At 36.1% G+C, this 72,089-nt stretch overlaps 1 protein-coding gene and 1 long non-coding RNA gene across 5 annotated transcripts; one reads left to right on the plus strand and one right to left on the minus strand.

The window, feature by feature from the left end:
- Positions 1-352: 352 nt before the first annotated feature.
- LOC141708021 (epidermis-specific secreted glycoprotein EP1-like) lies at positions 353-1,914 on the plus strand. The gene has a single exon (XM_074511487.1). It carries the CDS (start codon positions 364-366, stop codon positions 1,780-1,782), a length of 1,419 nt encoding a protein of 472 aa, XP_074367588.1. The 5' UTR covers positions 353-363; the 3' UTR covers positions 1,783-1,914.
- Positions 1,915-37,868: 35,954 nt separating this feature from the next.
- Positions 37,869-41,035, minus strand: LOC141708022 (uncharacterized). Of its 4 annotated transcripts, none has more exons than XR_012569308.1 (4): positions 40,708-41,035; positions 40,470-40,534; positions 38,303-40,398; positions 37,869-38,088 (listed from the first exon to the last, which is right to left on the minus strand). It is a non-coding gene; the product is annotated as an uncharacterized LOC141708022 (long non-coding RNA). The 4 variants fall into 4 exon arrangements; XR_012569306.1 differs by having other exon boundaries at positions 38,303-38,451; positions 38,830-40,534; XR_012569307.1 differs by having other exon boundaries at positions 37,870-38,088; positions 38,303-40,379.
- Between the last annotated feature and the right edge of the window lie 31,054 nt (positions 41,036-72,089).

A 72,089-nucleotide genomic window follows, 5' to 3' on the forward strand; every position in this document is an offset into this window, starting at 1 on the left:
GTGTATATGTAGCGGTTTGTGATTGCGGTTCTTGCGATTATTTAAAAATTAAATTCGTATTTAATTCAGAAATCTACAATTTTTATACTTTTAATTCGTATTTGATCTGCATTTTGTGATTATCCATAAAAAAATGATATAATTACGAGCAGTACGAGCGATTGATACGATTGAGCGGAGCAATTATTAGAGGTACACACTCACAGTGCGTCGTCTATACTCGCATCGCATCGTTGAATAGTCTTCAAAAACATTATATAGAATATGCTTCACAGCTAGGCTCATATCCAAAATAATCAATGGGTACAGCTATTAGTTTGGTTCACAATATTATAAGTATAAATAGATAGAGACCATTAGTATATGCTTTTACATCATCAACACACCCACCCCCTTATCCAAAACATGGCTAATAAATCCTTTTCTCCTCTCACCCTATCAATCTTATTGTTTTTGTTCATCCAAATACTAATTTGCATTGATTTATGTGATGCAGTTGTTCCAGCAAATGAGACCTTTAAGTTTGTAAATGAAGGAGAATTAGGTCAGTACATTAGTGAGTATTTCGGCGATTATCGAGCTCTGTCCACCTTCACCTCACCCTTTCAGCTTTGTTTTTACAACCAAACCCCCACTGCTTTCACCCTAGCCTTGCGCATGGGCTTGAGGCGTACCGAGTCACTAATGCGGTGGGTTTGGGAAGCCAACCGGGGTAATCCCGTCGACGAAAACGCAACTCTGACCTTCGGGACAGACGGAAACCTAGTACTCGCCCGTTCCGACGGACAAGTTGCATGGCAAACTTCTACAGCCAACAAAGGTGTAGTAGGTCTCAAGGTACTTCCAAATGGTAACATGGTGCTCCATGATTCCAAAGGTCGTTTTTTATGGCAAAGTTTCCATAGTCCTACCGACACTCTCTTAGTGGGCCAGTCACTAAAGGTTGGGGCTGTAACAAAACTCGTGAGTCGGGCTTCTGCAGATGAGAATGTAAATGGGCCTTACAGTCTGGTGATGGAGCCTAAAGGTGTGCATCTGTACTATAAGCCCCCCAACTCTCCCAACCCTATTCGCTATAATTCCATTGCTCTCTTTACCAACCTCAACAAGGGACAGACTCTACAAAACGTAACATTCGAATTTGAAAATGAGTACGATGCAGGTTTTTCCTTCTTACTCAACTTAAAATATGGTGTTTCTAATTTACCAGGGGCCAATACCATACTCAACAGAATCAAATACAATACTACACTGTCTTTTCTTAGGTTAGAAATAGACGGAAATCTTAGAATTTATACGTACAATAATAAGGTGGACTATGGTGCTTGGGAGGTGACTTTCACTTTGTTTTTAAAAGCTCCTCCACCATTGTTCCAAGTAACCAAAGCTGAATTAGCGTCCCAGTCATCTGAGTGTCAGTTACCCAAAAAATGTGGCAACTTTGGGCTTTGTGAAGATAGCCAATGTGTGGGCTGCCCGTCGAATGGTAAACCGGTTCTTGCTTGGAGTACAAATTGTGCGCCACCAAAGTTAAAATCTTGTGCACAAAAAGATTTCCACTATAATAAACTTGCAGGGGTTGATCACTACATGATCAAGTACACAAGTGGAGATGGGCCAGTGAAAGATAATGCTTGTGGGGTGAAATGTACTGGAGATTGCAAGTGCTTGGCCTATTTCTATAACCAGGACACATCAAGATGCTGGTTAGCTTATGATCTCAGTACTCTCACTAGAGTGGTCAATGCCACGCACTTGGCCTACATCAAGGTCCCTAATTAGTAATCCCTTACTTTGTACTGAGCTATGTATATAGCTTGTATTAATGTATGTGACAAAATTGTTGCAGCAAGTTATATTGCAACAAGCCTAGTCGCTAAAATAAATTAATGGATGGGTTCACCATTTCATGTTCGTCTCCTTTAGCCCTTTATCTTTTATTGCGTCTCCTTGCAAATGAGAGGACTTTGAAAAGTTTGCAAGATGAGAATTTGAAGGATAATATATATTATCTTTTGCTTAAACTTCAACCCATCTACATTGTTTGCAAGTTAAATATTTTTCTTTTGCTACATGAACCTTCAATGTTTCTAGGCATACAAGAATGCAAAAAATACAACGCGGAACCAACCAAAGCTGCCCAATGTCATTGGTTCAATTTTTTAATAAATAAACACAACGCTCGGTCGTTGGATCAGTCATTGATGGTGTTCACAACTTCACAAATGCTTTAAAATTATTTATCTCCGGACAGTTCAGACCATAGGGCGATTGGGAGATATTTCTAATTAACATTAAAACAAAAAGGAAAAAACATCTAATATGTGTTATTGGTTAATATTTAAGTAGAGTCAGATTTTAACACTATTTTATAATACAGAGGGTATGATTTTTGAATTGCAAACTATTTCAGTTTGCACGGATTTGTTAGAAAATAAAATGTATAGTCTTTCGTAATTTATTTGAATTGTGCGAAAAATATCTGTTGAATCGGTTTATACTTAATAGTTGTTTAGACACCGTTGAGTAATGAAATACTATGCAGTGTCAAATTTTTTTTGCTTTTCAGGCTTTGATAATTCCTTTGGGTACACGTGATCTTTGAGTTAAATACATGTTGATACTATTTGTAATAATATTTATAGGTGTAAAATAATTGAAACTTGTTGTATTTGAAATCGACAATGTCTTCTTCAAACTTCAATAATCTCGTATTAAATTGTTGGTACAAAGTTATTATATTCATGACAACGACGTATAGTTAACAATATAGGTATTTTAGAATATATTATTGTGTTTACCGTGTTGTTATATGTCAAACATAGATTATTTTCTAGTATAGGGATCAATATATCGTTGTTATATTGTTGTTTTAATCGTTGTCGACTTTTAATTTATTCATGAATTATTTCAACCTTATTCCATACATTAATTCAATAACAATATTTATTTATTTTTAACCCCATGCCTTTTCTCTGATCCGATAAATTAGAGACTACATTGAAATCAACCGGGTTCATAGTTTCTACCAGCAAGCATACATCTTGGAAGTTTGGGGGATCAACAGATTTCGTGACCACTCATGTCAAATTTCATGTATGTCACAAATCTTTGCTCAAGTTAGTAAATTTGATACATATTAGTTATTAAATTGATCTTATTAAAAATATCAAACACATTTCATTTATATAAACATTCAGTCTTATTAATCAGATGTCCTCGTCAGACTCGTAATTTAAATTGACTTAATTTATGTAGTAGAATCGGTTCAAATAGCCAAATAACGATTTTTTCATGTATTCAGGGAGTTTTTCATGTATTTTATTTAAAAAAAATGGCTCAAATTATGATTTTGAATTCAACTGAAATACACATGGTTCATTTGGATCATTTGGATCAGGGGTTAGGAGGGGATGGGTTAGGTCGGGGAAGACTAGTGTTGAGAGAACCACGTTTGCATAAAAATTAATTGAGGGTTGGGTTCAAGAGGTTTCAATCAGGAGTTGGAACTTCTATATCAAAATCATAACATTTATATCACCCCAAATTGGGGTGTTCTGACTTCATCTTCTTCACTTTTCCCCGATTTCTTTTTTCACTCCAGCTGCTTCCGTGTTTCACGTAGGCTTTTCAAATATTTGTTAATCTGTAATCATTTTTTTAATCATTTTGTATTTGTTATTATCAAATATTTTATTTAATAATAAAAAGTTCGATTTAGTTATTCGTAGTACTTTTCAAATTTTAAAACTTTACTTCTTAAAAATATTATGCAAAACTCTAAATTTTTTAATAGTTTTAAATTAATTTTTTTTAACTTTTTGAAATTATATTTTCCAAGATTTAAATTATTGTTTTTTAAATTAAAATTTAAAAAAAATTTAATTTTACTTAACCAATTTTGAACTCCACCATAACACAACCCTCCCAAAGACTTGTATAACGGCTCGTACATTTGTATTATTAAAAGTATAATTATTAAATAAATATATAAATAAATAAAATGTGTTATGATTCAGTCAGTTATGTGTTGTATTTAATATTAATTGTGTGTGACTCTTTGGGGTGCGAGAATTATTTGTATTATTAATCGTTGAGTCGTATCGTTTTGTTTTTACTTTTAAAAGTGATTTTATGGAAGATTTATTTTCATAAATATTGGAATTATATTTAAAAATATTTTTATGACTTTATAATTTCAATAATTATTTATAGGGATTTATAAAATTTAGAAAATAGTATTTTGTAATTATTTTTCCTAAATGAATTTCTGCTTGTATTTAAGTGTAAATTTAAAATTAAATTCATGAATGTTTCAAAAATTATGAAATTCATATTTTACTAGTATTTGAATATTTCAAGAATTTTAAAATTATTTCAGAAATTTTTCGGGTTACATTTACCTGCACATTTGTTCATTAAATCGTAAAATGCGGGTATGATGCACAATCCAAAAATGCTTTAAAAATTATGAAAGTTTTATTTTATTAGTTTTTAATTATTCTGAGAATTTTAAAATTATTTTGGTAAAATTTTCGGATTGTTTTCACTCGCAAGTTTGTCGTTAAAATGCAAATAGCGAAATAGAATCAGGTCGCGCGGCGTGTCAAGTCGTTTAACACGCGGCTAATTCTCAGAAATCCGTAAATACGTGGCAGTGTAAGGAAAAAAGAAAAAAATAATAATAAAACCCACGCATCACTCCTCTACTACTCTCTCGATCTCATCTCTCTCACTCTTTGAATTCTCTCATTTCTCTCCTCTCCCGCTCAACCCCTCTCCTCGACCTCTCCTTTCTCTCCCTCTTTTCTTTGCTTCCTTTTTGTTTCCCCTTCGGTTTACCCCTGTTCTTCCCGTGCTCTCGCCGCCGTGCGATTCTGGTGAGCCACCGCCTTATTTTCCGGACTACCTTGTTTCAGTTGCGTGTTTATGTTATGTGTTGTGTATATATGTGTATGTCCTGTGTGTGCGTATTCTGTGTGTGCGCGTATGCACGTGTACTCTCTGTGCCTTTTTTGATTGGGTGTACTGATTAAAAATTCTTATTTATTTTCTGCAGAGATTAATTGAATAATATTCGTGAAATAAAAATTATTGTGTGCAGGGAATTCAATTTAATCGGTAGAATTCATTTGGAAACCCGAATTAATCGGGCACCAACAATTTTTGCCGCCGTCAGCGATGAGTCTCGGCGAGCTGACGGTGGACGGTGATGATTTATTCTGAGTCCTACAATTATAAAAATAATATTTAGTTCGTAAAATTATTTCTCGAAATGAAAAATAGTTATTTTGTATTAAAAGTCGTATAAGTGATTGGGTTGTGAAATTGTATTTGTTGTGGTTGAGTGCATCGATTTGAATCGACTGGTAGTCCGATAAATAGAGAAAACGATGTTGGATTTCGATAAATTAATTTCAGGAATACGGGAACGCATTCTGTAATTATTGGGAATACCAATCGAACGTGTGTACTTATATAATTATAAATATTTTACGAAACCTACTTATGTATCGTGGTGAAATATTTTGCAAAATATTTGACAATCCTATTTTCTGAAACGATAGTTGTACGTATTTTCCGAAAATAAATACCGTACTAAGTTTCAAGTATGTGGACCCTAGTTGTTCTTTGTATTATAATGGCGTATAAATACGAGTCCGGATTTGATATCGTACGGGTAGAGTTGATAGCGAGGATATGTCAAGCATAACTGGTCATCTAACATAGGATATTTTGGTTTTGTAGGTTCCAGTCGAAAGCCCCGAGCGTTGAAGTCGGTCTAAATTCAACCCAGTGTTTAGTCGATAAAGTGTAGCAAAGCAACTACATCTGACCATATCTTTTATGGTTCAGTAATATATGAATAACTGTTGATTTAAATTTCATATTAGAACAGAACTTTTTAAGTTACGTATCCCCTTTTATTAAAAATGCTTTTGTTTAAATTATGTCTTGGGGAGAAGTAACTTCTGAAAATGCCTATCTCTAAACTGTGAATAATATTGGAAAGGTTTTGAAGTGTGCTGTGATAAAATTGTTTTAAAAAATGATATGTATAAGTGATTTTGAAAACTGGATAAAACAGATCAAATATTGGATGACATTGCGTAAGTGGCCCGTAACGGCCCAGCGTGGTGGCGTAAGTGGCTAAGTCGGTTGCGCGCCCTATTTGAACTGCTTAGTCCAGCGTGACAGAGACCTAACTAGTCTTTGAGTTCTGTAACAGGTGTTGTGGTGTGACAGTCTGATCAGCTGTCACTAGGAATCGTCTGGTATATATATATATATATATATATATATATATCTTATTTTGGTTTTATGGTTCCCGTAACTAAACAGATGGTTTTATGGTTCCTCTAATGGAACAGATGATTTGGAAATGAAAACAGCGTGCTAAAATTGGACTCCGGTATCTATACAACACACGATTGATATTATGTTTTGCAGAATATGCTAGTTGTTGATATCCAGTTTATACTTGTTTTACTTATTTTCATAAATGATTTATGATTTATGTTCCTATAACTGTTTATCATAAATGTTTTACCTTGTTATTCATATACTGAACTGCTGAGCAATTGATTGCTCACCCTTGCAAAATATTATATATATATATATATATATATATATATCGCAGATGCCTATGAGACCTATCTGTCATAGCCGGGGTGGAGTTCCAGTTCCTCCTGTATCGGGTTCCTGTGAGGTAGTTTTTTCAGACCTGTTGTAGGTCTGTTGAGTTGTTGTATTAAGATAGTTGTGTCAGACTGGTTTAAATAAATTTGGTGTTGTAATAGATGAGTATCCTAAATCATACTTAAACCTGGAAAAGGTCTTGGTAAGGGGGTCGTGTTTATGTAATAATAATGAGTTTGGTTATATTATATTTGTGGTTTATTATTGATCGTGACGTCAACTCCTGACACCGGGGTTGAGGCCTTCACAACTTGAACCCTTTCCCTATTCAACCTTGCATCGAAATATAGTAGGGTTGAACCTAACCTAACCCATCCAATCTCAACCTAATCTAACCCAACCCAACTCAACCTAAACATTCACGTCTCAACCTCCTATCCAAATAGGCCCTTTATGTCTATATATATACACGATTCTATAGTAATTTTTTTAAAAAAATATAGGGATTTATATAAAAAAATTTAATTCATATTTTTAAACATATAAATTATTAATAAGTAAGGTAATGATTTGTTAATGTATTATGTTTGAACATATATTTAAATTCAATTTATTAAAATTAAGTACACAAAAAATCTAGCATTTATGTTTAAAGTTAAATAAAAATGTCTCAGTGTCTCAATATTAATTGACACTCACATATTATATGTATGGTGAATAACATAAGTGATAATTTGGTGTAGTGGTTTAAAGATATAGTCGTTAGTGAGTATACTCATGTTCGATTCCAATTAACAACATATTTTAAAAAATAATAAATACATGAGCAAATTTGTCATTTCACGAGAATAAAATGTCTCATTAATATTCTTACCACGTTGGGCTTCTTAATATTGTTCTACTTGCCGGTTTGGTGTAAACTTGGGATAGATATTCACCACAAGAATCATACATATTTGTAGCTGCTCATTCAAAGCACACCGTTGCATTTACTATGAGGGTGTAGTATGTGGTTATGACAAGCACGAATTTATCTAGACCTGTCCAAGCTTTTTGCAAGTATATTGTTGGAAAAAAAGGGAAGTGCATCTCTTTAGTCCAAAATATATCAGCTTTCAGAAAGTCCCATTCTATTCAGAAAAATGTTGTGGACTCTTTTGATTAGTTGATAATGATATTATAATAAAAAAATCTTATTTGTAATAAGGCATAATGTATTGCGGAGTGTACATCCCAAATGCTCTTTATCAATAGAAAGATGTTCTTTTAACTACAAGTACTAGTTGTACTACCCACCCCGGATAACTCGGCTGGTTGAACCTAATTTCGATTCCAAGTGGAAGCTCGGAGTTGAGCAAGTGGTCGTGTTGGTGATATGTTGTGCTAGCCCTCTTCAGGATTGGTCGAGATGCATGTAAGTTAGCCAGGACACCTGGTTATAAAAAAGAAAAAGAACAGGTTGTCATGTTCAATGATTATTAATATGCACAAATACTACCATACATACATGACTCCGGTGATCCATGAGAAGCATGTGTTATTGTCCCTAAACCATACATATACACACGTAATGAACAACTGAGGTTTTATTATATTTACGCAAAGCACATCATTATATGAAATCTAGTTTTGGTTCATGAAATTAAAATTGAATTTTTAGTGCAAACAATTATATCAGCTACTACTGCAATAGCTGTTGCATAAAATAGAAAAACGAAGTTCTTTCGCAAATAACTATCCCATTGTTTATAGAGACAAAACTTGAATTGTCCTAATGGTGACTAACAAAAATAGGGAAGCTCTTTCACATGAGGAGGTGTGCGCTCTGTTATTAAAGACTTGTGAAACAAAAATGAATTAGATTGAAAACATTACCATATACTCCGCCCAAATGCCTCAATTTTGTACTTGCTGATATAGTGCTGTGATTTTTAATGCTCAACAAATTTATCTTAGGTTGGTGTTCAGCAGCAACAAAGCTCACTTTTAACATCCATGCTGCTGATTTAAATTTGTCTCTCATTCTTAGGACACCAGGAATTACTTGTAAATGACTTTACATTTTCAGTCAATTTCCTAAATCATGCAAATAGAACGCTTAAACATATTGAACAAGTATGTTCCTTGTACGTATGAAACAACTGTACCTTTGTAGGTATACCAAAACTAAGAAAATTTGAGATTTTTACAAAACTCTTAAATTTGAATATTAGGTTACTCCACACATCAATCTTCTAAGATTTCTTCTCTGCTCTTTCAAGTGATAACACATTTTTATTGTACAATATCAGTGTATTCTATTAATTACTTAGTACGTTATTTTCCTTTTCTACCTTTTGGTTTTCTGGTATTTTTAATTGTGCAGGTTTAAATGAAGATTTTTTGGAATTTGCCATTAAATGCAAAAAATCGGGCCACAAGTAAGAATATTGCGATTTGTTATCATGAGTCAGCAGGATCGTGGTGAATTGAGCATAAATATTTTTAAAAAGGAAAGCGGTGCAAGCACGTGATCATGTAGATTGTTCTAAATTAATTAGGAGATTTTTTTAATTAATGCAAATGTGTAACTTTGTCCTCTCCTCTCTTATATTTCTCTTCGTCTTTTCTCCCTTGTATCCAAGATTTTATTATTAATAAAAGTATCAAGTTCGTCTTGATTTTTGGTATAATTTTTTATTTTCTTATATCTCGATGATGTTCAACTAAGCCCTCTCTAAGGGGCGAATGTAGTTAGATAAAGAGACCCAATATTATGGGGTATGCACTTTAATTGTTACATTTTTATTTTATTGATTATCTTCAATATCATGTCTACGTGAGTATTTTCATGTGAGCCATACATGTACAACCGGGAGTTCGTGTAGTCAGAATTCATTTGAGTTTGAGAGTTGATTTAATTGGTAAAATGAATGTGAAGTATTTTTATGGTTTTGAATGTAACTTGATTTGGAGTCATTGGATATCTTCACTCTGAATACTTGTGAACTTATTTGCTATTAAAAATATATATTATGCCATGATATTTGTGCTTAGATGGTGGAATCTGTTTCTTAGATATTTTAAATGTGATATTTTTAAGTGATAGTTAATTGCTTTTGATATTTTATTAAATTGAAAACTTAATTCGCGTTCTCTAGGGTTTGATCGTACTTACATATGTTCGTGCACTTACAGTTTTACCTATCCAAATCATTAACCTGATAAAAAAAATCACATCATACTTAGTAACAACCACACAACCCGTAAAAAGACATATTCAAAAAACCTCATACAATAGCATACCTTAGCCCTATAGTTGGAATTCGCCTTTAAAATCTCAATAACACGACCGTTTAGATCAATGACCTCAGTCTCAATCTTGAGCTTCTCCTCTTAAACATCAGCAAGTTCTTCCTCAACAGGTAATACAAAACTACGCCCTTCTTCAGTTCTAAACTCCTCAACTATATACATCATATAAGACATATACTGATTACAAAGAATAACCACAAAGATCAAAATGTTGGAGAATAATAAAGAATATCACAAGAGTAATAATAATAGAACAATACATAATAGCAAAAAGAACCATAATTGTCTGGCGCGACTCAAATAGCGATCCACGAGCTCATCACGAGATCTTTTAGCATAGCCGTTGGCATCCCGGGGGAGATTAAAAATCCCAAAAGCATGCAAAGGAATAGTAGACCCTCATTTTCAACACTCCTAAGGACAAATCTCAACCCTAATAACTTCTTTGCTAGCATTTGGGTCGATAACAATACTCATGATTCCCCGATTATCGATGATTATTAAAGTCTTATTTACACCACTTCATTTGTTGACGGAGGAATTTGGTATCAACAAAGTTTGAGGTTCGTCGCCAGAATCAAGATCTACGATGTTGGTTCCTCCCCTGAAAAGTGAGCGGAGTGTGGTGGTTGTGATGAATTGGGGGCTGAGATTGCTTAGCTTGGTGGTGGCTCCTTAAGGCTCTCGTTTCCGACCCCTTGCAATTTGCTTACATATCCCTATTTATAGGGAATCAAGCTAACGAGGTTCTTGGGGAATAAGAATTCCAACGGGCTTAGACTTCTTATTCATAGGCCCGATATAAATCCTTCTAAAATCCATCTTCTGCTAGCTTTAGGAATGTCGAACTATGAGGCCCAACCGCGAAGGCCCAAGGCTCGTTCGCAATCGTAGAACTTCACGAATAGTGCATCTCCCTGTGCAAGGATAACACTCCGCTATAACTATCTTCCTTTATTTACAAACACATGTATAGCCACGGTTCACCCCCAAATGTCGGGCGCGTCCCTGTCCCCCGAATGAGGATAACCCACAAGATAGCAGGACAGGTGATCCCAAGCTCTTGGGTGCAAAGTACAGGATGACTCCAAAGTTCTCCAACGAGGACCCCCATTGAATAGAAGAACAGAGCACCCAAAGCACACACCAATATTAATTGTGCATCCCCAGCTAGAAAACCCGTTGAATACAGGAGGAGGCCTTCAATCATCAGGCATACCCCGGAGGCCTTCAAGCTTTTCACGGACATCCCCCTCTTTGACCGACTCAAGGAGGGAATTCTTCAAAGAGTACCTACAGCAAATACGTTAGTAAAAATAATCCTCTATTGCTCCTTCCATGCTTGCCTTGTCTTGAACTTGTCCTTATTTTCCTTGTCCTAGGTGAGGACAAGCCCAACTATTCGAATGAATCCAAAAGTATGCATCTCTCTAGGCTAGGGCGCGTCCTTCCCTCGTGCGTTGCAGCCTAAAACCTAATTCTTCATCTTTTTGCCCCAATTCAATTTCAATTGAACCGTATTTAACCCAAGATGATCTAATACCAAATTTTGGCTATAATAACTACCCCCAACTTCCATATGAAATTAATTGGAATTCTAATATCTAAGTCCAATCAAAAATTTGTGTCATCCTCCAATCGCATGAGTGTGCGTCTTCCACATCTTCCTCAATGGGCCACGTCCTCAATCAAGGCCGCGTCTTCGAAATCTTATCATCCTTGTTGACCATGATGGTGCGCCCTAACTCTTTGTCGCGTTCACAATTGTCATTCACATTTCTTCCCGCCTTCACTTATAAATACCTCCTCTCTTCTTAACAACGTTAACCTTAATTTTTTTTTAAAAAGGCTTACCACTTATGCACCACATCTCTAAGCTTACATGAGCTAACTCGGCGTAAGAAACAAGAGATATTATACAAAAGTATGCGACTCTCACAAAGCATTTGGTACTTCAAAGTGTAATCTTATAACAATATTGTGAGGATCATCCTCAAGTATTCCATTCTATATTCGCCTTCATTTGCACACACCCAAAATCATTGACGCTTCTTCAATCAATAATTCCATAAATGAACAATAATAAGAATACTAGCATTCACCTTGTCGGTCATAGTGATCCTTCTACCAACGACACAAATTCCATCAACTACTACTCCATATCTGACTTCTTACTTACTGCCAAATCATGACTCCAAATCGCTGATCTCGTCTTTTACATAATAATGTGATTCATTTATTCAAATCAAAGTCAAAACTTTTACAATCTTCTATTTATAGAGGGCCCGCCCTTTATAGTGGCGGCGTCTACCTCAAATAATTAACATCATTAGAGGGCGCGTTCTCTTTATGAGGAGCGTCTTCCTCGACAAAGCACTACGCCATAGATGGCTCTAACCAACACCAATAATGTGTTGCTATAGATCCCTAAAAATGTTGCTATAGGCGAAAATGGGTCTATTGCAACACTTTTTCGGTGTTGGGTCTAAGGCCGTCACTATAGGTATCTAACCTTACACCAGTGTCAATCTATAGAAACATAGCAAAATATGTTGCTATAGATATCAATTGCAACATAATTTTCAGAGTATAGCAACACAGACATGGTATTGCAATAGGCAGACTAATTGACAAAAATTGGTCCCCGCGTGTGGGCCCCGCATGGGCATGACACGTAACATGACACATGGTAGGACATGAGCATGACATGTGGCTGGACATGTGGCCGGGCACGTGGCAGGACATGTGGCCGGGCACGTGGTTGGGTCCCACTTGTGGGACCCACATATGGGGCCCACACCATCAATGGCAACACACCTATTGCAACATCTTTAATGTTGCTAAAAATAAAATTATGTGCATAATTTAGCACCCTATTGCAACATACTAATAGGCTATTGCAACACCTGAACTGTAAAAAATTGAAATATACCTTTCAAATACATGATTTCCCATAAATTCAACAACATTCACAACCAATTCAATTCATCCAACCAGTCTTAAGTACACATCCAACCATTACATTCTGTCCAACCAATAATTACAATCCATCACACCAAAACATAACTTAAGAAATACAAGTACTCTTGCTAAGAACTACACTGGGAAGATAACGCAAAAGCATACAAGTCTTTGAAAATAACGTAAAAGAGAGATAACAAATGGTCTAAATGCTACGACCACCGGTTAAAGGAGTACCATCAGCTCCTGTGTCTTAACCTTGGCAACTTCATCAGAGAGCTTCCTGTTAAACTTTTCTTCGACTTCTTCAACAACATCCTATGAAACATATAAAAATATATAAAACCCAATTCTCTCTGCAAGCCTGATGGCTTTTCATATTAAAGTATAAGAATCTAATTTCCTAAATTAATTGTCAATCAAAAAAGCAAACATACCATAGATAGACATAATGCAGAAAGCAACTGACATTTTCAAGACTCACACGTTTGTCAAATTATCGGACTCGTCGAGGTTGATCTTTGTTAGTCCCTTAATAATATGACAAGAATTACAGAAGGGGGGTTGAATGGAATTCTTGAAACTTTTTCTTGAAATAAAAATGTTCTAACTCGAATATATCTATAAGTGTGAATTAATTAGCACAATGCAGAATAGTCACTTAAATGAATCAAAACACAAGTAATTAAAAATAAGAGTCTTTAAAAACTTTCTGGTGGATTTGAATGATTCCACCAGAGATATATATTATATATCGAGAGAACCCTGTGTGCAAAATGCTCACAGCTGCTTACAAATATTGAACAACTAAGAGTACAGAGAAATGCTAAGAATTCTGCTTACCAATGTTTCTCTACTTGTATCTCTTGTTCGATTGTTCCTTAGTTGCTACTTCTTGGTTTATATATCACCAAGATTACAAAGTAATGAGACATGATAAGAAAACAAAAAGTATCTAGTCTACTACAATGCTACTTCATTACTCTATTCCAGCATCTTTGAATATCTTCATAATAGCATGGAAATGGCAATGCTTCTTTGTTCTCGAAAACCCAGTTGAATAGGCTACCACATTCCATTTGCATCCACTCGATGTATGTAACTGTGTTGTCACTGTCAACAGATATTTGAATTCTTTATTCGTCGGGTTCATGATCATCCGTCGAGACATTGATCATCCGTCGGGTTGTTGATCATCCGTCGAATTCATTGTTTGTTCATCTGTCGGGTAGCAATCAGGCACTTGACTTCATTTCATTTATACATAATTACAAGATATCATATATGTACAATTAATCAACCTATTCTGCATATCTAACTGAGGTCAACATGACTCAAATACTACTACATATTTTAAACAATGTGTATGCAGAAATGTGCTACAGACTTATTGTTACATAAGCTACTCCCTCGATGGATAATAAGTCATCATCCGTCGGGACTATATTGAGTCATCCGTCGGGACTATAAACCTTATCCATCGAGTGCTACATAATTTTACTAAGTAAAATCTACCAAGGTGTTTTGTTCATGTAATCATCAAGTACACAACATATACACAACAATCTCCCCCAATTTATGTCTACTGGAATTGTAGCCATAAATTAAGAGACACTTGATGATAACAAAACACCTTAATAACACAAATTTTAAAAGATAGTAGATAATACTGAAAAGCGCTTCAATTAACAAAATGTACAAAGTTTTGCTCACAATCATTTTCAAGATGCTCCTCTAGCCTGAACAGATTTATCTAGTTCCTTGAAGGTCTGGATCTCTTTCCAAGCTTTCTGTTGTTTTCCTCAATCTGATTTTGGAGCTGCCTGTGGAATTCCAGTTTATCAGATTCTGAGAGATTTAGCTTTCCTTGCATTTCCAAAAGAGTCTCATTTCTAGAGATGCTCAATTGGTCTTCTAATCTGAAAAATCTTTTCACTCATTTGTCATTTATGAACTTCATCAGCCAGTAGGGTCTTAGATGCACTCTTCTCCCTGTGTAAGGGATAATTAGAGTCTTTGGGAGTGCATCTTTAGCTCTAACACTCCTTAGTTCTTCAATCTTCTTACAGTAATATTGAACCCAAAGTTCTTCTTGAAGGATGAATAAACTTTAATCAGTACAACTTGGCTTTCTTGAAGGATCCTGTGAAGTGGCCACTGAACCTTCTTTCCTCCTTTGTACTTGAACACTAACCTTTCAGGTAGGTTACTGTATGCATCAATTCCTCTCACTTCATCTAGTTCATCTAGATAGAGGTTTAGATCATAAAATTCTTTGATGTCACACAAGTACATGTAATCTCCCTTATTGGCTTTAGATTGAGCTTTGACTAGAGATTTGGATTTGAGAGGTGACGACTTCACTTTCTTGACTACTCTTGACTTTGTTCTCTTTGGCTTGTTAAGGATTGGAAAATAGAAGTCAGGAATTGCTATGTTCTCCCATTCTACTGGTTCATCCTTAGGCACTATAGGTTCACCATGGATGTTCCTGTAAGGATCCACCACTTTGATATCTTCAAATACCACAGAGGGTTTTGATGCTTGAGTTGTAGTTGGAGTGGATTCCTTAGGAAACTGATTCTCCAATTCTTTATCAACCATGTCCAGTTTCCTTTTAGTTCTTTTAGCCAATTCCTTGATTCTTGGAGATTTCTTCTGTTGTTCAACTTGCTTCTTTGATTCAATAACTTCAGATGGCTGAGAAGGAATTTGTTGTAATGAATTTACAGCATGTAGCTTGGCCAAGATAGCAATTTGCTCTTTCTTTTGTTTAGTCTTTTTAGCATCCAGAGCAGCTTGCTTCTTTTCCTGCTTCAATCTAGCCTTTTCTTCTCTCTTTGCTTGAGCAAATTGAGGATGTCCAGCCACCACACAAATTTCTTTCCCATTCCTGAAAATTTTAGCAATTCTTCTTTTTGAAGCTGAATCAACTGGATCTTTATAAAAAGCAATTGATCTTGACAGAAGCTTCTTTTCATCAGGCTTAGGTGTCTCATACATAGTATCCAAAGGGTTCTTCAATGATGATTTTGAGTAGTTTACCCTTGGTTTCAGAATTGTTTCAGCCTTTGGAGATTTGATGCAAGATGGCTGTCCTCTTTCCAGATAGTTCATGCTCATCTCATTCATACTAATTTGCTTGACTTGAGAGTGATGGATGGCTGACTTAATTGGCTCCTTAACAAGTTCAAACTTCTTCTGTATTTCCTCATCAATCTTCTCCCAGTTGACTAAACTCAACTTCTCCTTATCAGCTGCTCTTATGTTGGCTGCTGCTGCATTGATCAGATCAATACTGTCTGTAACTGGTGGCTTTGAGATAGTAATTGAAGGCACAATTACTTTACCGATTTGAATCTGAAGCCTCTCCCCCTCACTTGGTCCTTTCTCCCCCATTTTGTTATCATCAAGTTGGGTAGAGGAGGAGGTTTGAGTAGCCACCAATTTTTGAAGTAGATCTGTTTGTTGGGCTTGATGAAGATGAATGGCTGTTAAAGATGCTACCATGGCTGACATTCTTGTGTCCAAGGCATCTATCTTGGTTGCAAGATCAGAATTTTTCCTTAATTGCCTCTTGATGTCAAGCATTGTAGCTTCTGGAAGTTTAGAATCTATCTTGTCTGAAATGGCCTTCTTCATCTCCTCAATATCACCCTTCATGGTGTTTACATCCCTAGCATGCTGGAAGCCCTGGATTTATTGAAGTTGCAAAGAGGTTAGATGTGCTTGAAGGAGCTTCTTTGTGCTGGCATTATTGGTGGGTTGAAGAGCAGTATTTGTCTGATTGATTAGTTGGATTAGGGTTATCTTGAAGTAGTGCTCATCACAGTGCTTTGAGAATGCCCATGATGGCATACCTGATCTTAAACTTGAACCTACTTCTCCCCCTATGTCCATGGCCTCATCTTCACTATCCCCACTCCCATCAACAAAGAAATCAGCTGAACCACCAGTCTCATAGTCCACATCACCAGCTGTAGAAGGCAAAGTTGTGATGGCATCCTTGGCTCTTAGCATAGACTGAGTGGTATGCACCAGATTGAGCATCCTTTCTGCATTGTTATTGCCCTGTTCAACTAGAAGTTGATAAGCTGGAACAGGGTGAGTAAATGCCTAAGCATCAAGGGAGGTGGAATCTATAACAGCTTTAGGATGCTGAGATAGTCCCTCCCTGTCTGCATCCTGGACATTCATTGACTCACTAGCAATGACATCCATCCTTATAGCTCAAGTACCTGTATTTCTCTCGTTTTCTCTCTTGTTTTGCATCAGGGTCTCACCCTGGCTCCCCACCCTCACACCCTCACCTTCACCTACTAAGTTGGGACTCCTCTCACTCTCTTTTGCCAATCCTGAAGAAATGGATTGCATAGTTTCACTCATTTTCTCTCTTTTTTCCTGGGAGCAACCCAGACTCTCACTCAAAACACTCTTCTCTCTCAATCCTAAGAGTGACTGTACAACCACTAAATCTTCTGCACTTGAAATAAATGAAGTTTGAAGCTGTGCAGAGATACTCGACGGATGAGTGATATCCATCGAGTTAGTGGTTTTGCTATCCGACAGATAACTGCTGTTAAGCTTATCCGTCGGTCCGTCGGGATACAATCACTACTCGACGGATGAGCAATATCCGTCGAGAGAGTAGAAGTGAATGAACTAGGAATATAAACTATTGTTGACTCTGTGTTGATTGAAGATATTTTGGGCACAGATGATACAACAGTTTCTGAAACGAATTGGCAAGTGAGCCAACAAATCATCTAAAAGATGATGCTCACTTGCACTAGATTTTGGCTTCCCCAACAGAGTTAAAGAAGGGGAATCAGGAATTGATGTATTTATCATATCCACATCCAGAAAATTTGTTGGTGAGTTTGGTGTTTGAGGTGCTTCTATAACTAGAGATTTTGGCTGTGACTCCACATTTATTGGAGTCACATCAAACTGAATTTGTGAAGGTGTGGTGATTGTGTCTTTTGCACCAGTTTGCACAGTGTGTGTACCCTATGCATCCCCAAGGGTTTTAGACTTCTTCTTTCTGGCATAAGTTTGGGGTGATCTTGTGTCTCAACCCTCTTGGCATGTGCTCTTGGTTGAAAGCTTTGTTCAATAACTACATCCTTTTGGGAGGATGCAGCTAGAAATGAGCTTTTATCCTTTTTAAGCACTGCAGTTTTTTGGGAAAATGAAGTGTGGCTAGGCTGGGATCCACTCAACTCTCCATCCTTATCCTTAGGGTTTCTTTTATGTTCACCCCTTCCCTCACCTATCTTTCCCTCCTTCACACTCCCCTATTTGGTTTTAGTGGATTTTGCAACTGGCATCTTTTGAGAGATACCAGAGGGGGCTTTCTTAGATTTGGATTTTGAAATAATTGCAGGTATGGTGGCTTGGTTAGGCAACTGTTTGGTCATTGACACAGTTTCCATAGCCATACTAGAACTCAAAGAAATTAGTGAGGTTGGAATAGTGGTAGGGATAGATGAACTTACCTCACTTACCTGAGGTGTTTGCATTATAGGAAAATAGAACAATGGCACATCATTGTGTTGATTGACCCTGTTCAAGTCTGCAATGAGCCTTCTCTCTTGAACCCAACAAACTAGTTTGTTGTTAGGGTTCTCAAGCACAATCTCTTCACAGAGGTGGTTAGCTAACATCATAAAGAATCTAGCATAATACACATTTTTACCTATTTTATTTAACTCTCCTAATGTAAAGCCTAACTCAAACAAGATAAGATCACTGAAATTGTAGAATTTATCTGTAACTAGCATGTAGAGCATGTTAAGCATAGATATATTGATTGAACCAAAATTACTAATTTTTCCTGAAAAGACCTTTGTCACAACATCACACATAAAAGTCCATTATTTCCTAAGACCCATTCTCCTAATGTCACTTAACTTAGAAGTAGAAAGAGCATAGTTCATGGAATTAAGCATATTGATTATATCAGTGTCAGTGTGTGGTAAGGTCACGGTGTTATCAGGAATCTTGAAACATGCTTTTATAACATCACTATTGATACAGAATTCTTTACCTTTAATGCTGAGTGTGATGGTCTTATCTGTAGAGTTGTAGGTAGTAGTGGTTCACATTTCTTCAACAACTTCACAGAAGATTGTGGGAGATTCCAGCATGGCATAACTAAGCTTGCAATTCTTCACAAAGCCCATCATCTTGTGATAATCACCAGATTGCTGAATACCCTTGTTAACCAGTGCAGTGAAATTGTTCTTCTCATAAATGAACCCAGTTTGAGACATAATCTTTACAACATGTGCCATTGTTAGAGAATAAAAGCTTGAAGAGAAAGAGAGTAAGTGTTTTGAGAGAGAATGAAATTAGAGCAGTTGAATTGAGAATGATAAAAGAAAAGTGATTGAAATGAAATAAGCTTTTATACTATCTCAAAAATAACTGTTAAAAATAATAAAGTAAAATAAAGTAACCAATTGAAATTGCCTAAAATAGCCGTTTAAAAATAAACTGAAAAAATTCTACCCATTATCCGTCGTGTTATGCTTACAAACTATAAGTATACTCGATGGATAATGTACAGGGAATTAATGTTTGAGATTAAGACAATTCGATGGATGAGGATAAACGATTATCCGTCGAGTCATAAAATATTCCAGAAAGATAATTGATTTTTATTAGCAAATAGTATACCGACGGATGATCAAATTCGATGGATAAAGATCATCCGTCGAGATGTAAATTTTGACTTAGCCAAAATTTCATCCCAGACTGAAAAATTAATTAAATTTTTGGCTGCATTTCAACTTGCAAATTAACTCATATAGATTTAAGAATAATTAAGCATACCTAACTCACTTACCAACCTTAAAAAGGTGGATTCATCCAGTGGCTTGGTAAAGATATCTGCAAGCTGCTTCTCAGTTGGAACAAAATGTAGTTCTACAGTACCATTCATGACATGTTCCCTTATGAAGTGGTACTTGATATCTATGTGCTTTGTTCTTGAGTGTTGTACTGGATTTTCAGTGATTGCAATTGCACTTGTGTTATCACAGAAAATAGGAATCCTCTCAACTTGCAAACCATAGTCTAGCAATTGATTTTTCATCCATAAAATCTGTGCACATCAACTACCAGCAGTAATATATTCAGCTTCAGTTGTGGAAGTAGAAACTGAATTTTGCTTTTTACTGAACCAGGACACAAGCTTGTTTCCTAGAAATTGACACGTTCCTGTTGTACTTTTTCTATCAATTCTACAACCTTCATAATCTGCATCTAAATAACCAGTTAGATCAAAACCAGAATTTCTAGGGGACCAAATGCCAAGTTTTGGTGTTCCCTTGAGATATCTGAAAATTCTCTTAATAGCTATTAAGTGAGATTCTCTAGGATCAGCCTGAAATCTAGCACACAAACATGTAGCAAACATTATATCTGGCCTACTAGCTGTTAAGTACAAAAGTGATCCAACCATGCCTCTATAACTTGAAATATCCATAGACTTTTCAGTAGTGTTTAATTCAAGTTTAGTTGCAGTGGCCATGGGAGTTTTTGCAGATGTGCAATCCACTAGATCAAACTTCTTTAAAAGATCAAAAATGTATTTAGTTTGACTAATGAATATTCCATCACTAACTTGCTTAACTTGTAAACCAAGAAAATAAGTCAGTTCTCCCATCATACTCATTTCATACTTACTTTGCATCAATTTGGCAAACTTTTTGCAAAGTTTCTCATGTGTAGAGCCAAAAATATTATCATCTACACAAATTTGAACAAGTATACTAGAGCCATTAACATTTCTAAGGAATAAAGTTTTATCTACAGTACCTCTTGTGAAATGGTTTTCCAAATGGAACTTTGATAAAGTGTCATACAAGGCTCTAGGTGCTTGCTTCAGTCCATAAAGTGCTTTCAAAAGATAATAGACATGTTCTGGAAAATTTGGGTCTTCAAAACCAGGAGGTTGACTGACATAGACTTCCTCCTCCAAATCTCCATTCAAAATGGCACTTTTGACATCCATTTGATAGACCTTGAAATTGGCATGAGCTGCATAGGCTAAGAAGATTCTGATGGCTTCAAGTCTTGCAACAGGAGCAAATGTTTCATCAAAATTTATTCCTTCTTGTTGACAATAGCCCTTAACAACTAATCTAGCTTTGTTCCTGACTACTATGCCATTTTCATCCATCTTGTTTATGAATACCCATTTGGTGTCTATTGGATTCTTTCCTTTAGGCTTGGGCACCGGCTTCCATTCATTATTCCTTTCAAATTGGTTTAGCTCTTCCTGCATAGCTAAAATCCAATCAGGATCCAACAAAGCTTCTTCTACCTTCTTCGGTTCTTCCTTGGAAAGAAAGCTACTGTATAGATATTCTTCTTGAGTTGCTCTCCTTGTTTGAACTCTAGAAGAAACATCACCAATAATAAGCTCAAAGGAATGATCTTTTGTCCATTTTCTTTGTTGAGGTAGATTAGCTCTAGATGAAGAGGCCTCATTATTGTCTTGATGTGTGATTGAGTTTTGATTGTTAGAAACTCCCCCTGAGTTTGTGAATCTTTGATTTGAGAAATGGGAACTTTCTATAGGTGATCTATCTTGATTTCCAGCTTCTCTTGATAACCCGACGGATGGTGAGTTTTGAGTATCGACGGATGAGGCTGGTTGTCTCCTGACGGATAACGCAGATTGCCTCCCGACGGATGATGAGTTTTTTTCTTCATTGGTAGTGGATTTTTCTGCATTATCCTTAGATACAGTTTCTTGATCACTTTCATCATCACTGTCATCACTAACCATCTCTACATTGTCGAATTTGAGACTCTCATGGTAATCTCCATTTTGCAGTCCTTCAATCTTTTTATCATCAAACACAACATGTATTGATTCCACAACAATATTGGTTCTTAGATTTTAGATTCTATATGCTTTACCAACAGCATATTCAACAAAAATTCCTTCATCTGCTTTAGCATCAAACTTCCCATTTTGATCAGTTTGATTTCTCAGAATATAGCATTTGCAGCAAAAGACATGATGAAAGTTTAGAGTTGGCTTCTTGTTTTTGAACAATTGATAGGGAGTCATGCATCTTGCTTGATAAACCAGAGAAATATTCTGAGTGTAGCATGCAGTATTAACAGCTTCAGCCCAGAAATATGTTGGCAGTTTAGATTCTTCAAGCATTGTCCTTGCAGCTTCAATAAGTGATATGTTCTTCCTTTCCACTACTCCATTCTGTTATGGAGTTCTTGCTGCTGAAAACTCATGCAGAATCCCATTTTCCTCATAAAATGCTCTCATGACAGAATTCTTGAACTCAGTTCTATTGTCACTCCTGATTCTTCTAACCTTGAAATCAGGATGATTATTGACTTGCCTTATGTGATTGATGATGATTTCACTAGCCTCATCTTTAGACTTTAGGAAATATGTCCAAGAGAACTTTGAGAAATCATCTACAATTAATAGGAAAAATCTTTTCCTTGAGATAGACAACACATTGACTGGTCCAAACAAATCCATGTGTAGCAGTTGCAAAGGTTCTTCAATTGTTGAATTAAGTTTCTTCCTGAATGATGCTTTAATCTGCTTCCCTTTTTGGCAGGCATCACACAGTCCATCCTTAGAAAACTCCACTAGAGGAACGCCTCTAACCAGTTCTTTCTTTACTAGCTCATTCATGGTCTTGAAGTTTAAATGGGATAGCTTCTTGTGCCATAGCCAACTTTCATCCTGACATGCTTTACTGAGAAGACAAGTAACAGATTTTGCATTAAATGAGTTGAAATTAGCTAGGTACACATTTCCTTTTCTCACTCCTTTAAGAACAACTTTGTTGCTTCTTTTATTAGTCACAACACAGGCTTCTGAGTTGAAGGTTACTGAATTGCCTTTATCACAAAGCTGACTGATACTCAACAGATTGTGTTTGAGACCATCCACTAAGGCAACCTCCTCAATGATGACAATGTCCATTGAAATCAAACCATATCCCACAGTATAACCCTTGTTGTCATCTCCAAAAGTAATACTTGGGCCAGCTCTCTCCTTAAACTCTGTGAGCAAGGTAGAATCACCAGTCATGTGTCTTGAACAACCACTATCCAATTACCAAAGATTCTTTCTGTTTCCCTGATTACTTGAAGAACTTGTTTCTGTCTCATCAGACTTGGCCATTAGGGCTAGATTAACATAGCTGACATCTTCATCTTCATCCAGATCATCTGATGCCCAGTCATTTTCTTGTGTTATGAAATCCCTTTCCTTTTGTTTGAGCAGTTCAAAGTATTTTTGCTTATAATCCACAGGCTCAAACTTTTTTCTTACTGGAATCTGACTTTCTACACTCACTGGCAAAATGCCCTGCCAAGCCACATTTGAAACATTTGAATTTTGATTTATCCACCATGTTTCCATTTGGCTTGGCTGCTCCAAAGTTCTTCTTGAACTTGAGCTTGGCAAATCTCCTGGAAAGAAATGCTAGGTGTTCATCAATTTCCTCCATGTCATCTTGGCTCAAAGAATCTTCATTTTCAGCTGCAAGCCCCTTGCCCTTGCTTTTACAGACCCTTGAAGTTGACTCAACAGCTTCCATCTTCACTTCCTTCTCTTTTTCCAACTCAACAACTAGTGCAATGGATCCTCCTTTCTTCTTTCCTCTCTCCATCCTCTCATCTTGCTCTATTTCAAGCTCATAAGTTTTCAGGATGCCATACAGTCTCTCCAAAGCAAACTCCTTATAATCTCGTGAGTTTCTTAATGAGACTGTCATTGGTTTTCATTCCTTTGGAAGAGATCTAAGGAATTTTAGATTGGAGTCTTTTGTCTGGTAGACCCTTCCATGCAACTTTAGAGCATTTAGTAGTTTTTGAAACCTACTAAAAATGTCAGTGAGAGACTCACTTTCTTCATTATGAAAATGCTCATATTGCTGAATCAGGAGCTGCATCTTGTTTTCTCTAACTTGCTCAGTGCCATCATAGATGATCTCTATTGTATCCCAAACATCCTTGGCAGTTTTGCAGTGGATAATGTTGTCAAACATATCTCCATCAACTCCATTAAACAGGATATTCATGGCCTTTTTATCCTTCCAGACTTGTTCAATGTTAGGATCAGACCATTCATGCCTTGGCTTGCGGACTGATGGCTCGTTTCCTGTTGCAGCTCTCATTGGAACATGAGGGCTTCTTTCTATGCAGTCAACATAGGTCTCATCTTGAAAAAAAAAATGAAGATGCATCTTTACCTTCCAATGATGGTAATTTTCTTTATACAGAAAAGAAATATTGACTCCAACATCCTTCTTATTCATCATGCTGTATTATTTTGATCTTTAAACTCTTTGTAAGTTAAGAGCTTGCTCTGATACCAATTGTTAGTCCCTTAATAATATGACAAGAATTACAGAAGAGGGGTTGAATGGAATTCTTGAAACTTTTTCTTGAAATAAAAATGTCCTAACTCGAATATATCTATAAGTGTGAATTGATTAGCATAATGCGGAATAGTCACTTGAATGAATCAAAACACAAGTAATTAAAAACAAGAGTCTTTAAAAACTTTCTGGTGGATTTGAATGATTCCACCAGAGATATATATTATATATCGAGAGAACCCTGTGTGCAAAATGCTCACAGCTGCTTACAAATATTGAATAACTAAGAGTACAGAGAAATGCTAAGCATTCTGCTTACAAATGTTTCTCTGCTTGTATCTCTTGTTCGATTGTTCCTTAGTTGCTACTTTTTGGTTTATATATCACCAAGATTACAAAGTAATGAGACAGGATAATAAAACAAAAACTATCTAGTCTATTACAATGCTACTTCATTACTCTATTCCATCATCTTTGAATATCTTCATAATAGCATGGAAATGACAATGCTTCTGATAGGGATAAATAAATCCTGATTACACAATTAAATATTACAGTAATTATAAATGGTTTGGGCTGCAAGGCCCAATAAGAAGATGTATGACATTCAGACCAAAATGGTCAACACATTGATCAGGCCCGATGGACCAGATCAGGCCTGATGGAACAAAGAAGGCCCAAAAACTCTGAATATTAATTAATTTCGTAATTAATTAATAAGAGAAAAATCAGCTATTGAGAAGAGTCCCGATAAGGATATAAATCCTTGTAGATTAGCCTCAAAGGGACCTGAAAGGATAAGGAATCAGTTTCCTACTATTTAGGACTCCAAAGTCCATTCTAATTATGAGACTTGCCCACCAAGTCTCCTATATCAAGTCCAATTCAAGGACCACCAGCATCTATATAAGGGGCCTCCCCCCACAAATCAGAACTACGTTTTTTGACTTGATCCTTGGTAATCAGCAAGGTACGTAGGCATCTTGTCAAGACAGATTGAGTCACGAAACACAAGAGCAGTCAAATCGAGCCTCGAAGCTCACGTTCCTTAGTAATAAATACAGCGATTATATATATTAGTTTTTAATCCATAACATTTGGCGCCGTCTGTGGGAAAGCACAACAACAACCATGGCGAGAACACGGAGAACAATTAGAGCTCTGGAGGAAGGAACACCGTCGGGGAAAACCCAGGTGATTTCGTTAACCGTGGAGATACCCCCTCACTCAACTTATGCATCTACTCAAGGGGAAGCCCAGATAGGGGCAACTCAACCTCAGCCACAAGGGACAGTTCCCCCGGCTATTCAAGGTACGAATCCTCAAGTTCAACAAGTACATGTACCTGTGAATTCTCGACCCGTCGAGTATGAATATTCAACTGTTGTTACTACTAACCCCCCTTATGGGATGCCCCTTTACCCCAAGGTTGGAGGAAGCGGACATGCTGGGCGAAGTGAAGCACGAGGGCAATCGCCCCTACATACGAGGTTTGGCTCCTATCCCCGAGGATCGGGAATTTTCTGGTCCTTACACTGAGAGAGACTCCGAATCTTCGGATGATGAAGTAGCCCCATGAAGGAGGCGTGCTGGCAAAGAGCCGATGGCTGATGGAAGCCAACGCCCTCAAAGCACCCAAGGGGCAAATCCCCAAGAAGTGCAGGAAAGGATCAGGGCTCATGAGGCTGAGATTCAAAGGCTGAGGCGCGACTTGGAGGCGCATCAGACCACCAGACCCCAAGCACCTCCTAGAGGGAGAAATCCTCCTCCCGTCATAGACCTGGACGGTCCGGTGCAGAGAAGGGCTGTTGTCCCAAGGGCTGATCTGAGCAATCTTCTTCCCCTTGGAGATCCTAATGATCCTACTCCACCCTTCACTGAAGGAATAATGAATACCCATATCTCAAGGAAGTTCAAGATGCCAACTATCAAAACTTATGATGGCACGGAAGATCCTGCTAATCATGTTAGAACATTCTCTAATGCACTGCTGTTGCAGCGCGTGAATGATGCTATAAAGTGTCGGGCCTTCCCACAAACCCTGTCGGGTATGGCTCAAAGGTGGTACAGTCGCTTGCCCCCAAACTCTATTGGGTCGTTCAGAGAATTAATCCAGGCTTTTATTAAGCAATTCATCAGTGGGAGAGTTCATGAGAAAAGTTCAGCATCTCTTATGAGCATTGTGCAGGGGACAAAGGAATCCTTGAGAGATTACCTGAATCGTTTCACAAAGGAGGCTTTAAAAGTCTCAGACCTTGATGATAAGGTAGCCATGATAGCACTGCAACAAGGAACTAGGGATGAGTTCTTTAAGATGTCCTTGGCCAAACGCCCCCTGAAAGCATGTTGCAGCTCCAGGAGAGGGCAGGGAAGTATATCAAAGTCGAAAAAAGCATGAGGAAGACCATAATGAGTAATGAGCCCACTGTAGGCAAGAAGCGGAAGACTGATCTGGAGTATATCGCTAAGGACAAGTATCCTAGAACCGAGCAAAACCCTGATTCAACCCCCAAGAAGGGAGGACATGGGCAAAAGTTCACCGAATACGCTAAGCTGAATGCCCCTAGAAGCCAGATCTTGATGGAAATCGAGAAAGATCGAGATATTCGTTGGCCTAAGCCTCTGAAGGCTGATCCTTCCAAGCTAGACAAGAGCAAGTATTGCAGATTTCACAAAGATGTTGGTCATGACACCGATGAGTGTAGGGAGCTGAAAGATGAAATTGAGTTCCTCATTCGAAAAAGAAGATTGAACAAATACACTGGAGAATGAGGGGACATGAATAATAATGGAAGGAAGAACTTTAAAGATCGTAGGAGGGACCATGATGATCGGGGGCGGAATCCCCAGCCTAGAGGACCAGTTATAAACACAATTTATGGAGAGCCACGACCTCGAGGGCCTGTGATCAACACGATCTTCGGAGGTCCAACTGCTGTTGGATTATCCAAAAACTCCAGAAAAGCATATACTAGAGAGGTTATGCATATTGTTGGAGAAGCCCCGAAGAGGGCCAGGACAGAAGTAACATTGGCTTTTGATGATTATGACCTAGAGGGTGTGAAGTTTCCTCATGACGACCCGCTGGTCATAACACCGGTAATAGGAAATAGCCCGGTCAAGAGGGTCCTTGTGGATAATGGTGCTTCAGTGGATATTTTGCTCCATGACACCTTTTTAAGGATGGGATATAATGACTCCCAATTGACCCCAACCGACATGCCGATATATAGATTCGCAGGAGTGGAATGCCCCGTAGAAGGAATAATCAAGTTGCCAACAACCAAAGGACAGGAACCAAGGCAAGCAACTCAGATGTTGGACTTTGTGGTGGTGAAGGCTAGTTGACCTACAACACTATCATGGGAAGAACAGGGATACATGCCTTTAAGGCAGTCCCTTCTTCTTATCATTCAGTTATGAAGTTTCCAACTCGAGATGGGATTGGAGAAGAAAGAGGAGATCAAAAAATGGCAAGAAGCTGTTATGTGGCCTCTTTGAGGGTAGATGGAGTTGGGGGGTAGGTTCTTCCTATTGAAGATCTGGATATCCGAGAAAATGATGAGAAAAGGGGAAAGCCAGCAGAAGACTCGGTTTCGATTCCTTTAGACCCCGAGAATCCTGAGAGGATGACTTTCATTGGGGCCACATTAGAGGAGCCCCTTAAAGGGAAGTTGGTGAAGTTTTTGCAAGAAAATAGTGATGTTTTTGCATGGTCAGCAGCTGATATGCCTGGTATAGACCCGGAATTAATTACTCACAAGCTGAATGTAGACCCAAATCGGAAGACGGTAAAATAAAAGAAAAGAAGTTTTGCTCCAGAAAGGAAAGAAGCTATAAAACAGGAAGTGGAGAAGCTCTTAGAGGCTGGTTTCATTGAAGAGATTCAATTTCCAGAGTGGTTGGCAAACCCTGTAATGGTGAAGAAGGCTAATGGGAAATGGAGGATGTGTATAGACTTCACTGATCTGAATGATGCGTGCCCTAAAGACTGTTTTCCGTTGCCAAGAATTGATACTTTGATTGATGTCAATGCTGGGCATGAGATGCTGAGCTTCATGGATGGATTTAGCGGATACAATTAGATTAAGATGCACAAGGATGACATTCCAAAGGTATCATTCATCACTGACTTTGGTGTTTATTGTTATCTTGTTATGGCATTCGGTCTTAAGAATGCAGGAGCCACCTATCAAAGGTTGGTAAATAAAATTATTAAGGATCTTATTGGTAAGACTATGGAAGTCTATGTTGATGATATGTTAGTCAAAAGTCTAGTAAAGACTGATCATATAACCCATTTAAAGGAAGCTTTTGAGGTCCTGAGGTACCACAAGATGATGTTAAATCCTACAAAGTGTGCTTTCGGAGTATGATCTGAAATTTTTTTGGGATTAATGGTCTCCAAGAGAGGGATCGAGGCTAACCCTGATAAAATAAAGGCAATCATGGACATGGAACCACCAAAAACTGTCAAGGATGTTCAGAAGCTCACAGGAAGGGTTGCTGCGCTGGGACGATTCATCTCCAAGTCGGGAGACAAGTGCCTATCATTCATTAAGTCACTAAAAAATATTAAGGACTTTGTATGGAGTGAGGAAAACCAGAAGGCTTTCGAAGAATTGAAGAAATATATGGCGTAGGCCACGTTGTTAGCCAAGCCAGTTTTGAATGAAGTTTTATTCTTGTACTTGGCTGTTTCAAAGAGTGCCTTGAGCTCGATGTTGGTTAAGGAGGAACTGAAAGTCCAGAAACCCGTATACTATGTCAGCAAAATTCTGCATGGTGCTGAGTTGAATTATTCAACTATTGAGAAATTTGCTCTAGCCTTGGTAATGGCTTCGAGAAAGCTGCGTCCTTACTTTCAGGCTCATCAGATTGAGGTGCTAACAAATCAGCCCCTGAGAAATATCATTCACAGTCCCAAAGCAAGTGGGAGATTGATTAAGTGGGCAATAGAGCTGGGAGAGTTCGATCTCAAGTATAAGCCACGAACGACAATAAAAGCCCAGGCACTAGCTGACTTCGTGGTAGAATGTACCATACCCAACCAAGAAGTCGGGGGGCAGGAAGATACCATACCTCAAGACAAGGGAGTCGATAATGGGGACAAAGAGAAGGATGATAAGGAGAAAGAATATTGGGTTCTCTATTTTGATGGAGCATCAAAAACAAACTCCAGTGGAGCAGGATTGGTTTTACAAAGCCCTGACGGGTTCTTGATTGTGTGTGCCATAAAATTAGACTTCCCAACCACAAACAACGAGGCAGAATATGAAGCCCTGATACTGGCCTTGGCCTAGCTGGGACACTTAGAGTCAAAAACTTAAAGGTCCGCGAAGACTCGAAGCTGATCATATCCCAGGTAAAGGGAGAATTTGAGGCAATGGATGATACGATGGCTAAGTATGTCCGCCTAGTAAGGGCTGTGATGACCCAATTCAATGAATGCCATGTTAAGCACATTCCAAGGGAGGAAAATGCTAAGGTAGATGCATTATCAAAGTTTGCTTCATCCGAGATAGAAGAAAGTTCAGGAAGTGTGTACATCCGTGTTTTGAAGACACGAAGCATAGATGTTAAGCTTGTAGCTCCTATAGGCCTGGGGACGTCATGGATCGATCCCATTAAGGCCCACATTCAAACCGGTTGGTTGCCAAATGATGCAATTGAAGCACGAAAGTTAGATGTTCGGGCACTAAGGTACTCTTTGATAGATGGGATTTTGTACAAAAGATCTTTCGTGGTTCCTTACTTAAGGTGTCTTAGGCCCGATGAGGCACGCTTGGCTCTTGAAGAAGTGCATGAAGGTATTTGTGGGAAACACTTTGGGGCAGGGCCTTGGCTCATAAGATAACCCTTTTAGGTTTCTATTGGCCATAAATGATGGTTGATGCCAAAGAATATGTAAAGAAGTGTGATCGCTTTCAGAAGCATACACCTGTTGTTAGACGATCCCCCGAGATGATGACCTCTATAAACTCGCCCATTCCCTTTGCTACGTGGGGAATGGATATTCTGGGGCCTTTCTCCATGGCCACGGCACAAAGGAAGTTCCTGATTGTAGCCATTGATTATTTCACCAAGTGGATTGAAGCCAAACCCTTGGCCAAGATCACAACTAAGCAGGTTGCACAATTCCTGTGGGAAAATATTATGTGCCGGTATGGAATTCCCCGTATCCTAGTCACCGACAATGGAACACAATTCAACAACGAGGAATTCAAGAAGTACTGTGAAGAAAATGAAATTGAGTTACGGTTTACCTCTATGGCTCACCTGCAAGCCAATGGGCAAGCGGAGGTAGCAAATCGGATAATCCTGGATGGACTAAAGAAGAGGATCGAGATTTCAAGAAATAATTGGGTGGATGAAATACTTCCAATATTATGGGCCTACAGGACTACCTGTAGAGTCACGACTGGAACAACTCCCTTCATGTTGGCATATGGGACAGAAGCAGTAGTTCCCATGGAGATATCACATTCCTCTCCAAGGATTCAGGCTTTCAATGCTGAGGAAAATGAGGAAGGACAAAGGTTGGCTCTGGACTTAATCGATGAAGTGCGAGATGAGGCACATGCAAAGATAGTAGAATATCAGAAAAAGGCTTCATTCTACTACAACCTAAGGGTTAAAGAAAGGTTTTTCAAACAAGGTGACCTAGTCTTGAGGAAGATAGAAGCTTCTGGTGTAGGACAGAAAGGGAAGCTTGCCCCGAATTGGGAAGGGTCGTACAAAGTCAAGAGCGTTCAAGGTAGAGGAACCTACAAGCTGGAGACAATGGATAGTTTTGAAGTCCCAAGAACTTGGCATGCACAAAACCTGAAGGTTTACTATGTGTAGGGCAACTAAATACGATTCTCACTTGTCAGGATGACAAGTAGGTTGAAAAGCACCTTGAAGCTTTGCTTGCATAGGATTTTATATTCCAGTAGAATTTACATTGTCGAGTTATCATTGTTAAGGGTCGAACCCATACTATGTAAGGTTTTGGAAAACTAGACTTCATATTAAAGAGTTTGAAATTATTTCAACCTATGGATGTTTAAGTTGTGATAATACCTTGTGTGGTTTTAACAAAAATCATGCTTTGATCATTGAAAAAAGGAAGACTTCAAGGATTCTTTTATAAGAGTGCACGTTGCACAATTCAAAGGGCCAATTAGTTCAAGTTTAAATGCATATTAAGTATTGGAAAGATAAAGGAGAAAGATGCGAGTAAGAAAAGCAGCATATGAAATAACCCCGAAGGGTAAAAAGTTCTGATACAAACAAAGTTCAAATATTTTCTAATAAAGAAGAAATACATAAAAAAACAAAAAAAAACTTCGGCCTTGGAAGGATGGGATTCTTCGGAACCACTAACCGAAGTCTTCTCGGATGTCTCAATCGTCCCTCGGATGTCTCAGTCGTCCCTCGGATGTCTCAGTCGTCCCCTCGGAAGTCCCCGTAGAGGTTCCATCAGAACTGCCTTCGGGCGCTTTGGATGTTGCGGGAGATACTGGTTGCTGAGGCGCTGCCCTTGGAGGCTCTTCCACCCTGACCTTCTTTGCAACGGGCTCAGACTCCTCTTCAGAAGAAGCTTCCTCCTCTCCGGAGCTGGACTCAAGCTCCTTCCTCTTTTGGCCTTGGCTCCCCGAGGGGCCGTCCTTGATCAGGCCAATGAGCTTGTCAGTAACACCTTCAAGTTCTGGAACTCGCACAGGGCAAGGAAAGGAGGACTGCTCGAAGACTTCTGGAAATTCATCCTGAATGGCCTCCACAGCAGCATCCCAGCCTTCCTTATAGCTAACTGGGTGTAGGAGGGCATCGTGCTCCATCATTAAGTCCTTAAACTCCTGAGTGTCCATCCAGCCGTCAAAGGCTTTATCCTTTTGAGCCTTCAGGATAACATTTTCGGCTGGGCCGTTTCCAGGTCAGAAGTGGAAGAGGCAAGTTGGGCTTCAAGGGCCTCTATTATTTGGTTGGCCTCCTCCAACTTATTGTTCGCGTCCTCCAGGCCAACCTTCCAAGCCTTGGCTTGGTGAATCACCCCCTGAAAATGGGTGTTCGCCTACAAGAAACACAGCAAAAGTATGAGACGAGAAAATCGGAAAGGCAACTATGAAGGGCAAAGGAAAAAGACGTACCATCGCCAAAGCCTGAGCTCCAAAAAGCTCGTTCCCCTCTAAGCCCTGTTGAAGGACAAAGTCTTGATAATCGACCGGGGAGATGGAATGCTTAGACCAATCCTTGGCAAACGCTGTTCTGCCAACAATTGAATCCTTGCCCCGGATTCCCCAAGCAGGTTGAAATTAAGACCCTGGCTTCTGCTTGGTGCGTAAAACTTGGCTGGGGCCTTCTTCGCCTGGTTCCATTACTTGGAGTAGGAACTCCGGGAAGCGATCCCCAAGGCGCGGGTCTTTAAAGACCTTTCCAGCACGCTTCATCCCGGTTGTCTCCAGGTCTTTAAGCTTGGTAGCCTCCTCAATTTTCTCAGCCACTGCAACAAATGAGATAAGTAAGTTGAGGAATCAGCAAAATAGAAAATGAAGGAAATAAAAAAGAGATATATAAGGAAGGAAACTTACTTTTCTTAGGAACGGGAGAAAGGCCGCGTTCTACAAGAATGGTCTCCCTGATAAGATCCCAAGAATGGGAAGTCCCATTATCTTGCGTCAGGAGTTTGAAAGCTCTAGCCTCCTCCTCAGATAAAGTTATATCGTTTGGGCTCCCATCGACGGCAAGCCCAAAAGACGATCGAAATAGGGTGCCCCAATCGCCACCCTCCCAAATGACGAACAAAAAATCTTTCTTCCACCCCAAGTTATTGTCAGGGATGGATTTCCCATTCACAATGTGAGGAATAATAGGGCGCTGGTTTAAAGAAACCCAACCCGGATTCTTATCAGGGCTGTTCTTGAACTGAAAAATCTTTCTGAAGACAGCAACGGAACTGGGGACATTGTGTTTGGCGCATTGCGACAGATAGCACAGAATGAGCCTCCAAGAATTAGGGGGAGTTGGCAAGGGCTGATGCCCACATTAGCTAGCAAAAGAGGAATGAACGGGTGAAAGGGGAGTCTGATACCTGCCCTTAGAGTATCCCTGTAGATGCTTAATGCGTCCTTCTTCCACTGGCAGGCCCTATCGGCCGAACCTACAAGAACCAGTTTGAAAGGTTCCTTGATTTTGAAACAGTTGCTCAACTTTTCCAGCTCTTTTGGATCCCTCAAGGTACTAATATGGTCGTGCGCATCCAGATGCGCATCAGACGGGTACTCGTCCCCTCGGGTGTTGATCATGTCGATCAAGGAAGTGTACCTTGATCGAATAGGGAATTCATTGGACTTTCTAGCCACGTTCATCTTGGCCAAAAGAGTCATTTTCTTATCGTCCATCTGAAAAAAGGGCACATAAAGAGATAATTTTAAAAATGCACACTATGCAAAAATAAGCACAAGGAGTAAAGGGAGAGATTTTACTTGAAGAAATGCTCCTAAAAAGGTTTTGATACTCCGATTTCTGTTATTGCTCTAAGATTCTTAGCAGGAGAAGAAAGAAGAAGAATTTAGAAATGAGAAAGTGAGGAGCAGTAGACTCTCCTCACTCCTTTATATAGGAGGAAAAGTGAAGTTGAAGAGATAAAAGCCCAGTAAGGATAGAGGCCCAAAGAAAAAAGCCCAGAAAAAGGAACGTTCCAGAATATTCCAAGAAATTCTAGAGAATTCTAAACAGGGTATTTTGGTATATTAAGCCCAGATCAATAAGAGCCCCAGTAAGAGTTGAAAGACCCAAATCCGAGAGGCCCAATAAGAATTAAAAGGCCCAAATCAAATTAGGATTTGGGAGAAGCCCAGTAAGAATTAAAAGGCCCAAATCAAATTAGGATTTGGGAGAAGCCCAGTAAGAACTAAGAAGGCCCAAATCCAATTAGGATTTGGAAAAATACAATGCCCTAATAAAAGCCCTAAAAGATGTAAGGCCCAATAAAGAAGGCTAGGCCCAAACTGAGGCCCAATCAAAAATGGATTAGATGGAAGTCCTAAAAGACCAGGATTCAGGTCAAATTTCAAGTCGTGAATCCTGCTCGAAATCTTTCAAGCAGGCACCCGAAAATAACGGGTATAAAAGACCAGAATTCAGGTTGAATTTCAGGTCGTAAATTCTGCTCGAAATCCTTCGAACAGACACCTGAAAATTACGGGCAAACAGAACTGGATTGAGGTCAAAACATGGATCAGGAATGAGGTCGAATCAATCAAAACATTTTTCAAGTATGGGGTACAGAAACCTGGACTTAAATCCAGGTCGAAGAATCGACTAGGATCCTGGTCGAAGCCCAGGTCGTGAATCCTAGTCGAAATCTAACGACCAGGAAAGAAATAAGCACAGAATTGTCGACCTAGATCCAGGTCGAAGGTTCGACTAGGATCCTGGTCGAAATCCAGGTCGTGAATCCTAGTCGAAACCTTACGACCAGGAATCACAATGAGGACAAATTTTCGACCTAGATCCAGGTCGAAGGTTTGACTAGGATCCTGGTCGAATTCCAGGTCGTGGATCCTAGTCGAAGTCATTCGACCAGTAATGCAAGGCTGGCCCAAAAATTCGACTAGGATCCAGGTCGAAGTTTCGACTAGGATCCTGGTCGAAAAAGGGCTGGAAATTTGAAAAAAAATGTGGAAAATTGCAGAAAATTTGGAAAAAACCCAGAAAAAAGTAAAATTCCTGAAAAAATACCAGAAAATTCCTAAAAATAGGGAAAAGGTAAGGAAATAAGGAGGGAAGTTTTTAACAAACCCTGGAGCCGCGTACAAGGCAAATCATTGTAAACGTGTAGGTCGCTCCACACTTTACGCAAAATGATACCCTGTAAGGGAATAAATGAACTTAACTTTCGCGAAATCTTATACGGTTTCCCAAAAGTTGGGTGGCAAATAATAGGGATAAATAAATCCTGATTACACAATTAAATATTACAGTAATTATAAATGGTTTGGGCTGCAAGGCCCAATAAGAAGATGTATGATATTCAGACCAAAATGGTCAACACACTGATCAGGCCCGATGGACCAGATCAGGCCTGATGGAACAAAGAAGGCCCAAAAACTAGGAATATTAATTAATTTCGTAATTAATTAATAAGGGAAAAATCAGCTATTAAGAAGAGTCCCGATAAGGATATAAATCCTTGTAGATTAGCCTTAAAGGGACCTGAAAGGATAAGGAATCAGTTTCCTACTATTTAAGACTCCAAAGTCCATTCTAATTATGAGACTTGCCCACCAAGTCTCCTATATCAAGTCCAATTATAAGAACCACCAGCATTTATATAAGGGGCCTCACCCCACAAATCAGAACTACGTTTTTTGACTTGATCCTAGGCAATCAGCAAGGTACGTAGGCATCTTGTCAAGGCAGATTGAGTCACGAAACACAAGAGCAGTCAAATCGAGCCTCGAAGCTCACGTTCCTTATTAATAAATACAGCAATTATATATATTAGTTTTTAATCCATAACAGCTTCTTTGTTCTCGAAAACCCAGTTAAATAGGCTACCACATTCCATTTGTATCCACTCGACGCATGTGACTGTGTTGTCACTGTCAACAGATATTTGAATTCTTTATCCGTCGGGTTTATGATCATCCGTCGAGACATTGATCATCCGTCGGGTTGTTGATCATCCGTCGAATTCATTGTTTGTTCATCCGTCGGGTAGCAATCAGGCACTTGACTTCATTTCATTTATACAGAATTACAAGACATCATCTATATACATTTAATTAACCTATTCTGCATATCTAACTGAGGTCAACATGACTCAAATACTACTACAGATTCTAAACAATGTGTATGCAGAAATATGCTACAGACTTATTGTTACATAAGCTACTCACTCGATGGATAATAAGTCATCATCCATCGGGACTATATTGAGTCATCCGTCAGGACTATAAACCTTATCCATCGAGTGCTACATAATTTCACTAAGTAAAATCTACCAAGATGTTTTGTTCATGTAATCATCAAGTACACAACATATACACAATAATCTTCCAAGAGCAGTAGGGGAAAAATATCTGATAATGTATCAGATGTAAAATGCTACTTCATTCGGATAAAACTTATAGACCCTGATGATGTGAAAGATCCTATTTAATTGTATATAGGGATATTTCACATCACAGGGAGTTTTATTCGAATGATGTAGATGAAAAGGTTTTTAGCACATAAACGCAACGAAAAACGTAAATTTAAATCTTAAAAATCGAAACCCTCCAAAGGATCCATGCAAAAAACAATATTTAATTCGTAGTTCAGTATGTTTACCTTAAGAAGCTTTACGTTAATGGAAAAATGGAGGTCTTGAATGATCACCACGTTGCCCGTCGCTAGAACGATCTACGCCTTGAAGGTATCCACACAAATGATCTCCCGGAGGATGGGCGTGTACTAGCACGTTCTTGAGGATGCCTTCTTACTCTCTCTTTCTCTCTTCAAGCTGCTAGGGTTTATGTTTTTATCAAATAAAACGTGTAACCCTAATTCTATTAGAAAAAGATATTATATAGGCAAGAGCTAATGGGCCTCCAACCCTAAACTGAATATTAGAGTTATTATTATTATTAAATTTAAAATTCTAATTATTGTATTATTAAGTCTCACTTAATCATCCAATTACTTAATTTCAGATTTATTATATAATTCGAATTTCCTATTTATTTAATTAATTAAGTCACACTTAATTAATAACAAATAATTCAAATTACTTACATTTAATTTAAATATGAATTTAATATTAAATAATCCTCCAATCATTCTTTATGTGACCCTTTAGGTTATTATTACGTTGGCAACAATTTTAAATCTAATTTAAAATCATAAATAATGAGCGGCATCTAGTAATACATCATTGTTACCCAAGTAATAATAATTAAATCGGTGATCAATTAAACCTTTCGTGAATAATGTACAATGTAATATAATCTCTTTAGCCTTATATTATAGATCAAACTCGAGGCATGCATTATGTCATCCTCTTTAACGTTCAATTCTTCTTTCCTTGATCAATGAGTAAACTATTAAACAAATCAGTATTTGAGCACGACCATGCATTTTATAGTCTTACTCAATCAAGAGGCCAATAATATCACTCCTTAAATAAAGGAGGGCTAAATCTCATCTAGATCATTCATATTTCTCATACGATTCATAATATACCCAATGTCTACTTTTATTATTACCCGGTCAAGGATAACTTTTAATGGTATCAAAGTATATTAATTCTCGTATAGAAATATAATGATTTCAGGTCAAAGGACCAATACATCATTATCACTATGAGATTAACTTATGACACTATAAACATGTAGTATCTCACAACGGGTCAATCCAGCACCATGTATTTAATACATGTGCCTGTGTTTTGACTTTAGTATCACCATACCGATGATCAATGAGATATGATCATCAGCCAACAAACACACTAGTCTCAATGTATTTATTATCGTCCCTTAACAATAATACTTGACTAGGGATCTTTCAGAATATCAATACTATTCTCATAATCTCATTTCTAAGTCACGTACTTAGAGATATAGATTTACATATCATATTCCAAGGACATTTATTAATCTAACATCTTATCGCAGAAAATAAAGATATAATAAATTACTAAAGAATAATCCATATAATCATAATTAATAATCCAAATGTTTCATAATATAAACATAATAGTGTTGTCTCTAGGGCACACACTAACAGTAGCATCTTACGTCTGATACAATGTGAGATTTTTTCTCGTCTTTTCACTTTCCATGCTGGCCTACGTCAAAGGAATATATTCAATGTCAAAGGAACATCACAATTTACACAAACATAAGTACTCTTCATAACATGCAATGCAAGTATAACTATACAATTATATAACTGAAGTTTTTTTCTCTGACAATTTAAAAAATAAACTATTAATCTTGTTGCAGGGGTATAATTTATAGGTATCTAATCTTGATGCAGGGTACAATTTACTAGTGTAGTACCTCTGTCGTAGTCGCGCTCCCCTAGAGATTAAAACTGTCAACTATCAGCCGCATTCAAGATGTGATCCCAAAAGTTGGGGTGTTTTGCCACTTTAAACTCGAGCTCTTATGGAGTTTGGGTGTTTTGCAGAGACCTGGAAAGTAATTCCCTGGAATAGGACAGTGATAAATCCGGAAGATGATAACAAGCAATAATAAAAAAATATTAGAAAGATAAAAAATATAAATTAACAAAAATAAACAAAATAAATGGATATCAAAGAAGAAATCCATTGTTATGTAGTTTGGTCCTAACAATCCACACCTGCCACAAATATAAGCAGAAAGAAAGGCCGCATAGATGACTAAGAGTTTTTCTTTGATAGTAGATGTTCAAGAATACAAAGAGGGTCTGTGATGCTATATTAAACTAAGATCACATTGAATTCTACTTTGGTATTTTCCCTACTAAATCATACTCTGATTACCAATCAAACACGTTCATAATACTATTTTCACCATTCGAAAGAAGGAAATAAGATTCATACCACCAGTATATCCAATCATTAGCCAAAGAAAGTATCCATCTCACAAGCCCCTCTTTTTTGCTTTGTCAAATCTGCACAACCGCATCATGAAAATTCTACTAGAAGTGAAAAATCCTAATATATTTCCTTTAGTCATACTAGTGTTCCATTAGAACCGTAACTAGTTTGTACCATGTTATTATTGCCACATCATGAATTCGTCGTAGACCTTAGTAGGGAGAGCATAATTTATATTTTAACTTTAAAAGATGTCTACTTGAGAGTAAGCTTATGGAAAATAAAGGTAATCTACAAAGTTATTTCTGTATTTTCCAAGTGATCTATGATCATATAATAGTTAAGGTCTACGATGACATGTCTTGATATTGACAACATTTAGTGCTCTGTGACAAGAAAATATTTTCTTTTAGTAAGAAGAAACAATAGTATCACAAAAAACAAGTATATTACTCAAGGTGATTTATTAAAAAACACTGCATTGTTACTCCTTCAATTCTAATACGATGGATCTGCAAGTATTATCGGTCGTAGGAGGTTCAAGAATTAAATTGAAAGAAGTACTGAAATGAAAATGCAACAAGCAGACCAGGGAAGAGTATGTCTCCCGAAGCCAATCATGTTATAACCATCATAGGCATCAAAAAATTTAGGGGATCTTAATAGCATCGGTATGGATTCACCACCACTATTATCACCTTTGGTAACCTACATATCTCATATGACAAACTATGAGCACAAAACGCCACCATATAGAGCATTTGTCAATACACATATATGGAGTATACTATAACTATATAGTTGCGCGAGCATAATATACACTAAAGAAATACATACACACATATATACTCTAGACAGAGCATATATTCAGGCAGCCATTTCATGTATTGATGACTATACTACATATTAGCACCTCCTTTCAACCTTAAAGTGATAGATGTACTAAATGAATTAACTGATCATCAGGCCAGTATTTAAATTAGAAGTGTTTAGCTGTTCATGCTCCACACTAGTAAATAAATCAATCCAACGCTTGTACAAATGTATATGTCTATCTAGACCAGAATTTCTAATAGCACCCTCTCGAGTGCTCGATGAAGCAAACTATACAAATGTGTCCCATCCAATACTTGGACAAATGTATATGTCTATCTAGACCGAGAACCATGTTTATCCAGTATTTTGTTCTAGCACAACCACATTAGCAAAAGAAAAAATGAGTTAGAGTTCTGGAACAACAGACCACTTTCAACTATGCAAAAATCACTCAACTAAAGTTTTTTGCTAAATCAAGATTATCCTCAACGAGTCCCTGCTAAACACAAGCACTTTTACTAAGCTTGCTGCTCAATAAAACTGGCTTACCCAAGCTTGCTGCTCAATAAAGCATTAGCATAAAAAAATAACACGTCTTTTACCAAACAACCAACTCTGTGAAGCCAATTTAAATCGCTTACTAATAAATAGAAAAAATTGAGGACAAAACTTACCTCCAGATTTTACTGCTGAACCCCACTTAAAATGGCATTCACGAATACATCATCAAAACCATCCTACAACACAATCATAGCTCTATTTTCTCAAGTTTAACATAAGTATCTAACACAGGAAAAAGTAATTAATGTGATAAAAAAACTCTTTACTTCAGAATCAGCTGCATTTAGAAGACATTTAACCGTATTCACCGTCCCCATTCCAAAATAAGTATCTAAAACCATACAAAAAACAATGAATTTCGCACTTTAGCAAACAAACACAAAATTCATACATAAGTATCTAAAGCCAATAACATACAGTTTTATCCTTACATTAATTACATACCGCTAAGAATCGAGTGCTCAAAAAGAAATAAAATTGAAAAATAATTTGAAGAACACTTACAAATTAGGGATCGATTGAAATATTTAGGGCTTGTAATACTCGATTGAAACTTATAGTGACTCGATTCAAGCTTAGGCTTGTAAAGACTTGAAGAAATCGTATTAAGTATTGCACAAATCGATTAGGTAACAATCAATTAAGATTAAAATTCAATCGATTAACAAATATTAGACAACAGAAAGGGAAGTAGAATTAGGGAAGCAGAGAGATAGAGAAATGAGAGAGTAAGAACTTGAGAGTCTTTTTAGAGAGAGAAGTTGAGAGTCGAGAGAGGAGAGAGGAGAAAGAGATGAGAGAGAAAAGAGAGACAAATGTTTTGACTCTGATATCATTTTGGCTCCGCCTCAAAATTTTGTTTCCCGCGTTGCTTAAATATGCAGCCCGCCTAGCAAATTTTATTTTTTCACATTCTCTTTTCAATTTTTATGAATATTGTAATATTTTTGTTAAATTATAGGTATTGTAATTATTAGGGAATTTCATTTTTTTAATTCTATATTCAATTTTTCTGAATATTGTAATTTTTTTAAATTATAGGTATTGTAGTTATTATAATAATTTCTTTAGTTTTAAAATTTTAAAATATATTCATTTAGTTTTAAATTTATATAAAGTATTTCAATATTTATAAAATTTGAATAATTTAGTTATTTTGCGGACATTTACTTTCTGCAAAACTCTATAAGTTATTTTATTCAAACAATCATTTTTTAAAAATAAATTTAATTTTAAGTTAAAATTTAAAAAATAAAAATATAATACTCTTGGAAACACGACCGCATGTGTTGCAAAAGGGAAGAGGTCTATGCCAACACCAGAGATCAATTGAGCTATAACAACATGTTTCTATAGCTATAGTAACACCAAAATCTGGGTGTTGTGATAGGGTCATAGTTTCATATCTATTGCAATATTTTTTAAGGCAACACTAGCAAAAAACATGCAAATAGGTCATCTATGGCGTAGTGAAGGTAACTTTCACAGAGGACGCTCTACCTCAACAAGATTTTCATCCTTCGAGCACGTGTCCTCTGTAAGAAGAGCATCTACCTCCACAAGGGGTATCATCCTTGGAGGGTGCGTCCTCTGTAAGAGGAGCGTCCATGTGGCGCCCTCCAAACCCGGGTCAGAAGTTTGGGGTCCACAACACACACACAATATGAAACCTGTATATAAAATACTATTTGCAATGATCCTGCTTTACACAACCACGGATCGCAACAGATTAAAGTATGAAAATAAGCCACAACCTTAACTTTTATTACAATGTACCAACCCCGACTAGTTTAACTTACAACTGATAATAAAATTATTCTTACAATCTTGCTAACTCAACTACCATATAAAGCTCCTGCTAGCTCGATCCAACTCAATCTGGAATCCTAGATCGTACACTGGACTGGGAAACCTCACTATCAACCTTATCCTTCTTAACTGTAGAATACATAAAAAGATTCACAAGAGTGAGCTAACTAGCTCAGCAAGTCATAATAACAATATATAAGGTTAAACAATGATCAAATGAGATGATTTAGAAGAATCAAATTTCTTGTTAAACAATCATTAGAATTGGATATTCATTTTAAGTTTTAAAACCAAGGTTAGGCTGCTGATCAGTCACGCACTAACCCCGAGCAAGGCACGCAGCTCTGCTCTAATTACTGGATCCAAGGCACACATTGGCCTACATCGACCATGAATCTGGTCTGACCACGAATCTGGTCCATATAAAGAAAACTATCCAATTCGAAAACAGTTCAGTATGATAAACAATATATTTCAATAAAACAAGTTCATAATCAACAGTGATAAAGCATTTGTATAAAAGCGTAATGCAATTCATGAGTATCATAAGGGTATATCAAGGTATGTATGAGGAATGACTTCCATCATGTAGGAGAATCAGGTATTAGATGAACAATGATTTCACAAGGTTTAGTTCTTTGACATTACAAGGTATGATAGAGTATAAAAACTTCTGTATGTTCCAGCAATTTTGTTCTAGTGTTTGGTGTATGGTGGATATGTATTTGTGGAGTAGAATTGTATTTGTATGGTTTAGTATATGGTAAATCAACAATGGATGGTTTACAAAGAATAAGGCTTACAACTCAAAGATTAGGTGATGTGATCAGGGTTCAAGTCTGAGTGATTCAAAGCACTTACAATATAAAGCAGAATTATTGTGAATACTACCAATATCTCACGAGAGAGTTTAGGAATATTTGCAATATATCTCGAGAAAGGTTCAGAAGTACTTGCCTCATCACAAATGATTCCAACTTCACTTGTACTTATCTAATGATCCTATTCAACAATCACTTGGCTATTTTTCTATGCTTCGCTTCTATTCACCGATCACTTGCTTTATTTTTTACACATCGATTCCATTTTCTGATCACCTGCTTCCTTTTTCTATGTCTCGCTTACTCTGCTAAGCATCATAAGTATCTATCAATATTCATCTCACATTATCTAAACATCACATAGATGCCATAAGGTTTTATCTACCTTTCGTTTCACCCAAATCCGATTTACCGATTGAAAGTTACGATTGAAATAGTCAAACGATACACATATATGCATATAACACATCAATTAGATCACACAAAGCACATAGCATGTAAGATAGTCGATGAAAATACTTTTCTAGTGATGATTTGATGTTAAAATGATTTTTCGAAGATTTAATACGAATTTTTAAATATTTTTCAGAATTAAAGCGGGTCGTGGATTCATTTTAAAACAATAAACAGAGTTCGATTGCCCGAATATGGCTTTAAAATCATTTTATAATAATTATCGGGCCTTGAAAATAATTTAAAATAATATTTTAAAGCTCGAAACTATTTTTCGGAATTTTTAAATCAAAGAAATAATTAAATCCAAATTAAATAATCAATTAAAATTAATTAATAACTAATTAAATCAGTTAATTAATTAATATTTAAATTTATTGACTAATTAATTAATTAAATATTAATAAAGATTAATTAATCAAATAATTTAGATTTATTTCTGAAATTTTAAATAATTTAAAAGTATTTTTGAAATTAAAATAAATAAATAAAAACAATTTTTAAAAACAGAAATTCCAGGGGTTAAAGTGTAAGGTTTTGAAACTTTGTTCGGGAGGTTATAAGTGTAATCTTTCAAAAGTTTGAGGGTGATTTGCAATTTTTGAAACTTCAGTGACTTAAAGTCACCATCTTCGAAAACCAGGGGACTAAGTTGCAATTTTGGCGTCACCAACGCCGCCGGCGACCGCTGCCTTACCGGAGTAAGTGAAATCGGCCTCGACTTGCCCCCAAAACGTTCAGAACTCAAGAAGACTCTACCAAAAACTTATCTAAACAATCAAATTCGGTAAACATTCAAGTAACTAGCTGGAAAAGCTTGAAGAAGTTCGTTGTCGCCGGCGAGTCTTCCCTTTTCCGGTCTACACGAAATCGAACTCCCTTAACCGATTGAAAAGTATGAATCAACTCCTGGAAACCTACTGAACTCATTGGTGATATTATATTTCACCCAGAATCGGTATAAAAGAAAGCCTCAATTCGAATTATGAATATTCATACTAATTATAAATCCTAACTTATAATTCCAAGAATCAAACACATATTTCAGCATGTTATTAAACTCCAAATCAGTCACATAATATATCAAAATCATCAGGAAGAAAAGCTCTACAACATGCAATCATCAAATCATACAAACAGTCTTTCGAACAAAAAATCATAATTTAAATCAAAATAATTCGAATATAATAAAAATTATAGAAAAATAACCTGTGATTCTGCAGGTGTATGGATCACAGTTTCTGAAAGTACTCTTCAAGTCCTTCGATTCGGTTACTTCAACTCCAGAATCGGATTCGCTAACGCCTTCAAATCTAGGTTTGATTATGAAGAACAATATGGATATAATGTATTTTCTCTGAAAATTATATATATATAACTGACTACAAGTGATTTTCTGTACAAAATAAAATACGGTAAATGCTATTTATATTTACGGAATATTGGTACCCCGTTGAATCATACCGGATATAAAATATTACGTTTATCTGAGAAAACAGATCCAAAACGGTACCGGTTTTAGGATAATTATCCAAATCTATACATTTTATTCTGCGGTCTTGGTCTCGGCACTTTGGTTATACGTACTACGAGATGATAATTATAATAGTTTAATAAAAAGATCCCGTTCCTCGAAAATACGGGTTTTATCGATTTACCGAAATGAATTTTGTATCGAAAATATTGCGCCGAGACCCGCACGGGAAAAACCGTACGCCGGATCGAAAAAGTCAAAACATGGAAAATGCTCGGAATATTGCAATTAGGTTAGGAAGAAGTTTTCGGAAGAGTTTCGGGTTGTAAAAACGTAAAAACGGTTGAAGTCGGTTGGTTCCCAATTGTACAAAATAGTTTATAAATACTCGAAAAAATAACTTATAAAATCCATAAATCATTTATAAAACCATATAACAACATAAAATTGATAGAAAAATATCACAATTATCTATTTTTATTTTGGACCTATAAAAATTAAAATACTCAAATTCTATCATATTTACACATCCAAACACAAATACCACATAACAGATAATTCACCAAAATTCATATAATAATCACAGAATATTTATTTATTGATAAAAATAATTACACGATATATCCCAGATATTACATCCTTCTCCCCTTAAAAGGATTATGTCCTTAGAATCACTGAAGCAATAACTTAGGGTACCATTTTACGAATAACACTTTCTAAATCCCAGGTTGACTTTTCAACCCTTGGATTTCTCCACAGTACTCTTACTAACTTTACTACTTTCTTTCTTAACACTTCTCTCTCGTTTCTATGATTCCCTATTGGATTCTCAACATAGGACAACTCTGCCTGAAGTTCTATCAGCTCGTATTTTATCGCATGCCTAGAATTCTGGATTATACTTTTTTTTAAACATTGCCACATGAAAAACACTATGAATACGTTGTATATGCGGAGGTAACGCTAATTCGTATGCTATATTATCGACACATTTATTCGTATGCTATATTATCGACACATTTATTCGTATGCTATATTATCGACACATTTCAAAATTTCAAAAGGTCCAACGTATCTAAGACTCAACTTTTCTTTCTTTTCGATCACAGATGATTCCTTTTCACTGTGACACTTTTAACAATATTAATTTTCCTTCTTCAAACTCCGTATTCTTTCTAGCTTGATCTACATAATCACTGTGATGTTTTTGGGCTGCAATTAACCTTTTCTAAATAACTTCTTTTGTCCGTTGCACCATTTCGGGTTCAAGTAACTTACGTTTTCCGACTTCATTCCAATATACTGGTTATCAACGTTTACGTCCATAAAGAGCTTCATAAGGAGACATTCTGATACGGGCGTGATAACAGTTATTACAAGCAAATTTCAATAATACAGATGTTCATCTCAATTTCTTTTGAAGTCAATGGCACAGATATGTAACGTGTCTTCAATTGTTTGAATCATTCTTTTGCTTTGGTCGTTAGTCAGTGGATGATAAGCTATACTCATATTCAACTTAGCTCCTTATACATTCTTGAAAACGTTTCTAGAACTTTGAATTAAATCTTGAATCTTGATCGAATATCATAGACACGTGAACTCCATGACGAATCACTATCTCCCACAATTACATGTGAACCAACTTGTCCAATGAAAATCTTCCATTAATAGGCAGAAAATGAGCTGACTTAGCTAACTTGTCCACCATAACCCAATTGGCATTGTGGTTCGCTTTCATTCTTGGTAATCTGACTATAAAAACTTTAGTAAATGAATAACACACATGGGGGGGTGAATGTATTTTACTGTTTTTAGGCTTTTCTTGAATGTTTATGGTTGAACAAAGTAAATTAATTCTTGTAGTGAAATGTGTTCATGCAGAATTTGAGCTTGCAGAACATAAAGAACATAGATCTTCAAAACTCACTTAATTTTATATTAAAATTAAGACTTTTTTGCTACAAAATTTCTAGGCTCTTTGTTGATAAAGAGCTTAGCTTCTTCTTGAGAGTGTTACAAGAAATTTGATCTAAATTGATACAACTGACTAAGGACCAGTGTTAACTTTATAACTTAGTTACCAGTGTTAACTTTATAACTTAGTTAACTGCTGGTTTACACAGTGTATAATAAGACATGCTATTAGCTTTTCTAAACTGTCACTTGTCATTTCTATTTATAGAAAAGTAGGTCTTCCATTTCTGGCTTAGCATATCTTTAGCATTCCGTGTTCACTTTGATCTTTCTTTGTCAGTTAATCTTCACCATTTATCTTGCACATCTTTCAAGCTGCTTTTTGTAGACTTGTCAATCCAGCTGTTGGATTGTTTGTTGATTGTTTATCTTGGATATTAAACTGATCTGAAACTTTGTACTTTGAGATTGTACCTCGAGATCTCCATTTTAGGTCTATAGAACACTTGGCATCTCGATAAGTATATTGGCTTATCGAGATCTCTAGTACTCTATATTTAGTTTGGCTTGTAGAGGTCTTCAGTTCTCTATAAGAGAATTTTGGCTTGTCGAGATCTCTAGTCTTCACATCTTCACTTTGACATATCAATAACTCTTAGTTCTCTAGTAGCTTCTTGACTTGTCGATATCTCAGAGTTCTCTAGTCAAATTAACTTGTCGAAATCTCAGAGTTCTCTAGTTAAAATTTAACTTGTCGATGTCTCTGAGTTCTCTAGTGAATTTTGACTTATCGATATCTCTGAATTTTCTAGTAGACTTAGACTTATCGATAACTCAGAGTTCTCTAATGAATATAGACTTGTCGATAACTCTGAGTTCTCTAGTGAAGAAATGACTTGTCGATATCTCCAATCTTCATGCCTTCAATTTGGCTTGTCGATATCTCTGAGTTCTCTAGTAGCTTTCCTGACTTCTCGATAAGTCATTCTGGAGTTCTCGAATGACTTCTCTATAACATTAAATCTGTGACTTTTAGAGATCTTGACTTAGAGTATTTTTCCTAAAACAGATTTATTCAACTCCAAGCTTCTTCATAATTCTTCAGAGGCATGATCTTCTTGATCTTCTTCCAGATAGAATTCTTAGGCTTGATAGTGTTTATAGAAAAAGGTTGCAGTCTTCTCCTTTGACATTTTTACAGACTTTAAATGTTACAAGTAGAAAATACAGATTAAGATAATAATACAACTTACTTAGGGTTGTCCCCAAGCTTAGCTGATTACCAAAAGTAACATTTCATTAATCTCCTTAGATCAGATGTCCATTTAGCTTTCTTCATACTTTGATCAGGGACACTAATGATATTGTTGTCTTCAGTGATATTTGACATCATCACTAATATATTACAATCTCCCCCAACTTGTTCATTATGAAATTATGCACAAGTTCTGATTGATGATGTCAAAAATCTAACTAAATACAGAAGTCAATCTCCCAACCTAGTCTTCTTTTGTGAGGCAACATCCATCCAGCTGTTTTTGCATATACATATATTCTCCCCCTTTTTGACAGTATCTCCAGGTAGGAAGATCCAGCTAGATGCACATTGTTCAAGCTTTTGTCACTGTCCTTTTAGAACACTATCTGCAGCTTCAAGCTTCAGTGATAGGAGTTTTACTTAGATCTGCAGAAGAAGTTTGTCAGTAACAAAATCCTAAGCTCTCTGTTCTTTTGAATAAGTAGTCACTACTTCTCACTGCACTAGTCTCATGACTTTTAAAAGTCAGAGTTTCCTCACAAGGATTACTAAATCCAGACACTCATCTACCTCTCCTTTTTCCAGGAAGGATCCTGCCTCTCTTATTTTCTGTTTTTCTCTCAATCTTTTCTCTCATCCTCACATGAAAGGCTCAATTGTTGTTTGACTTACACAAATAAGAGGTGGCTGAGAAGAGTTTTATGTGATCATATGATTAGGGGTAATCCATATAGGTCTAATCATACTCATTTCATCAGAAGAGTGAATACCAGCTTGAGGTTGTGAGATGGATGGTTCATCAGAAACACCTATGACTAGGGTCACAGTTTAACTCACAGACTGCTCTATGGTTTTGACAGTGTGTTGTCCTCCACTTATAGTGGGAACCTCCAATTGAATTGGAGGGGATTTGACTGGGTTACTGTCATGTACACCAGCCTCAAACCCTTATGTGTCTTTCAACATACTGGCACTTAAATGTTCTATACTTGCCTTTCTCATGACATGGTGCATTAGAGATATTCATGGGATCTTCAGTGAAAACTAATAAACCTCCCATGTTTGTGGTGGTTTCTATTCTCAAACAACAAAGCAACTGAAGAACATTTTGAAGTTTATGTCCTTTTGTAAAACCGATTTATTTAGAGAGTCACCTGAGTGGGATTGTGTTTGAGTTTGTGTTTGTGTTGTTGTGCCTGGGTGAACTGCAGTTTGGTTTTGAAATGTTTTAGCTGTAGTTTAGCACAAATACCTATTGATTGATTATATGAATTTCCTGTTGTTGTCTGAATAGATTGTGTTGGACCTGTAATGCATTGAACATATGTAACTTTTTGGAGTTCAATTAGACATATGCATTGTAAGATATTTAGTTGCAAGCATTATTGCAGAAAAGATAATAATCAATTCAGTTATAAACACATAGCAATCATGACACAAACAGTATAAAAAATAGAGAAGAAGTTGAATTTTCATTAATAATGGAAATATAGTACATTAAGATATAGATTTCAACAAGTAAATCCTAATCCTAATTACTCTATTTTCTGCTTCTTCTTCTCGGCCTCTATCCTCCTTTCCCGGTGCTGGTAAACTCTGGACATGGAGTGTGCAAGAGAAATGATTCTCTCCTGCAACTTCAGAGCAGCAAGGCGTTGCTGCTCAGCCACCATAGCACGTCTCTCCTGCTCTAGAGAGACTTCTCCCTCAAAGAATAGGAAGTTTATCCGATCATCCCATGAGAGTTCATTAAAGACGTTGAGGGAAACATCAAAGGGGCTGAAAACAATCCCCCTGATGCGGAAACATAGTCCAAAAGGATCATAGTAGATTTGGTTGTCAGCCAAATGATGAGCGGGTCGATAAACTCCATTTACAAGCTTGTAGAAGACCGGGCTTGCCATTGGAGAGAGAGATAAACAAGAGGTGAGTTTTGAAGTTAGGATGTTTATTGAGAATGAAGGTAGTGATGAATAATGAAGAGATAAGGGTTTTAATTTACAGAAGGAGAAAAGAAAGAAACCAAGAGACTCTTGAATTGCCCGGTTAATAAGTGTAATATTCACACAAACACACTTTACAAGTATCTAGATAGTTAGAAGTGACTAGTTACTATTCCCATGCAAGTACTCAAGAATCTTAGTTCACTTTCTAGGTTAACTATTCCCCATGCAAATAAACAAGTACTCCCTACACAAAAAGTAACCCTTCCTAGCAGCAAAATATTTCACTAGCTAACAACTTAAAAGAAATACTGATAAAGAATTATTTTAAATAAATTCAAAACACTTAATTAACATAGTGTCAATTAAATTTAATTATTATCAGCATTCTCAAAACATCACATATAATGTACTAGTCTACTTATTTTAGACTAACATTTTCCACATTAAAAAAAATTGCACATAAGCACGTAAATGTGTCAATAAGTCCGAGTAATTATAGACAAAGTATGTTAAAAATATTTTGTTGAACATAATTTATGAATTAAATTATTTCAGTTTTTCATACTTTTTGCTTCTTTTGATCTGTTATTTATTAACTTCATATATCTAGGATATGAATTAATAAACATTCAGTTTGCTTAGAATTTTGAGAAATTCCAAGTTAAAATATGTATCGAGAAGTCTAGGTATTTATAGAAAAAGTAAATGACTTGTCGAGAACTCAAAAATAGACATTTAAAATTTGTTTATCGAGAAGTCATTTTAAGAAATGAAGTACATATCGAGAAGTCATTTTAAATTACTCTTTCGAGATGTCAAATAAATACCCAGTTTGTCCAAAAAGTGGACTAAACTAATTCTAACTTTTATTTGAATAAATTCAAAATATAATTAGAATAAATTTTCCAAAAGTATTTTACCAAAATAATTTATTAATTTAAATTATCTCAGTTCTGAGTTATTGATAAACAAAAAAAAATATACTTGTAAAGAACTCTGTGAATAAACACTACTAGAAAACTCTACAAGGACTTATCGATAAGTCATTTTTAAGCCTATCGAGAAGTCACTCGAGAAGACAGTAAATTGACTTATCGAGGACTCACTCAAGAAGTCCTAAAATGACTTGTCGAGAAGTCAATATTTACTTATCGAGAACTCAGTTCTCTATATAATTTTGGTTTTGTAATTCTGCCTTGTGTTAATTTTATATATTGAGAATGTAAATTAACAACTGAGCAGTTTACTTAGAATTTGAAAATTTTCAAGTTAAATTTAAATTTGAAAAACAAATATACAGAGATTTCTGAAATATTCATAATTCATATTCAGTTAATTTCCAATTTAATCAAATTAATTTTGATTTACTGGAGATTAATCTGCTGCAAAATATTAGCTGAGTTCTTGCCTTAGGATGAAGAGTTAAGCATTCCAATTTCACCTACAAGTCTAGTGAAAGTTGCTTCATTCAAAGGTTTAGTAAAAATGTCAGCTAATTGTTTTTCTGTTGGTACAAAAATGAGCTCAATGGTACCATTTGTAGCATGTTCTCTGATGAAATGATACCTTACATAAATGTGCTTTGTCCTAGAATGATTAACTGGATTAACTACTATAGATATAGCACTAGTATTGTCACACATAATAGGAGTTTTGTTTAACACTAGGCCATAATCCATTAGCTGATTTCTAATCCAAAGTACTTAAGCACAATAACTTCCTGCAGCTATGTATTCAGCTTCAGCTGTAGAAGTTGATAAATATTGTTGTTTCTTGCTATACCAAGATACAAGTCTTTGTCCAAGAAATTGACAGCTTCCACTGGTACTCTTTCTGTCAACCTTGCATCCAGCAAAATCTGCATATGTGTAACCAACAGCTTCAAAACCAGTTTCCTTAGGATACCATAATCCCAAGTTTGGAGTTCCCTTCAAATATCTGAAAATCCTCTTTACAGCCATCAAATGTGATTCTTTTGGATTGGCTTGAAATCTTGCACATAGACATGTTGCAAACATGATGTCTGGTCTACTTGCTGTTAAATAAAGCAATGATCCAATCATCCCTCTATAGCTTGAGATATATACACTCTTGCCCTTTTTATCTTCATCCAACTTTGTTGCAGTAGACATAGGTGTATATGCAGGTGAATAAACAACCATTCCAAACTTTTTTGATAGATCCTTGGCATATTTAGTTTGGCTGATGAAGATACCATCACTTCTTTGACTGACTTGAAGTCCAAGGAAGTAACTCAATTCCCCCATCATACTCATTTCATATTCACTTTGCATAAGCTTGGAGAAGCTTTGGTAAAGCTTCTCATTAGTAGAACCAAAAATGATATCATCCACATAAATCTGAACTAGGATCATATCTTCACCATGTTTCTTGTAGAAGAGAGTCTTGTCTATGGTTCCTATAGTAAAACCATACTTCAGTAGGAAATCTGATAGTGTGTCATACCAAGCCCTAGGTGCCTGTGTTAGTCCATATAGAGCCTTGAGTAACTTGTACACAAAATTTGGAAATTTTGGATCCTCAAAGCCAGGAGGCTGTTGCACATAAACTTCTTCTTCTAGCTCACCATCCAGAAAGGCACTTTTAACATCCAACTGATACACTTTAAAGTTTGAATGTGCAGCAAATGCTAGGAAAATTCTTATAGCTTCAAGTCTTGCAACTGGAGCAAAAGTTTCATCATAATCAATTCCTTCTTCTTGTGAGTAGCCTTTTTCAACCAACCTTGCTTTGTTTCTGGTAACTATACCATTTTCATCCATTTTATTCCTGAATACCCATTTTGTTCCAATAATGCTTCTATTCTGTGGTGTAGGAACTAACTTCCAGACTTTGCTTCTTTCAAACTGATTCAGCTCTTCCTGCATGGCAGATATCTAGTCAGGATCCAGTAAAGCTTCTTCATTTTCTTAGGTTCTACTTAAGAGAGAAAATATGCATGTAGGCACTCATTAGTAGTTGCACTTCTAGTCCTCACACCAGTAGTAGGATCACAAATAATTACTTCTCTAGAGTGACTTCTATCCCACTTCCTTGTGTGAGTTTGTTGACTTGTGCCTTCATCATTTTCTTCATAATTGGTATTACTGGTAGATCATTCTTCTCTTTCTCCCCCTGACATTGTGCTATCAAATTCAGGTGTTTTAGATGAGCTTCCATTCCCATGATTTTCCTGTTCAGTAGTCTATTCATTCATTATCTATTGTGCATTAACTTCATCTTCTCCATCAGAATCACTATCAATGTTGAGGTTTTCAAATGCAAGGGCTTCAGCTTCATTATCATCAAGGCATTGCAATCATGGACACTTGTCATCATCAAAGGTCACATTTGTGCTCTTCATAATCTTCTTTTGATCAATCACATAAACTTTGTAGGATGTTCCTTCCAGTGAATATCCCAGAAAAATTGCTTCAAAAATCTTTGAGTCAAATTTCCCACATATTCAGAGTTGTCTTTTAAAATGTAACACTTGCTTCCAAACACATGAAGATGCTTTACAGTAGGATTTCTCTTAGACATGATTGAGTAGAGTGACTTGCCATGTGCCTTCTTAATGAGATATCTGTTTTGTGTATAACATGCAGTGTTAACAGCCTCTTCCCAGAAACTTGTTGGCAACTTGGCATCTTGCAGCATTGTCCTGGCAGCTTCAACTAATGTTCTATTCTTTCTCTCAACTACTCTATTTTGTTGAGGTGTTCTGACAGCTGAGAATTCTTGAACAATGCCTTTGCCTTAGCATAATTGACTTAATGTAGCATTTCTGAATTCTGTTCCATCGCCACTACTCAATCCTTTCACACAACTATAATATTCAGCTTGTTTTTCTATCTTCTTGATGCGCTCAATTATGATGAGTGGAGTTTCATCTTTAGAGTACATGAACTCTACCCAAGTGTATCTTGAGAAATCATCCACCATCACAAGTGCATATTTGTTCCTTGAAATTGATAAGACATTCACTGGCCCAAATAAGTCCATGTGAATACGTTGCAAGGGTACACTTTTAGAATTCATAGTTTTTGACTTGGACTACATCTTTTCATCTTTCCTTTCTGACAAGCTTCACAAACTTCAACTTGAGCAAATTCCAATTTGGGCATGTCTCTTACTAACTCCTTTTTAATTAAGTTGTTAATTGCCTTGAAATTTAAGTGAGACAACTTATTAGGCCATAGCTTGCTTTGTTCTTCAGATGCCTTGGTGTAGAAGCAGCAAATACCATCCTTATTTGTTGAGTCCAACTCTGCAACAAACAAGCTTCCTTTCCTTGCTCCTTTCAGAGCAACTTCACCAGTTTTCTTGCTGATAAAAGTGCATTCTTCTTTATTGAATAAAACTTCAAAGCCTTTGTCTGCAAATTGGCTAACACTGAGAAGATTTACTTCAAGACCAGCTACTAGTGCTACATCATCAATGACAACATTTTCAGAAACAATCTTGCCATATCCCATTGTGAATCCTTTGCTGTTGTCTCGAAAGGTCAACAATGGGCTAACTTTCTCCTCAAACTGTGATAGTAGGGCCTTATCACCTGTCATATGTCTCGAACATCCACTGTCAATGATCTATGACTTTCTTCACTTTTCCATGCCCACAATGAGATTTAGGTGTGTTTAGTGACCCAATCAGTGTTGGGTTCTTTCATTTTGTTAACTGCTTTAGCAGAAGTAGAGTGAGTTGTTTCAGATAAAATAGAGTTCAATGATTGTTGTGCATTTTCTCTATCTGATGTAGACTCAAGTTTTATTTCTTTAAAGTCTACTCTCAGTTTGTGGCAGCTCTTCATCACTTTCAAGTTGTAAGGGATGCAGTCAAACTTATCACAGAATCATCATTTAAATCTGTTTCATTGTATTTGCAAGCTCCTTCAGTTGGCTTACTAACAACCTTTTTACAAAGGTGAGTTAGATGATTTCCAGAGCCATATTTTCACACTTCTTTCCAGGAGTATATACAACATAAGTCATATTATTGCTTTTGCTTATCCCTATTCTCCCATTTTTATTTTTCTTCTTCTTTCTTGCATCTTCAATCTTTGTTTCTTTGACATGAGTCTTGGTGCTTTGATTGTCCATGGGATTTTCTTCAGACTTGGAAGATTGAGTTGAATTTGCATTTTTCTTTTCATTATCCTCATCTGTAATTTCTTGCTTGATGATCAATTCTTCTTCACTGAAGTTCAATACACAAGTCTTGAACACAGGTGAGCCAATATTTCTCAGCATTGCTGGAACATTTTTACTCTCTATTGCTTTTCCTCTGTCACTTATGTTTTTCTTTTTGTTGTTCAAGGCATCATAATCAAGACCAATAGCAATGTTTGCACATGGTTTGTTTTTCTCATGGTACTGACCAACCAATTTAGATACATTCCTGAAGGACTTCAACTTTACTTCATTTTTCTCCAGTTTTTCTCTTAGCACAACCTCAATCTCATTTGAACACTTGAGCTTGTTCTTCAGATAACCATTTTCTTGTTTCAAGGCTTCAAGCTCCACTATCAACAATTCAGTTTCTTATTTTTCACTTTCAAGCTTCTCATTCAACTTTGTTAATATGCTAACTTCTTTATTAGCAGCAGCCATGCTTATATTAATGTGAAACATTTCTGTACTCATCTTTTCAACAGTTTCCTTATATTGATTCACATTTAAATCAGTGGAGGTAAGAGTTGGTACCTGTGATTTAGATGAGGATGATTCTCCTTGCTCCAAGGCCATGAGTGCATAGTTTCCAAGTTCTTCATCTTCATCATTTTCAGAGTTATCCCAACTTTTACCTTCTGCAATATAAGCTTTGCTTTGCTGTTTCTTCAGAAGAGCTTCATATTTTGCTTCAAGTTCAAGATAAGCTTTATCTTTCTTTGCCTTCTTGGGTTTCCTGCATTCTGTAGCAAAGTGGCCTAGTTCATCACAACTGAAGCACCTTATCTTAGATCTGTCAACAGATCCAGTTTTGTAGCTATTCTTGCTATCAGAATTGTTCTTCCCTTTTTCCTTCCAGCTGTTGTCATTGTTGAAAGACTGTCCTTTACTTTTGAAGTATCTTGGCTTCTTTGCTCTAATGTTAGAGAATTTTCTAGCCAAATAGGCCATTGACTGATCTAGCTCATCCAGTTCTTCAAGAGTATAGAACTCATCTTTTTCCAGTTCCAGAATGACTTGTTCCTATGAGTCATTTGTTCTTTGCTCACTTGTTGAGGCAACTAGAATTTGAGATCTTGGTTCATCATTGGATGTTTGGCTTTCATTTACAATTAAAGCACTTGAGCCATCCACAACATGTCCTTGACCAGATCTCAATGATTGCCTTTAAATCATCTCTAGTTCATATGTTTTGAGAATTCTATATAGAACTTTCAGAGTTATTCTGCTCAAGTCTCTCCCTTCCCTGATTGCTAAGATTTTCTGTTCCAAATGATCAGAGAGAGTAAGCAAGAACTTTAGATTCACTTCTTCAGCTTCATAGTATTTGTCATGAAGCTACAAGTCATTTATCAGCTTGTTGAATCTTTCAAATACATCAGTAATGCTTTCTTATGGCTTAGCCATGAAACCCTCATACTGTGAAATCAGTATCATTCTCTGATTTGACCTAACTTCCTCAGTTCCCTCACAAAGTATCTCAATCTTTTCCCATATTTGCTTGGCAGTGTCACAGTTGACATTGTTGTTGTACATCAAATTATCAAGCGACTCAATCAATATTAATTGCAAGCTGCTATCCAGGGAAACTTTCTCCTTTTCAGGGTCACTATACTCAGAAGGATCTTTTGGAGCATAATGAGCTGGAATAACCATGTCTACATCTGTAGATTCCTCAACTCTAACCATAGGAATGAAGGGTCCATTCTTGAGGATCTGAATGTAAAGTGGATTGGCCATCTTGATGAACCACATCATTTTCATTTTCCAAATAGTGTAGTTAGCTTTGTCAAAGGTAGGAATTTTGATGCTACTAATTTTTTGTGTATTCATTCTTCCAAGATCTTGAATCTGTTTACTTTCAGATTTTGCTCTGATACCACTTGTTAGGAAATGAATAACACACAGAGGGGGGTGAATGTGTTTTACTATTTTTAGGCTTTTCTTGAATATTTATGGTTGAACAAAGTAAATTAATTCTTGTAGTGAAATGGGTTCATGCAGAATTTGAGCTTGCAGAAAAGAAAGAACACGGATCTTCAAAACTCACTTAATTTTATATTAAAATTAAGACTATTTTGCTACAAAATTTCTAGGCTCTTTGTTGATAAAGAGCTTAGCTTCTTCTTGAGAGTATTACAAGAAATTTGATCTAAATTGTTACAACTGACTAAGGACCAGTGTTAACTTTATAACTTAGTTAACTGCTAGTTTCCACAGTGTGTAATAAGACATGCTATTAGCTTTTCTAAACTGTCACTTGTCATTTCTATTTATAGAAAAGTAGATCTTCCATTTCTGGCTTAGCATATCTTTAGCATCCCGTGTTCACTTTGATCTTCCTTTGTCAGTTAATCTTCACCATTGATCTTGCACATTCTTCAAGCTGCTTTTTGTAGACTTGTCAATCCAGTTGCTGGATTATTTGTTGATTATTTATCTTGGATATGAAACTGATCTGCAACTTTGTACTTTGAGATTGTACCTCGAGATCTCCAGTTTAGGTCTATATAACACTTGACATCTTGATAAGTATATTGGCTTATCGAGATCTCTAGTACTCTATATTTAGTTTGGCTTGTAGAGGTCTTCAGTTCTCTATAAGAGAATTTTGGCTTGTTGAGATCTCTAGTCTTCACATCTTCACTTTGACTTATCGATAACTCTTAGTTCTCTAGTAGCTTCTTGACTTGTCGATATCTCAGAGTTCTATAGTCAAATTAACTTGTCGAAATCTCAGAGTTCTCTAGTCAAAATTTAACTTGTCGATGTCTCTGAGTTCTCTAGTGAATTTTTACTTATCGATATCTCTGAGTTCTCTAGTAGACTTAGACTTATCGATAACTCAGAGTTCTCTAATGAATGTAGACTTGTCGATAACTCTGAGTTCTCTAGTGAAGAAATGACTTATCGATATCTCCAATCTTCATGTCTTCAATTTGGCTTGTTGATATCTCTGAGTTCTCTAATACCTTTCCTGACTTCTCGATAAGCCATTCTGGAGTTCTCGAATGACTTCTCTATAACATTAAATTCGTGACTTGTAGAGATCTTGACTTAGAGTATTTTTCCTAAAACAGATTTATTCAACTCCAAGCTTCTTCATAATTCTTCTGAGGTATGATCTTCTTCATCTTCTTCTAGATAGAATTCTTAGGCTTCATACTGTTTATGGAAAAAGGCTCCAGTCTGCTCCTTTGACATTTTTACAGACTTTAAATGTTACAAGTACAAAATACAGATTAAGATAACAATACAACTTACTTAGGGTTGTCCCCAAGCTTAGCTGATTACCAAAAATAACAGTTCATTAATCTCCTTAGATTAGATGTCCATTTGGCTTGCTTCATACTTTGATCAGGGACACTATTGATATTGTTGTCTTTAGTGATCTTTGACATATCACTAATATATTACAAAATTCCAGAGCAATATGTTCCCATTTTTCCTTCTGCATCCCTGATGGTTGCAATAATCCACTAGGCCTCTGATACTTTGCCTTAATTCTTTGATATGCCTAACACCTCCTAATCCATTTTGAAATTTCTTTTTTTATATTTGGTTATCATTATTTTTCTTTAAATTTCAGTATATTTTGGCATTTCCTGAATATATTAAATACTCAATATTGTGAGTTCCCTGTAGGATCTCATTCCTTAGTTCTGTCACTTGTAGCATCCAAGTTCTGAAAGAAAATCTGAGAATACCGTGATCATTCTTCGGAGTGCAACTAAACTGCTATCATCCTGATCCAGTATCTCTTCTTGACATCACTTTATCTTCTCTAAACAACTCTAACTGAAAGGTCATACTATCCATCCTTACTTCCTTTGGATAATAAATTATGACTTCTAACTCCAACTTCTGAAATTCCATAGGTAATTCTTCTAGAGCAGTCACTACATTCATTTTCTCCCTTTTACTTATCGCGTTACCACTACATTTGCTTTTCCTCGTGAATACATACTTCAAACTCTTATGGTCCATATAAATCTCACACCTTTCTCCATACATATAATGTTTTCTAAATCTTCAAAGCGAATATTATTACTACTAGTTCCAAGTTGTGAGTAGGATACTTATGCACATGAGGTTTCGGTTGTCTAGATGCATATGCAACAACTTTATTGTGCTGCATCAACACATATGAGAAGTATCACTATAGACTACAAACTCTCTTTGATCATCTCGAAGTGATAAAACATGTGTCGTGATCCATCTTTTCTTTAACTTTGCAAAACTTTCTTAACACTTCTCCATTCCATATAAACTTCTCGCTTTTCCTAGTAAGCTTCGTCAAAGGTGTCGCAATCTTCAAGAAATCTTGATTTTTTTAATAATATCCTGCCAATAATAAAACTTCTTACTTTTGTTGGTGCTTTTGGTTTTTCTCCATTCATAATAGCTTTAATCCCTGCTGGATCTACTTTCGTTTCTTCCTCACTGACTATTTATGCTAAGAATTAACTTCCTACCATCAACACTCTCACTTTGAAAACTTTACATACAACTTATTTCTTCTCAAACTCCTCAAATTATCATTAAATATCTTGCATGGTCCTCCGCTAACTTTGAGTAAACCACAATATCATCTGTAAGCATAAATACAACTTATACAGATACTTCTTAAAAATTATGTCCATCAAGTTTAAATATTGTTGGTATATTAGTCAATCCCAATGACACTACTAAAATTTCATAATACCCGCACTTAGTTCTGAAAGCTGCCTTCAACACATTCTCGGGTTCAATCTGCAATTGATGATACCCAGATCTTAAATCTATTTCAGAAAATTCTTTGCTTCTTTCAACTGATCAAGCAAATCCTTAATTCGAGGTAACAAATACTTGTCCTTGATAGCAAGCTTGCTGAGCTCTCGCTAGTCAACACATAAACTCCCGCTTCCATCTTTCTTAGTAATAAATAATACCGGTACATCTCATGGGGTACACTAGGTCTAATTGCTCCTTCTTCTAAAATCTCTTGCAATTGCTTAGTTAACTCCTTCATTTTAACTGGCGCCATAATGTGCGGGGCCTTGGACATTGGCTTCATTTCAGGTGCTAAGTCGATCGCGGACTTAATTTCTCTATTCGGAGGAGGTTCTGGTAACTCGCCTGGAAACACGTCTAAAAACTCATTGATTACTAGGAAATCTTCAAGTTTTGCTGGCTCCTGACTTCTATTTATCACATAATCAATAAAATGCTTACATCTTTTGCCACCGTAACCTTTTAGTTGAATCATTGTTCAAACCTTCTTTACTTGCCTTTGACCTCTAAACGTCACCACTTTCTTATCCGGTGTCTTCAAAATTATCTTCTTATCACGACGGTCTATTTGAGCATCACGCTTAAATAGTTAGTCCATTGCCTAGAATAATGTTAAATTATCCTATCTTAAATGATATCAAATCCTCACAAACTTATCGCCTGAAATCTCAATTCCACCATTGGTACTCACTTATTTAACAATTACACGTTCTTGATTTGCTAGCTTTATGGTCATGATCTCATTTAATAATTCAATAGGGCAATTCATCTTAGCAACAAAACCTTGAGAAATAAGCGATCAAGTTACTCCCACATCTACCAATACTTTAACACATAAAGTATTCACCATAATCATTCATGCCGTCACATCTGTATTCTGAATAACATATTTCACAGACATATCGTAAACTCTCATCCCTGGAGACGTATTCTTTATCGGAGTAGATTCCCTTGATTCTTAGCGCATCCCTGACTGGGGATGGTGATTTACAATCCTCGCCATATGCCCTGGTTTTCTTTCCATGTGTGAGAGGTAGCTGGAACTTTGCCCGCTTTATTCATGATAGGTTAATTTTGTGTTTGGAAAACTTTTATAAAGAACAACAGTGCACCAGAACAACTAGAAGGGTCCATAATTTAATAAACTTAGGGTTGAAAAGAAAGAATAAGTAATGATTTGAATATGAAAGAGACAACCATATTGGTACTTAAGATGGCCATTCTTTCATACCATATGGCATACAACACATGATTAGGTGGCGTCCCACCCGACACTTTATCATTTCGACAAAGCGTTTCACCATAACACTGTTTGTCCCAATCAGAAAATAAAACTTGAGGGGAAAAATTAAATTTGAAAGCAATGCAATATTCTCCTTTTTCTTATCACCATACAGAGTTTTATTAATAAAAGAAGTTTACACATATTTGAGTTGAATATACGCCATAGTATTATGGAAAAGAATGATACCAATGGTCACCATCCATATTTCACTTGTATACATCTTCCGAGCTTGTTCGATCAGATCCCATTTATTTCATATAATAACTTCAGAAAGTCCGCTGAAATGTCTTCGTAAATTAAGCACTATAATAGGTTCTTACTCACTAAGTCTTGTGTTTTTAACATCGTACCTGCACGTATAGTACTTAAGCTATTCGATCATGATTGCGCTCTTACCGGAATACTTCAAGTTTCATCTATGCAACTTAGAATAACCACTGCTCATTCAACACATCGATTCTTTTGTTAATAATGTTCTTCCTTTAGAAAAGTCTGGAAATCTTCCCAATTTTCTTCGGTCATACTCAAGCTTCTATTAAATCAATGATTCTTTGAACTCTGATAGTCCTAGTAATTGGATGAATAGTTTCTCCGTACGTTGATTCTGTTGTTAATCTTATCAAACAAGATTTGCATCTTTCTGTTAGGAATACTCAAACTTCTTCTTAATAAACAAGAAACTCAAGTAATAACTTGACAACCGATGTTTAAAACTTATTTTATTCAAAAGGGCTTTTGGAAATTTTGTTAAAACAATCTCTTTAAAGAATTGTTTAAAATTTTTAAAATTGCACATCTAGTCGTCTTTACTATATGAGTTGGTTGTTGTCCTCCTTAACCAAAACAAGGTACCAATCACATAAAGGTCCATTCACTTCAATCTATCTTCTCTCCTTTATTAGGTCCATCTTGCCTACATTAGTTGACAAAACTTCACTTACCGTTGCATATTATCTTATTCATAACTTCACTTCAAAACTTTCCTACGGGTAATACTCCCATCATCATTTTTATGCAGTTGTTAAGTTCAATAGGTCTATCCAATAGTCAACAAGTCTATTCTATAAAACAAGTCTGCTGATATCTCATCACATTGGTACTATATATATCATATCGTCATAACACTGTCATCTAACTTCAAGAAAACTTCCAGATCCATACTCTTCTCTAACTCTCTTTCAAAACTCATCTAGTCCATCCCACATGCTAATCATGGGTGGCCTATTCACTAGTGGATTCATTTAACCTGTTAGCAGCTACTCTTCAGAACACATGAATTCCCCCATTTTTTTTTCTAAAATCCTTTTTCACCTTTATTAATATCTCATGTACTCACCATTTACTGTAGCTCTTGAATCCATCCTTGTAGGTATTGTTGCTCCATAAGACAGGTTTTAAACTGATGGTATAGAACAGGGTGTAGGGTAAACTGAAAAGATACACTCACAGCGGAATGTCTAGTAGAACAAGAATAAGTAGATGGAGGTTCTTAAATAGGCGGTCTCACATCAGCAGGTGGTAGAATAACGTAGAATAGCTTGAAGGGGTGTAGCTGTTATAACAGTAGATAATATAGTTAATACTGGTGGAAGAACAAGGTGTGGATCAAATCTGGGTGAAGATGACGGTCCTCGCAGAAGGCTCCAAATGATCATATGATACAGGGAAAATGGGATCTGCCATTGCCGTTATATAGAAATCACATTACAAGATAAGAATCTCGAATCGCAGCATGAACCGTACCGAAAACCTACTATATAGTCGCACTCAACCTCACAACGTCCTATCTTTTTATTTCCTATTCCTAATCCTAACCCTCTACCCAATCCCGACAATCTAGGCTTATTTCAGTGACTTATAACATGTAGCTCTGATACCAACCTGTGGCACCCTCCAAACCGGGGTCAGAAGTTCGGGGTCCACAACATAAAAAAAAATATGAAACCTGTATATAAAATACTATTTGCAATGACCCTGCTTTACATAACCACAGATCGCAACAGGTTAAAGTATGAAAATATGCCATAACCTTAACTAGTTTAACTTACAACTGATAATGAAATTATTCTTATAATCTTGCTAACTCAACTACCATATAAAGCTCCTGCTAGCTCGATCCAACTCAATCTGGAATCCTAGCTCGTACACTGGACTGGGAAACCTCGCTATCAACCTTATCCTTCTTAATTATAGAATACATAAAAAGATTCGCAAGAGTGAGCTAACTAGCTCAGCAAGTGATAATAGCAATATCTGAGGTTAAACAATGATCAAATGAGATGATTTAGAAGAATCAAATTTCTTATTAAACAATCATTAGAATTGGATATCTATTTTAAGTTTTAAAACCAAGGTTAGGCTGCTGATCAATCACGCACTAACCCGAGCAAGGCATGTAGCTCTGCTCTAATTACTGGATCCAAGGCACACATTGGCCTACATCGACCATGAATCTGGTCTGACCACGAATCTGGTCCATATAAAGAAAACTATCCAATTCGAAAACAGTTCAGTATGATAAATAATATATTTCAATAAAACAAGTTCATAATCAACAGTGATAAAGCATTTGTATAAAAGCGTAATGCAATTCATGAGTATCATAAGGGTATATCAAGGTATGTATGAGGAATAGCTTCCATCATGTAGGAGAATCAGGTATTAGATGAACAGTGATTTCACAAGGTTTATTTCTTTGATGTTACAAGGTATGATAGAGTATAAAAGCTTCTGTATGTTACAGCAATTTTGTTCTAGTGTTTGGTGTATGGTGGATATGTATTTGTGGAGTAAAATTGTATTTGTATGGTTTAGTATATGGTAAATCAACAATGGATGGTTTACAAAGAATAAGGCTTACAACTCAAAGATTAGGTGATGTGATCAGGGTTCAAGTCTGAGTGATTCAAAGCACTTACAATATAAAGCAGAATTATTGTGAATACTACCAATATGTCATGAGAGAGTTTAGGAATATTTGCAATATATCTCGAGAAAGGTTCAGAAGTACTTGCCTTATCACAAATGATTCCAACTTCACTTGTACTTATCTAATGATTCTATTCAACAATCACTTGGCTACTTTTCTATGCCTCGCTTCTATTTACGGATCACTTGCTTTATTTTTTACACATCGATTCCATTTTCTGATCACCTGCTTCCTTTTTCTATGCCTCTCTTACTCTGCTAAGAATCATAAGTATCTATCAATATTCATCTCACATTATCTAAACATCACATAAACTCCATAAGGTTTTATCTACCCTTCGTTTCACCCAAATCCGATTTACGGATTGAAAGTTACGATTGAAACAGTCAAACGATACACATATATGCATATAACACATCAATTAGATCACAAAAAGCACATAGCATGTAAGATATTCGATGAAAATACTTTTCCAGAGATGATTTGATGTTAAAATGATTTTTCGAAGATTTAATACGAATTTTTAAATATTTTTCAGAATTAAAGCGGGTCGTGGATTCATTTTAAAATAATAAACAAAGTTCGATTGCCCGAATCTAGCTTTAAAATCATTTTATAATAATTATCGGGACTTGAAAATAATTTAAAATAATATTTTAAAGCTCGAAACTATTTTTCAGAATTTTTAAATCAAAGAAATAATTAAATCCAAATTAAATAATCAATTAAAATTAATTAATAACTAATTAAATCAGTTAATATTTAAATTAACTGACTAATTAATTAATTAAATATTAATTAAGAATAATTAATCAAATAATTTAAATTTATTTCTAAATTTTTAAATAATTTAAAAGTATTTTTGATATAAAAATAAATAAAAAAAATAATTTTTAAGAATAGAAATTCTAGGGGGTAAAGTCTAAGGTCTTGAAACTTTGTTCGGGAGGTTAAAAGTGTAAGCTTTCAAAAAATTTAGGTTGATTTGCAATTTTTGAAACTTCAGTGACTTAAAGTCACCATCTTCGAAAACTAGGGGACTAAGTTGCAATTTTGGCGTCACCAACGTTGCCGGCGACCGCTGCCTCGTCGGAGTCAGTGAAATCGGCCTCGACTTGCCACCAAAATGTTCAGAACTCAAGAAGACTCTACCAGAAACTTATCTAAACAATCAAATTCGGTAAACATTCAAGTAACTAGCCAGAAAAGCTTGAAGAAGCTCGTCCTCGCCGGCGAGTTTTCCCTTTTCCGGTCGACACGAAATTGAACTCCCCTAATTGATTGAAAATTATGAATCAACTCCTGGAAACCTACTGAACTCATTGGTGATATCTTATTTCACCCAGAATCAGTTTAAAAGAAAACCCCAATTCGAATTAAGAATATTCATACTAATTATAAACCCTAACTTCTAATTCCAAGAATCACACACATATTTGAGCATGTTATTGAACTCCAAATCAGTCATATAATATTTCAAAATCATCAGGAAGAAAAGCTCTACAACATGCAATCATCAAATCATACAAACAATCTTTCGAAAAAAAATTCATAATTTAAATCAAAATAATTCAAATTTAATAAATATTATAGAAAAATAACCTTTGATTCTGCAGGTGTATGGATCACATATTCTGAAATTACTCTTCAAGACCTTCGATTCGGTTACTTGAACTCCAGAATCGGATATCGCTAACGCCTTCAAATCTAGGTTTGATTATGAAGAACAATATGGATATATTGTATATTCTCTGAAAATTATATATTTAACTGACTGAAAAAGATTTTCTGTACAAAATAAAATATGGTAAAGGCTATTTATATTTACGAAATATTGGTACCCCGTTGGATCATACCGGATATAAAATATTACGTTTATTTGAGAAAACTTATCCAAAACTGTACCGATTTTACGATAATTATCCAAATTTATATATTTTGTACTGCGGTCTTGGTCTCAGCGCTTTGGTTACACATACTACGAGATGATAATTATAATAGTTTAATAAAAAGAACTTGTTTCTCGAAAATACGGGTTTTTATCGATTTACCGAAACGAATTTTGTATCGAAAATATTGCGCCGGAACCCGCACGGGGAAAACAGTACGCCGGATCGAAAAAGTCAAAATATGAAAAATGCTCGAAATATTGCAATTAGGTTAGGAAGGAGTTTTCGGAAGAGTTTCGGGTTGTAAAAACGTAAAAACGGTTGAAGTCGGTTGGTTCCCGATTGTACAAAATAGTTTATAAATACTCGGAAAAATAACTTATAAAACCCATAAATCATTTATAAAACCATATAACAACATAAAAATTGATAGAAAAATATCACAATTATCTACATTTTATTTTGGACCTATGAAAATTAAAATACTCAAATTATATCATGTTTACACATCCAAACATAAATACCACTTAACAGATAATTCACCAAATTCATATAATAATCACATAATATTTCTTTATTGATAAAAATAGTTACACGATATATCCCGGATATTACAGTCCACCTCCACAAGGGAAATCATCCTAGGAGGGTGCGTCCTCTGTAAGAGGAGCATCTACCTCAACAAGGGGAATCATCCTTGGAGGGCGCGTTCTCTGTAAGAGGAGCATCTACCTCGACAAGGGTATTCATCCTTGGAAGGCGCGTCCTTTGTAAGAAGAGCATTTACCTCGACAAGGGGAATTATTCTTGGAGAGAGCTTCCTTACAGAGTAGCATCTACTTCGACAAGGGTATTCATCCTTGGAGGGCTCATCCTCTGTAAGAGGAGCATCTACCTCGACAAGGGGAATCTTCCTTTGAGGGCTTGTCCTCTGTAAGAAGAGAATCTACCTCGACAAGGGTATTCATCCTTGGTGGGTGCGTCCTCTGTAAGAGGAGCATCTACCTCGACAAGGGGAATCTTCCTTGGAGGGCTCGTCCTCTGTATGAGGAGCATCTACCTCGACAAGGGTATTCATCCTTGGAGGGCGCGTCCTTTGTAAGAGGCGCATCTACCTCGATAAGGGTATTCATCCTTGGAGGGCGCATCCTCTGTAAGAGGAGCATCTAACTCGACAAAGGTATTCATCCTTGGAGGGTGCATCCTCTGTAAGAGGAGCATCTACCACGACAAGGGGAATCATCCTTGGAGGAAGCTTCCTTACAGAGGAGAATCTACCTCGACAATGGGAATCATTGTAACGTATGGGAAATATTATGTAATTATTTTTATCAATAAATAATTATTATGTGATTTTTATGTGAATTTTGGTGAATTATTTGATGATTGATATTAATATTTGGATGTTATTTCTGATAAAATTTAGATATTTTAATCTTTAATTATCCAGAATAAAATATAGATAATTTTGGTATTTTTTTGGGAATTTTTGGATTGTTATGTGAATTTATAAGAATTTATAGAATTAATAATGATTATTCTTACATATTTATAAAATTTCTTATTATAATCAGAAATCGTCCCACTTCAACCATTTTTGCGTTTTTATAATCCGAAACTCTTCCGAAAACTCCTTCCTAACCTAATCTGATAATTCTGAACACTTTCCGTGTTTTGAATTTCTCGATCCCGGGTACGGTTTGATCCGTACAAGTCCCGGCGTCAAATTTTCGATACGCAAATCCTTTTATATATTGATAAAAATTCGTATTCTCAAAAGGCGAGACATTATTACCTTATTTTCGTATAAAGTATTTTATAGGAAGCTCTGTTTTGATAATTATCCAAATTTGGTATTAAAATTGTATCGTCTTTTTAGTTACTTAGCGGCTAAGTAACCTATTTTCGGATCCGGTTTGTAAATATAATTATTGAATTATTAAACAAATAAAATATGTGATGGTTCTGTCAGCTATGTGTCGCTGTAGTATTAATTGTTTGTGATTTGTTGGATGCGAAGATTAATTTTGTAATTAATTATCGAGTTGTATTAACTTAATTCATTCTTTAAAGTGGTCTTATTGAATATTTATTCTTATAAATACTAAAAAAAATTCTAAAATTATTTTTGTTGTTCTATAATTTTATTTATTATCTTTAGGGGTTTATAAAATTTAGAAATCAATATTTTATTAATTATTTAATTTTAAATGATTTTCTGGCTTCATTAAATTGTAAAATCATTATATAATTCTAAAATATTTCAAAATTCATGAAAATTTTATTTTATTAACTATTGAATATTTTAAGAATTTTAAAAATTATTTCGGGAATTTTCGGATTAGACCCACCTGCAAGTTCATTCATTAAATTGTTAATTTTGAATATGTTGAGCGTTTTAAAAATATTTTTAAAATTACGAAACTTGTGTTTTATTAGTTTTGAAATATATATAAAATTTAGAAATTATTTTGGATATTAATTCGCTGAGTTTTTGCACGCATACACCGTTAAATTCACAACTCCGTAACAGAAAATAGGATAATAACGGAAAAAACAAGAAAGAGTTAACAAAAAAAAAATAAAACCCTAATTCCCCCCCCCCCATTTTCATTTGGCTGCCCCTCTTTCCTCTCCTCTCCCGATCGATTGATCGATTTCTCTGCTCTTTCTCTCTTTAATCTCTCACATCTCTAATCTCTCTTCATCTCCCTCTTTCCCTTCCTAATTTCTCTTCTCCTTTTTCTTTGTTCCGCTGCTGCTCGGTTCTACCGCCTTGCTTCGGTACTTTTCCGGCCGCCTTTTTTCGGTTACTAGCTTTGACTCCAACTTGTTAGTATGTGTATGCATACGTTTGTGTATATGTGTTTGTAAAGCTGTGTGTGTGTGCATTGTTGGGTGTGTGTGTGTGTGTGTGCCGCAGTTGTGGCGGCGTGTGTGCAGCACGTATGCGCGTGAGGTGCTCTGTGTTGCCGCTGTGTTTGCCTGATTTCTGTGCTTCCGGCCGCCCACGCGTGGTGGCGCGTGTCGGTGGCGGGATGGTTTCCGATTGTTTCCTGTTATTTGGTTCCTGTTAATTCGAATTTATTTTTGTTTATATTAATTTATTAATTTATTTTATGCAGGGAAATAAATGAATAAATATTCGTGAAATAAAAATAAATTTCTTGTGAGAAATTATATAATTAATCGGTGGAATTTACGTAGGATGCCCGGTATTACGGGAACCCGTGGATTTTACCGTCGTCGGCGATGAGCCTCGGCGAGCCGACGGTGAACAATGATGATACGATCTGAGTCCTACGCTTTAAAATATAAAATACGAATAAAAATCATAAAAATACGAATAATAATGATAAATAATTGAATTCATATCGGTGGTTGGGATTGGTAATTGGATTGTGGAATGGATTGTGTTGTGGTTGTTGTTGTGATTTGACGTCGAGTTGATTTCGACGGGTAGGCCGATAAACAAAGGAAACACTGCCCGATTTTTGAAAAAAAAAAGTAATTCCGAAAATACGGGAGTGTAACCCGAAATTATCGGAGACGTCGAATAACCATATGTACTTATATTATATGAACTTAAGTGCGATTGAGACAAAATAATTTATAAACAATCGATTGCCCTGTTTTTCAAAAAGACGAATATACGTACCTTCCGAAAACAAGCACCGAACCGAGTTTCGAAGATGTGAACCATAATTGCTATGTGTATTTCAATAATACATATAAATATGAGTTGGATTATGATATCGTATGGGTAGAATAAGATAGTGATGTGATGTTAAGTGAAACGATTATCTGAATTAGGGTATTCTAACCCTGTAGGTCCTAGACGGAAAATCCGAGTATTGACATCGGACTAAGAACGATCTAGTGATTAGACGTCGAGATCAACGAAGTTCCAATTGAAGGGCCTGAGTGTTGGGATCGTATCTAAGATAGAGTAGAGGTTGGGCGATAAAGCCGAACGTTCAAGGCAATCCAAAAGTCAACCATTAATAGTGATTAAAGCTTATTGATGCAAGTATTCCTTATTTTTCTTTTAAAATACTGAAATTATTTTTTCGTTCCTTTTCTAAGTTCAGAATAGTTAAATATTTTACATTTCGCTGCAATTACTCTTATTATGCATGTTCCTTTTATTCTTGTTCCTATAATTCGATTTCTCTCTGAAGTAAATACCCATTCTTTCGGGTTATTTGCGAACCCTGAATTGGGATGTTTTGAATTCAAAATGATTTGACATCAAAATACTCCATGGGCTGGATGATGATGATATGTGGGATTAAGTTTTACTTAATCCTAAGGACCTGGACATGACCGGTGCCTGAAGATGGGCCGTAGAGCCTGGATATCCGACCTGATCTATACATGTAGGTATAGATCTGCACTGTATCCTGACTGATCAGCAGGATATAGGTGCGAACTAGTGTCCAGTCTAATTTGTTGTTGATCACCATTAACGACATTCTCTCTCGAAAGGTTTTATAATTCCAAAACCGGACAAAAACCCTGATTCAGGAGATGAATCCGGGAATAGCTTGTCATTTTTGGATTTATAATTAAAGGCTGGTAACAGCCAATGTTTATTCGCTCAACTCCCTCAATTAAATAGATTTGTTTAAAATTGCTTAAGGATTTATCCGGAAATTTTCCTTTGATATTAATATTCGAAACTCAAATTATATACTTGCTGGGCATTTTTGGCTCACTCTTGCTTTGTAAATTTTTATTTCTTCCAGAAGCCGATAAAGATAAAAGTGAATAGATTTTGTTAGACAACAGAAGTTAAAGAGATCTCCGCTGTGAGCAGACGAAGATGTTAGACAGATATGACAAAGACGTTAACATAAGGTATTTAAGCTTGTATTGTAATTGTTGTGAGTTGTAGAAGGTTAGATTCTTGTTTCATACCATAACCTGTAAATGATCCAGATTCAAGGGGTTATTTATTTATTTTATGTAAAGAATGTTTAGTGACACCAAATCTTGACCCCGGATTTGGGTTATTACAAGTTGGTATCAGAGCTACAGGTTATTGGTCACTGAAATAAGAATAGGTGAGAGTAGGATATGAGTAATAGGTCATATGAGATAGGAAGGACCTAGGCATACTCATTTTAAGTTGAGTTTGAGTGTTAATTAGGGTTAGCGGGTCCGATATAGAATTGGTAAACCAGGATTGTTGAGGGAAGTGTAAGGCGAATATCGCAACGCTATAGGTATATTGAGTTCTCCGATCCTACAGTATTGAGGAATCGACCATTCGATGGAGATTGGGTATATTACCCTACTTTTCATATGGTTTTGAAGAATATGTGATCGATGCTTCTGAGAATTTGTGTAAGATGTTAGGTCATTCAACACCGTAGAAGGGGGTTGAATACAGTGTAGAATACAATCAAATCGATTTAAAGCACAAGTAACATAAAATAGATGTATTTTATATAATAAACTCTGTTACAATAGAACTGTTCTCTCTCAGTGATGAACAAATATCACGACAGCTGCTAGGTTACAATTGTATGATCTTCTCGATGATCGTAACTCTTATAGAGTAAACCTATGTCTGTGTTTATATAGACACACAGTTACAAGATAACTTCTAATTGACATGGAATATAATTCTGTCTCCTAAAATATATCAACCGAATATCTTATATAATTCTTCTAGTCCTCTAACTCTTTCCATGTATATCTTCTTCTTGTATTAGTCTCGATCTTCTTTCCTGTAAATCAGCTTCCTTCCTTAACCGTTAGTCCTCCAGTACTTAAGTTCTGATATCCGTCTTCTGATATTATCTTCTGATAATCTAAATCCTGATATCCTTAAGTCCTGACTTCCAGTAAATCCTGATTTCAGTAAGAACTGATATTTCCTGTTAGTTAAGATCTAAAAACTAAACATGAAACATATTAGACATGACATCTCAAATATATCCAACAATCTCCCTCAACTTGTAAATTATGCAAGAATATACAAGTTAATAGATTTGATGATGTCAAAAACATTTAAGTTCAAATGCAATAAGAGTTTAATAAGACTATTAATTACAACTTACAAAACATCCAGCTTTACCAACATCACTGAATCAATCCGAATCCATAATGATTCTTAACAAAATCATTTATCAGATTATCTTCAGCTTTCTTCA

Source organism: Apium graveolens, chromosome 2 (assembly GCF_009905375.1).
Source record: "Apium graveolens cultivar Ventura chromosome 2, ASM990537v1, whole genome shotgun sequence".
NCBI classification, from domain to species: domain Eukaryota; kingdom Viridiplantae; phylum Streptophyta; class Magnoliopsida; order Apiales; family Apiaceae; genus Apium; species Apium graveolens.

What these genes read in the sequence shown, in the direction of transcription:
- LOC141708021 (XM_074511487.1), top strand. Translation starts at nt 364, where the DNA reads ATGCTTTTACATCATCAACACACCCACCCCCTTATCCAAAACATGGCT.